This window comes from Humulus lupulus, chromosome 5, assembly GCF_963169125.1.
Source record: "Humulus lupulus chromosome 5, drHumLupu1.1, whole genome shotgun sequence".
Taxonomy (NCBI): Eukaryota; Viridiplantae; Streptophyta; class Magnoliopsida; order Rosales; family Cannabaceae; genus Humulus; species Humulus lupulus.
The window spans coordinates 120,087,310-120,159,398 of NC_084797.1; the positions used below are offsets into that span (position 1 = coordinate 120,087,310).

At 41.0% G+C, this 72,089-nt stretch overlaps 2 long non-coding RNA genes across 2 annotated transcripts; both read right to left on the reverse strand.

Annotated features, from left to right (window-relative positions):
• Positions 1-34,009: 34,009 nt before the first annotated feature.
• LOC133780578 (uncharacterized) lies at positions 34,010-35,402 on the reverse strand. The gene is made up of 3 exons (XR_009869422.1): positions 35,205-35,402; positions 34,351-34,433; positions 34,010-34,186 (listed from the first exon to the last, which is right to left on the reverse strand). It is a non-coding gene; the product is annotated as an uncharacterized LOC133780578 (long non-coding RNA).
• A 2,938-nt stretch (positions 35,403-38,340) lies between these two features.
• LOC133780579 (uncharacterized) lies at positions 38,341-40,097 on the reverse strand. Its single transcript, XR_009869423.1, has 4 exons — positions 40,066-40,097; positions 39,118-39,240; positions 38,735-38,867; positions 38,341-38,542 (listed from the first exon to the last, which is right to left on the reverse strand). It is a non-coding gene; the product is annotated as an uncharacterized LOC133780579 (long non-coding RNA).
• Positions 40,098-72,089: the final 31,992 nt, after the last annotated feature.

Here is a 72,089-nt window from a genome sequence, read left to right on the forward strand (position 1 = left end):
GACAAATTTTGAAACTTTAAATAAAATATTAAAAATAATAAAGACACTAATACAAATAAAGATTTATTTCCTCTGTCCTCTGTCCTCTCTCATTTCTCTCTCTCTTTTTGTCTATTCCTCCCTTCGTCTCTCTCGTGTTCTTCATATTGTCTAAAGAAATAAGAAAAACAAATACAAAAGTTGACATCCAAAACTTCATAACTCAAATTAAAATCAAAGTCTCCAAGAATCAAACAATAATCGTAAACTACTATTCCTCTTCTTCTATGCCAATCTCTACAGAACAAAAAAAAAAAAAAAAGATTGCGTCAAGCTCAAAGTATTACAAAGTTGTCAATAGATTTGAGTCAAAATATTAAGCTCCATTGTCATTGAAGCATATTGAAATTTTGAAAAAATAAAATAAAATATAAACACAGATTTAAAGCTACCTAAGTCGGCAGCCCAAACTTTTCCAGCCAACTAAGCAAAAAAAAAAAAAAAATGCCCTGCCAACCGATAGTGAGAACACAAAACACTAATAGATTTGAAGTTAACCCATATGCAAGAGCCGATTCTTTTTACCTAGTGCACATATCTCATCGACCAACCAACACCTCTCCTCATCATCCTAACATTTTTCTTCTTCTCTGCTAATGGTTAGATCCGCCTCCGCAACACCAATTTAGCGAACCTTGTGCCCACTCTGACTGTGGCCCAAGCTTCCGTGGCCTTCGCCTTCCTCGCCTTAGTTGTTCCATGCCATCAACTGTCCTAAGGAGAGACACAAATGGAAAGAGCGGCCTAGGGCCAGCTAGTTATTGTCGGAGAGAAGAAGAAAAGGAAGATGAGAAGGAGAAGAGAGGGAGAGAGAATAGTTTTAATTATTATTAAAATTATTTGTTTTAATAATTAGAGTATTTATTTTTATTCTTATTAGATTTTTAATTTGCTTTTTATTTTTATATAATAAGCTCAGTTGTAAAAGTAGAGACATTTTAGTCATATTAAAAAATTATTTGACCAAAATCAAGCTCACGGTTTTATTTTGTTTCATTTAATAAAACATAGGATATGTTTTGTCATTTAACAAAATACATGAGCTGATCGAGTATTCACACAAAATATGGGGCCAAACTAGTATTTTCCCATATAAGAATTCAAATCACATATATTTAATAATAACAAAAATAAACACTAAAATTTGTCGTAATTAAAAAAAATCCATAATTATAATATTTTTTATAAATAAATAAATAAAAGAAAAAGCCTTATGTAATTGTAAATTCCACAAGAAAAATTTACAATAAATTTAAATTTAATTTATGTAAATATGGACAAAAAAAATAATGTTTCCAAAATATAGTTTTTTCTATTTTTTTAACATTTTTATTTTCCTATATTTTAGAAGCATTATTTTTGTTTTCCCATATTTTTTTTATAGTTACCCTTAATTAGTGTTGAATTAATTATTTTAAAAATTGATTTGTTAGAAATTGGTTACCCATTTAATATAGTTTTTTTTTTGTAGTGGCAGCAACCGATTACTATTATCAATTTTTTTAGTTTATTACAGACATGGAGGTACTACGAAATTAGTTTTAAAAATACTATTTTAATAGTGGTAATTAGTTATTAGTTCGAATTAGTGTTTTTAAAAATTAATGTAAAAGTAACCGATTACTAAAAAAAACCTCATAAAATGCGTTATATATAATCTGTCTTGATTATTTGATATTCGTACCCTTGTGGTATAATTGCTCGTATAGCTATTGGTATAATCAATCTTATAGTGTGCCAAAAAGTCGTTCGAAACCAACTGCTTCGCTTTTGCATGAGATTTAACAAGCAAACCCCGAGACACTTGGCAATATTACTACCTTCAACGCCGAACGAAGGAAGAAAGACAAGATACATTGAAACCATCGCCTTCAGCATTTGGAGGCTCCTTCCATTTCTATTTATACTTATATGGAGATTGAGCAACAACATTATTACTCTCCTATAAAGCAACGAATAAATCAGGTTTACATTTTTATGTATTAATGTGTTTCTAAAATTCAGGTTACACGCGGTATGAAATTATTGAAAGGACCTCCATTTTTCTAATTAAAATTACCAAATACCCTTCCATTGTATATTATTATTTTTATGATTGTGACTAGTGAATAAAACAATGTATCACAATTTATATACTAGGTAAATTTTAGGATCTATGCATACTAATTGTTGACGCGATTTTTCGCCAACAATGTATTACGAAATTTAGTTGGAATAAACTAGTGCTTAATGGTAAACCGTAAGAATAATAATCATTCTTAAAGATATTTCGGATGTTAAAATCTCCCTAGTCCACGAGTCGATATTATTACTGTATGTCTCTCCATATTTTGACAGAGTATTTGCATTACTCAGAGAAAACCCAACCCATTTTCTATCCAAGGTCTTGGTATTTATAGGAGAATGATCCTTGGGTAGGGGTTGGGGTTGTCACGTGAATATACATCCCTCTTTGTGACCTGTCATCTACAATTGGGTAGGGGTTCGGGTTGTCATGTGAATATACATCCCTCTTTGTGACCTGTCATCTACAAATGGTGAATATTACAATATATCTTAAGGTGATGTCTAATCATTAGGTAGAAATGATCATGGGTCGCCTGGCGTAATCAGACACGTGATGTCTGATTACACACGTTTATATTACGTGTCTCTGAGAATTCAGGGATAAATGGACATGCGACGTCTGACCGCGCACGTTTATATATAACGTGTCCAGCATAATAAACTCGTGGGCATGGCAGGTGGTCAGAGGACTCTGACCTGGGCATAATGCCAGCCCGTGTCCCGGAGGCTGTAAGTTATATCCATCTCCAGTTCGTACTTTAACGCTTCGTACTCCTTAGCTCGTGTTATTATCTGGGGGGTCACACTGCCTCTACTGAGGAGATGTCAATTTGTGGGTCCCTCAATATTATTCTTAGATGGCAGCTGTACCCGAGCTGCAAAAAGTATCCGAGCTGAATATCAAGGCGTACATTTGCCCCCCAAGTCCCTGCCCGTGTCTTATGACGTCTTTCTCTGACTGACACGGCAGGGAGTTTTAAATATCTTTAAGACTGATTATTATTCTTACGGTTTACCCTCAAGCACTAGTTTATTCCAGCTAAATTTCGTAATACACTGTTGGCAAAAAACTGCGTCAAAGGAATAAATCAAAATGATAAGTGCAAAAGTGTGGGGGGGCAAAACTTGGCCTTAAATATATTAAGGCAGGGGTATTTTTGGCCCACGTTATCAAAGGACTCCATCTCCTATGTCCAAAAGTGTGATAAGTGCCAGTGATTTGCCACCATCGCCCGAGCTCCTCTAGTCGAGCTAAAAATGATATCATCCCCCTGGCCATTCGCGGTGTGGGGAATCGATCTAATTAGAGCATTGCCCATGAGAAAGGGAGGAGTTCGGTATGCAGTAGTGGCCATCGATTATTTTACAAAATGGTCGAAGGCGAAGCCCCTGGCTACGATCACCACAAAAAGAGTCCTCGACTTCGTGGTCAAGAATATTGTTTGCCGATTCGGACTGCCAAGAAAGATTGTGTCAGACAATGGAATGCAGTTCGATAGCGATCTCTTCAATGAATTTTGTGAAAGACACGACGTAATAAAAAGCTTTTCCTCAGTGGCCTACCCGCAGGCCAACAGACAGGTCGATGTTGTGAATAAAACCCTCAAGGCAAGCCTTAAAAAGAGGTTGGACGAGGCCAAGGGAGTGTGGCCCGAGCAGCTCCCGCAGGTGCTGTGGGCATACCGAACCTCCCACCGAACTTCCACGGGGCACACCCCTTTCTCCTTAACTTTCAGAAGTGAGGCCGTCCTCCCTGTTGAAACAAAGATAGCCACGCATAGGCTCCAGACTCTTAGCCCGGAGCAGAACGAAGAACTACTCAGCGTATCCCTCGACCTGATTGATGAAAAACGAGAAGATTCACAGCTACGCCTCGCACATTATCAACAAAAAATCACTCGTTACTTGAATTCAAAGGCCAAGAAGCGTGTCTTTGGGTTGGGAGACCTGGTACTCTGAAGGGTGTTTTTAGCAAGCAAGGACCCTAAAGATGGTGCCTTAGGCCCGAACTGGGAAGGGCCCTATCAGATAGTGGAAATCATACAGGAAGGTACTTTTAAATTGGCCCGACTTAGTGGAGAAACGGTGCCACGGACCTAGAATGCTATGCATTTGAAAGAGGACTATCAATGATCAAATCACCTGTCTATGTAAGGCTCAGATATAAAAGCCATTTAATTTTAGAAATATATAAATTTTTTTTTTTTGGTATATTTGTTTCTTTGTATGGTTTCATCTGCGTACTAGTTCAATGTAACCTAGAAAGTCCACTTCCCGATTACTTGGGGGGAAGATAGCCTGAGAACCAGGTTTCCGAAACTTAAAAGTTGGTTAAATTGATTAACCAGTGTTTTTCTAAAAAATGTGAGGTGTCAATAAAACTAACGCGAACTAAGTTTTCAAGTAAATATCCTGGACACGACCAGGTTCTGAAATTTAGAAGTTGGTTAAATTGATTAACCAGTGTTTTTCTAAAAAACGCGAGGTGTCAATAAAACTAATGCAACTAAGTTTTCAAGTAAATATCCTGGACACGACCAGGTTCCAAAACTTAGAAGTTGGTTAAATTGATTAACCGGTGTTTTTCTAAAAGACATGAGGTGTCAATAAAACTAACGCGAACTAAGTTTTTAATTAAATATCTTGGACACGACCAGGTTTTGAAACTTAGAAGTTGGTTAAATTGATTTACCAGTGTTTTTCTAAAAAATGCAAGGTGTCAATAAAAATAACGTGAACTAAGTTTTTAATTAAATATCCTGGACACGACCAGGTTCCGAAACTTAGAAGTTGGTTGAATTGATTAACCAGTGTTTTTCTAAAGAATGCGAGGAGTCAATAAAACTAACGTGAACTAAGTTTTTAATTAAATATCCTGGACACGACCAGGTTCCGAAACTTAGAAGTTGGTTGAATTGATTAACCAGTGTTTTTCTAAAGAATGCGAGGAGTCAATAAAACTAACACGAACTAAGTTTTTAATTAAATATCCTGGACACGACCAGGTTCCGAAACTTAGAAGTTGGTAAAATTGATTAACCAATGTTTTTTCTGAAGAAAAAGCGAGGTGTCGATAAAACTAACGCGAACTAAGTTTTCAATTAAATATCCTGGACATGACTGAGTCCAAGACCTGATACTTAACAGGTAGGATATAAATCGACATTTTTGGTTACGACTAGAAGTATCTATCTCGACCTAAGGGTCATTTCCTAAGGATTTAAAAGTGCACGTCATGAAGCATGAGGAAGAAATCAAGGAATAAATAAAACTTAGATAACTGAAAATAATGTATATAAATTATCTTGAGGAGAATAACCTCGTGCTTAAAGTTTACAAAAGAAAAATATACATAACATAGATAAAGGCAAATGAAATCTAAGACCCTCCAGGCCACTCTGTTGACGTCACCTCCTCGATCTCTTGCTCGCCAGTGGCAGAGGCCTCCCCGGTCTCAGACTGTAGCTCTTGTTGTAGCTGAGCCTTGAACTTCTCGAGGTAGTGCCCCCACACTTCAGAGGCCATAAAGGAGAAGTTGCCGTCCTGATTGAAGGCCCAGCAGTGGTACAACATGCTCTCCATGGAGGATGTCGATGCCTTTTTCTCCTCCTAAATGGCAGCCTCGACCTCCAGCTGTTTGGCCTTGGCCCCCTCGAGCTCGGCCTGAAGGGCTGCCGAGGCAGCCTTCGCTGCCTGCTCGCCTTCGCTGCCTACTCGCCTTCTAGAGCCATGGTTAAGGCAGCCTTTGCCGCCTGTTCACCTGCTTGGGCCATCGCCGAAGCCGCCTTGGCACTTTGTTCACTCTACTCAGAGGCGGTGAGAGCAGTTTGGGCCGCAATCAGGGTGGCCTGAGCAGTCTGGTGCTCGGCTTTGAGTTCATCATTCCTGGCCCTGGCCCGAGATATGTTTCGATGATGAGCCAAGACCGCCTGCAAAAAGCAAAGAAACAGTTAGGTACATACCAAGGAGAAATAATAAAAGTCAGGTCTAGGAAAATGCTTACTGTGAGGTTCATCCCCAGAACCGATTCCATGACGTTCTCCAGACTCCGCTCCTCGATCGCCCTCAGGTCGTTGGGCTTGGCCTTATAGAAGTGTTCCACTGTGTAGTTCGCCGTCTTGTAAACGGTCCCCCGAAAAGTGTCTGGAATTAGCTCCAGATACTGAGCGTTGATGGGGATGCGAATAGTGGCGGTAGGAACTACCGGAGCTGGGGGTCCAACCGGTGCTACCTGGTCCCGAGCAGGAGCTGCGGGAAAGCGAGGAGGGGGTGCTGCCAGACCCCTCTTCTTCAGAGATGCAGGGGGCAGAGCTCCCGACCTAGATCCTTTCCCCTTGGCCGGGGATTTGGAAGTAGTCACGGTCAAGGGAGGCGTTTTCTTTGCCGTAGGCCGAAGTTTCTTGACTAGGGGGCCCTCGCTGGATCTCCCTTCCTGGAACATCGAGTGGATGTCAGGTTCCCCTCGCTGTGCCATCTCCTCACCTGAAAAAGAATGGGAAATGTGCTAAGTATGCATATACGTTCATCAGTTTACCAAAAAAATACGTACAAAGTAACAAAAAATCCTACCCTCCGAGCTAGAGGAGGAGTCTATTTCCACGACCTCCGGCCTCAGAACTGCTATAGGGGAAGGAGAGTCTAAGTCAAGCACTTCTTAGATTAGGGGAGGTTCTAGGTCAGGCTCTACCTCAGGACTGGATTCCTCTACGTATTGCCTAAGCCCTCGAGCAACTATACCCTCGAGAAGGGAGGGCCATGACCTAAGGTTGGTCCCATACTCCTCAAAGAAGGCTGACCTAAAAGACAAGGTGTTTTCTACCACTACGGTTCCTCTAGGACGACCCATGTCATGACGTAGTACTAATTGATCTACGCACTGAAGTAAGGTTGTGTTATAGGAAGGGTCTCTAGGGTAGAGATGTACGAGCTGGTTGGGGTTAAACCTAACTAGCCTAAGGTCAGTGGCTGCCTTATCTAGGTCCCTAAAGGGGTATGGGTTACCTTGGCCGGAGGGGTTGGCTGCTGCCCCCGATTGAGCTCGGTCCACATCAGGTTCTCGAGAGATCTTAGGAGCTCGCCTCTTTTGCACAAGTGGCACCTCGGGCTCCTCTTCCTACTCGTCGCCGTCAACGACCGTGGCGCCTCCCTCGGGGATGGGTGCCAGCTCGCGAGCTACTGTGTAAGTAGCCTGCGTCCTCCTCAGGGCCAAAGTCTGGCCTTCAGAAATTAATTTACACGCCAACATTGTCTCGTCAGAGACGAGCTGGCGGTAGTCCTTCTCGCTAGGCGGAAGCCCCGCCAGGGTATCATATTGACCCCCGAGGGTCTCTGATCTGGCCGTCCTCGCAAATTGGCTGCACGGTGATGCTCCTATCAGTATACACGCAAAAAATATAAGAATAAAAAATAATAATAATTTCGTGAGTTGAGAATAGAAAGGAAACTTACGAGGACGGTTGAAGTAATGGTATTCGCAATTGCAAAACCCATTCGACATAAAGAACTGATCTTTGAAGTCGTTGGGATGGCTGGGCAGTTCGATGACTGCGAGTGAATTCGAGAAGCAGGTCAGATAGTATAACCCGTCGCCTCATCCCCGTTGATCCGGGCTGGCCTTGAGGTAGAAGAAATAAAGGATATCCGCAGGGATGGGGACCTCCCGCATCTGCTTCTGGAAGAGATACCTCAACCTGACAAGTAGACGATAGGAGTTCGAGGGAAGTTGAAATGGTGCCAGCCTCACATAATTGAGGAAGTCCACGAAGTACTGGTTGAGGGGGAGAAAGGCCCTAGCCTTTAAGTGTTCGTCACTCCAGGCCGCGAAATCATCCTGGAGTGGTGCACAGCTCTGCTCCCCCTCGTAGGGAGGTCGGGCGATGAGAGCCCCCATCCCAGCCTCGATGTTATGGGATAACAGGATCTTGTTGACCCTTTCTTGGGTCGTTATCTTGGAGGAAATCCTTTCGGCCACGAAAAAGGCATCAGGAGCGATCGCGACCTCCTTCTCCACCACAGGGCCGAACTCAGGTAGGGGGGAATTAGGGACGACCTCCTTTCCCTTGCGAGATTGCTGGGATAATGAGCCAGCTACATTCTTCTTGGATGCGCCTTTCTTGGGTGCCATCAACTCGAATATTGAATAAGAATGACAGAGTTTTTAGTGGACGACGTAAAAAATTTTTAACAGGAGAAATAACAAAGGCCAGGGGTCCTAACACGCGAGTTGAATCTCAGCCCGCGGTGTGATGCCACGCGCTGCCGTGGGCACATGCCTAGGTTTCCAACAGACCCCTGATATGTAGGGATCCATGTGTCAGCAGAATCAGGCCATCACTTTCCTTGGGGAAAGGGTTTTAAAGAAAAACTGCCTAAGAAACGTGACCCCTAAGCTACCCGGTTTTATACCCTAAAAACCTTTCGTCTTCCATATCCCAAATGGGCATTTCCTAAACTTACCCAGAAGTCAGCCAGAAATTACCTAATTATGAACATCACAATCCTAGACATGTTTTAGAATCTACTCAATACGCCTAAAATTGAAACCTATGCACCAAAGTTATTTAGGAACAACCTACTGTTGGAAACTATAAAGTGCAGATTCACATGACAGAAAAAGGAAGAAAATTGAAACACACGAGAAATAGGAAACTTACAGTATGTTCTTCAAACGAATGTTGCAGGAAACGTAGAAGGACTCCTAGGGGAAATCCTTGATGACTGGGTTATGGGGAATTCTGGGATTTTAATCAGAAAAAGAAGGAGACATTTTGAAGCTCGGAAGAGAGCAAATGAAAAAAAATTTCGAATGACAGGTGATGAGTACTAAAAATTGCCAGCCCTATTTATACATAAAAGGCATAAAGAAATGAGGACCTTCTGATCAAGCTAATGCGAGATGCGAGGGTCATGTTTCGAAAGACGAAACGACGACAAAAAGATGGCCAGGCCATTTAATACAATCCTTGAAACTTGAACATATGCCAATCACGGCGTTCCATGTGTCCAGTACTCAAATGATGGGCAGGTCCTGGATAATCGCAATGGAAGTTTAAAAGTCCCTGCCGTGTCAGTCAGAGAATGACGTCATAAGACACGGGTAGGGACTTGGGGGGCAAATGTACGCCCAAATATTCAGCCTGGGTACTTTTTGCAGCTCGGGTACAGCTGCCATCTAAGAATAATATTGAGGGACCCACAAATTGACATCTCCTCAACAGAGGCAGTGTGACCCCCAGATAATAACACGAGCTAAGGAGTACGAAGCATTAAAGTACGAACTGGAGATGGATATAACTTACAGCCTCCGGGACATGGGTTGGCATTATGCTTAGGTCAGAGTCCTCTGACCACCTGCCATGGCCACAAGTTTATTAAGCTGGATACGTTATATATAAACGTGCGCGGTCAGACGTTGCATGTCCAGTTATCCCTGAATTCTCGGACACGTAATATAAACGTGCGTAATCAGACATCACGTGTCTGATTATGCTAGCGACCCATGGTCATTTCTACCTAATGATTAGACCTTACCTTAAGATATATTGTAATATTCACCATTTGTAGATGACAGGTCACAAAGAGGGATGTATATTCACGTGACAACCGTATCCCCTACCCAGGGATCATTCTCCTATAAATACCAAGACCTTGGATAGAAAAGGGGTTGGGTTTCTCTGGGTAATGCAAATACTCTGTCAAAATATGGAGAGACATACAATAATAATATCGACTTGTGGACTAGGGGGATTTTAACCTCCGAACCACGTAAAAAGGAGCGAGTGTTCTTACTATATCATCTTTAAAAATCTTTAAGAATGATTATTATTCTTACGGTTTACCCTTAAGCACTAGTTTATTCCAGCTAAATTTCGTAATATACTGTTGGTGAAAAACCGCGTCAACCGATGCTCCAATTAGATCGATTCCCCACACCGCGAATGGCCAGGGGGATGATATCATTTTTAGCTCGACTGGAGGAGCTCGGACGATGGTGGCAAACTGCTGGCACTTATCACACTTTTGGACATAGGAGATGGAGTCCTTTGATAACGTGTGCCAAAAATACCCGTGCCTTAATATTTTTAAGGCCAGGTTTTGCCCCTAACATGATCCCCACAGAAGCCTTCATGCACCTCCCGCAAAATAGCTTTGGCTTCTTCTGGCAGAACACATCGCAGAAGAGGTAAGGAATGGCCACGTCGGTATAGCGTCCCGTCTATGATTGTATACCTTGGAGCTTGATAGAGTAATCTTCTCGTGTCTTTCCGCTCGCCAGGCAGATTTCCTGTCGTAAGATACTCTATTATGGGAGTCATCTAGGTCGGCCTGAATTGATCATCTCGACCTCCATCACTTTTTCTGCCACGCTCGGACTTTCCAAGAATTCCATTGGTACTATGCTCAAAGTCTCGGCTTCTTTGGAGGTAGCGAGTCTAGCCAGAGCGTCGTAATCGGCGTTCTGCTCGCGAAGGATCTGATCAACTAGGCTATACTCAAACTCTGATAGCTCCTTCTTGACCTTGGCCACGTACGCTGCCATTTGGGACCCCCGAGCTTGATATTCCCCAGATACTTGGTTTACCACGAGCTGGAAATCGCTGTAGTAGTGGACGGCCTTTGCTTTCAACTCCTTCACCACTCTAAGCCTGACCAACAAGGCTTCGTATTTGGCTTAGTTGTTAGACGCCACGAACCCGAACTGCACTGCGGAGTGGAAACGATGCCCTTCGGGGGATATTAAGATGATCCCAGCTCTAGACCCGTTCTCATTAGATGACCCGTCTATGAAGATTCTCCATAATTCCTGCACTGGTTCTCTCAAGGGCTCTTCTTGGAATCCAGTGCATTCAGCCATGAAATCATCCAGGGCTTGGCTTTTGATCGTAGTTTGGGGTATATACAGTATCTTGAACTGGCTGAGCTCGATCGCCCATTTCAACAAACGTCCCGATGTCTCAGGTTTCTGCAACACCTGCCTTAAAGGTTGATCGGTCATGATGTGGATTGAATGGGATTGGAAATATGGCCTAAGCTTCCTGGAAGCCTTAATGAGGCAGAACGCCATCTTTTCCATTAGGGGATACCGAGATTCTTCTCTGAGAAGTCTCTTGCTTATATAATATACTGGCGTTTGAACTCGGTCCTCCTCCCAGACCAACACGGTGCTGGCCGCATTTTCGGTCACGGATAAATAGAGGAAAATGGGCTCCCCTGCCGTTGGTTTAGATAACACTGGTGGCTCGACCAAATGTGTCTTTAGGTCAATGAAAGCCTGCTCACACTCCTCAGTCCACTCGAACTTTTTGTTCCCTCGGAGCAGGTTGTAGAATGGCAAACACTTATCGGTAGATTTAGAAATAAACTGATTGAGGGCCGCCACCCTTCCTGTCAGACTCTGGACCTCTTTATGTGACTTGGGTGAAGGCAGCTCTAGTAGGGATATGATTTTGTCAGGGTTTGCCTCTATCCCCTAGTGTTGACTATGAATCCCAGAAATTTTCCCGACGCCACTCTGAAAGTACATTTCTAGGGGTTTGGCCTCATACTGTACTTCCTTAAAATTCCAAAAAATTCCTTCAGATCGGAGACATGGTTATCGACAGTCTTTGACTTGACCAACATGTCATCAACATATACTTCCATGTTTCTCCCGATCTGATCAGCGAACATTTTGTTGACCAACCTCTGGTAGGTCCCCCCAGCGTTTTTCAGCCCGTAGTGCATGACTTTATAACAATACACATTGGTTGGAGTCATGAAGTTAGTATGCTCCTGGTTTGTAGGGTTCATGGCGATCTGGTTATATCCAGAGTACGCATCTATGAAGGACATGAACTCATGCCCTGCGGTGGCATCCACCAACTGGTCAATCCTTGGCAAGGGGAAACAATCCTTGGGACATGCTTTATTTAGATCGGAGAAATCAATGCAGGTCCGCCATTTCCAATTTGGCTTTGGGGCTAGGACAGGATTGGTGACCCAGATAAGATACTTGGCCTCACGGATAAAGCCACACTTCAAAAGTCTAACTACTTCTTCCTCCAGCTCTTCAGCTCGGGTCGTACCCAAGCGTCTATGTTTCTGGGATTTCGCAGGCATGTTTTTGTCCAAATTTAGCATGTGCATGATGATACTCGGGCTGATTCCTATCATGTCTTCATGGGACCACGCTGAAAAATCTAGGTTTTCTTGTAAAAATTTATCAGTTCCGCCTTTTTGTCGGCGTCAAGATTTTTCCCGAGCTTAACAACCATCGAAGCATCTTTGGGATCAATGCTTACTTCTTCGAGTTCTTCGATAGCCTGGAGCTCGGATCTATCTTCACCCATCCAGGGATCAATATCCTCACTCGGGGTGGTTCCACTGCAACTGAATTGCTGAGGTTCTTCCATCCCAGGATTATCTCTGACTTCCTAGGATTCCTCTCCTTGATCCTGCACGGCCATAGTCTGCTGCCCGGGTTGTGATTTTCCCTTCATGGAAATGCTATAGCATTCCCTAGTAGTGAGCTAATCACCTCGGACAGTACATATCCTCGTGGATGAAGGGAATTTCATCACGAGGTGGCGAACGGAAGTTATGGCTTCGAATGCCATCAGCGTGGGCCTTCCCAAGATTGCATTGTATGTGGTCGGACAATCCACGACCACAAACTCGAGCAGCTTGGAAACAGTTTGTGGTCCCTCACCCAGGGTTATCACCAACTCGATCGTTCCAATAGTTGTCGAACCTTCTCCAGAAAACCCATACAACACCATGGAGGTTGCTTTTAGTTCGATCACAGACAATCCTATTTTCTCCAATGTGGACCTAAATAGTAGGTTCACGGAACTCCCGTTATCGACCAAGGTCCGCCTAACTCTCTAATTGGCGAGCTGGATGGTTATGACTAGAGGGTCATTATGCGGGAACTGGACATGAACAACATCTTCTTCAGTAAAACTGATCCGTTGTTTCTCCAATTGTTGATGTTTAGACAAACGGTGCTCTGGGATGAACTCAACTCCATTGTGAGACCTCAGCTCATTGACATACCTCTTCTGGGCATTTCTGCTCGTGCCTGCCAGATGAGGGCCTCTAGAGATGGTGGTTATTTCTCCTCCTATTATTGGAGGAGGGGAGTCCTGACTCACCTGGGCTTCGGTCTGATTTGTTGGGGCTTCTGGAGCTGATTGAATGTTTTGCCCAGCGGGATGATTAGGAGTGATTCGATTTCGGGCATACTGAGCCAGGGGCCCGGCCCTGATGAGTGTCTCGATCTCATCCTTCAAATGCCTGCAGTCATCGGTGTTGTGACCGATGTCATTGTGGAATCGAGAAAATTTTGAAGGGTCTCTCTTCGCCCTTTGGTCTTTTAGAGGCTCTAGCTTCTTCCACGGAAGGCGGGCAGAGTTCGCCAAGAAGATGCGCTCTCTGGTAGCCATGAGGTCGGCATAAGTCGCATAGATTGGTTTGAACTTCTCCACGGGTTTATTCTTCTTCGAACCATTCTGGCCACCCTTTCTACTTCCCTTCTTCTTGCTTCCTCCCCTGTGGTTATTCTGGGTAACTATTTGAGCTGTAGCTGCCACGTCCGTTACCTCTCCAACAGGCCGGGTAGGGACCTGGTTGGTTCCTCCGACTGAAGCTCGCGCCTCTTCCAGGTTAATCCACCTCTGAGCCTTGTTTAGGAACTCGTCCACTGTGTTGATGCCCTTTCTCTGGATCTCTTTCCACAGTTTGCCTCCGACAAGGATTCCTGTTCTCATCGCCATAAGCCTAGAGCTTTCATCCGCGTCTCTAGCTCGCGCAGCGATGTTGGCGAACCTACTCAAGTAAGCTTTCAGAGGCTCTCCAGGCTGTTGCTTTACGTTTGCCAGGGAGTTCGCCTTTATCCGAGCTGCTTGAGAAGCCCGGAATGCCCTCTTAAAGTCGATGGAGAAGCTCTTCCACGAGCTGATGGAATGATTTTTGTACTGCTTGAACCATTGTCTAGCGGGTCCAACTAGAGTTGAAAGGAATACCAAGCACCTTAACTCGGGTCAGATGTTATGGGCCATCATTAGGGTATTGAACATCCCCAAGTGGTCAAACGGATCTCTATCTCCATCAAATTTGGATAAATGGGGCATCCTGAAACCTGGCGGGTATGGAGTTGCTGCGATGTTGGGGGCGAAAAGCTCGAGCTTGTCCCCTGAGTCGTATTCATCTTTTTCCTTTTCTGATAGGAGTCTTCTCATCAGTTCCTCCATCTGGGCCAACCTTTCGAGGGTTGGCTCCTTGGTTCCCTGGGGCTATTCAACATCTCCCGCTCGACCATACGCGTTTGATGGGTTATTTTCCCTCCAAGTTCGAGCTTGGTTTGGTGGGGCGTTCCCGTTATCGCGCACTTCAGAAGGATTTGTCTTGTGGGGAGTGTCACGGACCCTATCGCAAACTGAATTGGTTCTTTGTGAATTCAGGCAATCTCAGAGATCGGTATGTGGATCAACTCAAGGGTTCTGAGCCAAGCTCATCTGATTCCTCAAATCTGCATTGGTCCTCTCACTTTGATGACCCTCCGTCTAGTAGCTTCCATTAGAAAAGCTCAGAGCTGGCGGCCGAGGATGAGGATCTGGGATATTCCCACGTGCTCGCGGGGCATGAACAGGGGTAGCGGGATGAGGATTCCTCTTGCTGTCTCTGTAGGTCGGAACATCTCGAGCTAAACAAGGTGGGGACGGGTGCCTTATCGGCAACGGAAGATGCCTGATCGGTGAGGAAATCCCCGTCCCATCAGGCCGAACCAAGTTAGCTTGCGATTGTTCTGCCCCACCATTCCTGGTTCTTGGAGCCTGGTGATCTGATCGCAGTATAGGGACGTCGGTTGGGACATGTCATCTTTGTTAGTATGTCCTTGACCGTTTGTACGGGTGGCCATGAGCATTTGATGGTGTTATCCCCATTTCCTGCATGGACTTGGGACCTTCGTCCAGGCCCATTGTCAGGGGCTGTGCAAGCATGCGGGCCCGGCCCAAGGCCTCTTGGTATGGAAATGTCCGAGAAGAGGGGTATGGACCGGGGGTGCATGTCTGGGCCCATTTGAGGGGTCCGACATGGCCCTCCGGGTTCCGTCCTCCGGGACGGTCGTTCGGGTGATGTGCGGACCATTCGAACCCCCCACAACATACGCGTCCTGGACCCTGGTACGGTCCGGGCTTGTGGTAAATGAAGAGGGACAAAGGTAAATGTCCCCGGATATTGGTAAACGGTCCGGGCCAAACATACGGCCAGTACCACGGCCCGCTGTCACGAACCCGCGATCCTGGGCAGGAACTGGGGAGGCAACCATGCGAGCGTCCTGGGAATGATGCAACCCTCCTCCTGGCAGGCCTAGGCGAAGGCTTGGGGGGTAAATGTTATCCCCATTTCCTGCATGGACTCGGGACCTTCGTCCAGGCCCATTGTCAGGGGTTGTGCAAGCATGCGGGCCCGACCCAAGGCCTCTTGGTACGGAAATGTCCGAGAAGAGGGGTATGGGCCCGGGGTGCATGTCTGGGCCCATTTGAGGGGTCCAGCATGGCCCTCCGGGTTCCGTCCTCCGGGACGGTCGTCTGGGTGATGTGCGGACCATTCGAACCCCCCACAAGATACGCGTCCTGGTCCCGGACCCTGGTACGGTCCGGGCCTGTGGTAAATGGAGAGGGACAAAGGTAAACTAACCCGGATCACCTCATCCCCGGTTGGAGGGGTCAAGCGTCCAGGACCCTGAAGCCGCCCCTCTCCGCGTGGGCGTTGTCCCCACTTTTCACCTGTAGAAAAGGCCACCTCGGGATTGCACGCCGTTGCTTCAGGTTTGCGCTGCCGAGTACTTTGACTGGTCTTGTCTCCTGAATCTGCCTCGTAACTCGAAGTGTCCAGACCAAAAGCACCGTTTTGTCAGGCGAGATATAGCTCTTGAGTCAACTTATTGGGCCTTAGCTGGTCTGGAATTCATGTATGTTGTATCTTTTGTATTGGGCTTCCACTAGAAAGGCCAAGAATATCTGTATCTCTGATGGGCCTGGGTCGTACCCGGCCCAGACCCAGTGTTCCCATAAGCCTATAAGTACAGGTTACAGAACACTGTAAAAAGGATCTCCCTTTAACTAAGATACAGTTACTCTGTCAAAATACAGAGAGGAACTCCATTGTAAAAGGTTTTTCAAGCTCTAATACTATAGACTCGTGGACTAAGGCTCGTTAACGCCCCAACCACGTAAAAACCCCATGTTAATCTTCTACTGTCATTACTATTACCCTTAAATAATATTTATTAATATAGTTACCGAAAATCTCGGTTAACAGATGGTGATACCAAACTCGGCGTCGAGGTTCTGACCGATCTGCTGGTTCGTTGATGATCTCTGGGAAAGCCACCAAACAAGGCTTCTTGGCGATTGGGCGACACGGGAGTAGAACTTGGAGTTGAGGTCTAACCGATCGACTTGGCCTGGGTCGACTATCCCGGCAGGACTTACGAGTCCTGCCTTGCCTCTTTTTGACATTAACGTCAATTGCAAGAGGGGGTAGCCGAGCCAAGACTTCCTCGATTTGCTTATTTGCCTTGGCAAGATGGCTTCTCAGCTACATGTTCTCCATCTCTATCGCAGTCAAGTAACCTGGGTTCGGATTCGGCGGCAGAGGTGCTGAACTTCTGGTGTTGTCGTGGCCCATCGGTTGCTTTTCTGATCACTGCTGCATCTCTGGGTTTTGTTCGTCAGAAACAGCGGTATGGTGAGCCTCCTACCCACCATGCTGATCCGTTTCGTTACCATGCCTTGAACGAGTGACCACCATGATGAACTTTTTCTTGAATCTTTTTCAATGGCACTAATTTGCAGCTCTCAATGAAAGCACCAAACTGTTGACGCGGTTTTTCGCCAACAGTGTATTACGAAATTTAGCTGGAATAAACTAGTGCTTAAGGGTAAATCGTAAGAATAATAATCACTCTTAAAGTTATTTAAAGATGATATAGTAAGAAAACTCGCTCCTTTTTACGTGGTTCGGAGGTTAAAATCCCCCTAGTCAACGAGTCAATATTATTACTGAATGTCTCTCCATATTATGACAGGGTATCTGCATTACCCAGAGAAAACCCAACCCATTTTCTATCCATGGTCTTGGTATTTATAGGAGAATGATCTCTGGGCAGGGGTTGGGGTTGTCATGTGAATATACATCCCTCTTTGGGACCTGTCATCTACAAGTGGTGAATATTACAATATATCTTAAGGTAAGGTCTGATCATTAGGTAGAAATGATCATGAGTCGCCTGGCGTAATCAGACACGTGATGTCTGATTACGCACGTTTATATTACGTGTCCGAGAATTCAAGGTTAAATGGACATGCGACGTCTGACCGTGCACATTTAGATATAACGTATCCAGCTTAATAAACTCGTGGGCATGGCAGGTGGTCAGAGGACTCTGACCTGAGCATAATGCCAGCCCGTGTCCTGGAGGCTGTAAGTTATATTCATCTCCAGTTCGTACTTTAATGCTTCGTACTCCTTAGTGTTATTATCTGGGGCGTCACACTGCCTCTACTGAGGAGAAGTCAATTTGTGGGTCCCTCAGTATTTCTTAGATGGCAGTTGTACCCAAGCTGCAAAAAGTACCCGGGCTGAATATCAGGGCGTACATTCGCCCCCAAGTCCCTGCCTGTGTCTTATGACGTCATTCTCTGACTGATACGGCAGGGACTTTTAAATATCTTTAAGAGTGATTATTATTCTTATGGTTTACCCTTAAGCACTAGTTTATTCTAGCTAAATTTCGTAATACACTGTTGGCGAAAAACCACGTCAATGGAATAAATCAAAACGATAAGTGCAAAAGTGTGGGGGGCAAAACCTGGCCTAAAAAATATTAAGGCACGAGTATTTTTGGCCCATGTTATCAAAGGACTCCATCTTCTAAGTCCAAAAGTGTGATAAGTGCCGACGGTTTGCCACCATCGCCCGAGTTCCTCCAGTCGTGCTAAAAATGATGTCATCCCCCTGGCCATTCGCAGTGTGGGGAATCGATCTAATTGGAGCCCTGCCCACGGGAAAGGGAGAAGTTCGGTATGCAGTAGTGGCCATCGATTATTTTACAAAATAGGCGGAGGTGGAGCCCCTGGCTACGATCACCACAAAAAGAGTCCTCGACTTCGTGGTCAAGAATATTGTTTGCCGATTCGGACTGCCAAGAAAGATTTTGTTAGACAATGGAATGCAGTTCGATAGCGATCTCTTCAATGAATTTTGTGAAAGACACGACGTAAAAAAAAGCTTCTCCTCGGTGGCCTACCCGCAGGCCAACGGAAAGGTTGAGGCTGTGAATAAAACCCTCAAGGAAAGCCTTAAAAAGAGGTTGGACGAGATCAAGGGAGTGTGGCCCGAGCAGCTCTCGCAGGTGCTGTGGGCATACCAAACCTCCCACCGAACCTCCACTAGGCACACCCCTTTCTCCTTAACTTTTGAAAGTGAGGTCGTCCTCCCTATCGAAACAAAGATAGCCACGCATAGGCTCCAGACTTTTAGCCTAGAGCAGAACGAAGAACTACTCAGTGCATCCCTCGACCTGATTGATGAAAAACGAGAAGATTCACAGCTACGCCTCGTGCATTATCAACAAAAAATCACTCGTTACTTTAATTCAAAGGTCAAGAAGCATGTCTTTGGGTTGGGAGACCTGGTACTCCGAAGGATATTTTTAGCAGGCAAGGACCCTAAAGATGGTGCCTTAGGCCCAAACTGGGAAGGGCCCTATCAGATAGTGGAAATCTTACAGGAAGGTACTTTTGAATTGGCCCTACTTAGTGGAGAAACGGTGCCACAGACCTGGAATGCTATGCATTTGAAAAATTACTATCAATGATCAAGTCACCTGTCTATGTAAGGCTCAGATATAAAAGCCATTTAATTTTAGAAATATATAAATTTTTTTTTGGGTATATTTGTATCTTTGTATGGTTTCATCTGCGTGCTAGTTCAAAGTAACCCAGAAAGTCCACTTCCAGAGTACTTGGGGGGTAAATAGCCCGAGAACCAGGTTTCTGAAACCACTTCCCGATTACTTGGGGGTAAGTATCATCTCATTCTATCTACTTGTGAATATGAAATGTCGTGGTTAGATTGAGGTTTCAAACTATTTTGGTGTTGAGTGTGGTATTTTTTTTCTGCATCTTTTGATCAATTCTTCGGATCTGAAAGATCTGTAAATATGTGGGTTGCCATTTGAAATCAATGATAAATCGATATGAAATTAATGGTAAATCGATGCCCCATCGATGCCATTTTGATGCTGAGACGAACATATAATCTGGACATTATTTTCGATATAATATCGATGGTATATCGATGCTGAATCGATGCCATGTATATTGGTGTGTTTCAGCATCGAAATGGCATCGATGTACAGATGCCAACTAGCAGCATTGATTATGCATCGAAATGGCATCTATTGCGATAATTTTGCTATGCAAGTGCACAGAGTCGCAATTTGTAATAAAATGGTAAAACCAAGTATCGTCCTCAAGGACTGATTTATCAATTACCAGTCGATTAATTTCTTGTTCTATTTGATGAATCAAAATTCTTGATTTTTGTAAACACAGCAAAAGAAACTATAAAGTGCAGAAACAATAATTGAAAATTAAATGGAATAATAACTAATAGTAAAACTTTTAATTTAATCACTGAAGAAACAAATAGGATATTTAATCTCATCGACAATCCTCCCTATTATTCCCTAATGCAAAGTATGAGTTCTTCTTCTTTTTACCTAATTCAATTAACAAGTTGCTACAGCAGCCTATAATCATACTATGAATTATAAACTCAACCTAAGTGACAATTTCCTATATTTCTATGGTAAATTGAACCACAAAGGTAGCATTAATCTCGACAACTTAATAAACAGTTACACAATTAATTCAGATACTTTCGTTCTAAATTAGAATTATGTCCAATATAACCACAGCAAATTTAAATCTCACTTCTCAGATTTTGACTTAAAAACATATGTATATGACTATAGATGGCCAATCAATAATCAATCTATAAGAACAGGTTATATGGAATTGAAGAAGATTGAAGAAGAAGAAAATTGAAATTGCATTAGTTCATAACAGGGTTTCAAGTGATTCAATTAAACATCCTAAACAGAAAATTAGTTCCTAATCATAATGCTAATCACAACAAAAATTAAAGATAACATCAGGAAGAAGAAGAAAAACATGTAAAATACTCCAAGCCTCAGCCTTCAAAACCAGAGCTCATCCACGTCCGTACGTATCTTTCTCTTCTCTTTTTCGCCATATTAAAACCTAGGATTGAATTTTTAAAAGAGGCGGGCCGCGGCTCTACATGCACCATGCCGCGGCCCATGTCAAAATTTCTGGGCGAAAAGCTCTTTCCATGCCGCGGCCCTATTTAGCCATGCCACGGCCCGCGCCGAAGAATTCTGAGCGAAATGCCCATCAATGCCGCGGCCCTCTCTGGCCATGCCGCAGCCCGAAGATCTCCCTCAAAACAGTGGTTCTGTTGCACCACCTAGCCGCGGCTCTATGTTGGTCATGTCGTGGCTCTTAAGGAATTTCTCAATTTTTCAAGTTTTCATCCCAAAAATTCACCAACACTTCCAAATTATGTTGAGATCCATTCTTTCTTGAAATATGATGAAAAACTTGGTTATTTCTTCCCTTTCTTTGACATTTTATTCCAAGTGCTCAGTTCTTCCTGATATTCACAAAGACAGACAAACAAAGCATAAACCCGCACTAAATGAAAGAAAAACAAAATAAAAGACTACTAAAAACATCACCTAAACAAGACAAAAACTAGACTCAACAGCATCGATGTGGCATTGTAATGCGGATAACATTATATAGGCATCGATTTTACTATATTTTTTTTTATAATTTTCTTAAGGTTTTTTTGTAAATTTGCAGGTTCCAGAGTTGACCAAATAGAGCGCGGAGCCAACAAGTTCAGTCGAACAGTGTAACGAGTCTAAGAAATATAATTGTTTCTTACAATGATGTTTGGGAACAGAAAGGAGAGAAATGGAATTTCAAAGGTGGTTTGAACACTATAATACACGTACCAATTGATGTTTGTTACATAGAATTATTGGAGAAGTTGTATTCAAAGCATAAAGTGGATAGGTCATTGTTTGACTTAAAGTTGGAAGTGTCGTTTACATGCAATGATTTTAGCTTAGATCCCATTAAAATCACAGATGATGAAGGAGTGATTTCTCTTATTCTTGATAATTCGAAGTCCTTAAAACATCAGGTTCCTTTATGGGTGATCAATTGCAAAGAACATTGTTTTTCTTGATCCACCTCCTAGAGCGAGTGTTAATAAGGATCATCATCACCAATCTTGCACGGTTGTGTTGGGAAAACTTATACAGGATCTTTATTTATTTTCATGTAGATCTAATGTTAAACAAATTAATATGAGATAACCTAGAACATGTTTCTAAAATTGAATTCAAAGAGAAACAAAGACAAGAATACTTATAGTATACGCAGTGGAATGAAAGAGTCCTTCCTTCAGTTTCTCTAACTCTTGTATCCTCTCTGTCGCAGAGTATTATCAAAAAACTGAACCGATCTTCTATTTTCTTCACAGCCTTCCAATGTATCCTTAGAATCACCAAGACTAGTGTGGGCAATTCTCAACACATGAGATAGATATATAGAGAGAAGAGAAAATAACAAAGCGACATAGAAAAGGACTTGTGTTTAGAGAGAATCTAAAACTATCAGAAAACCAGTGATTAAACTTATGTTTTGACTTCTCTCTAAGCACTCCTTTTATAGACTCAATTAGGCCATTTAATTTAATTAAAAAATCAATAAAATAATAGCCATTTTAAAGCCCTAAGTCGAAATTATCATGGGCTTTAGGCCCGTGAAATTTCCCATTTGATTATAAGCCCATTGGACTTAAAATCAAGGCATGTATTACTTTCTATTGATATAATTAATTAAATAGTTATTTAAATCCTTTATAAAATTAATTATTTATAATTTGAACCTTGATTTAAACTTATTTATTAACTTAGATATCAATTTATCTTAATTAATAAATCTGCCATGATTTCTCTTTTCTTCTCAAAATTACATAACTCTGTGAAACTATCCAAAATTGACCTGGTCAACTTTGATAATTCTAATTGATAATAAAATCAATTAATTGAGACTATCTAGATGATTTTATCCAAGGTACAATGGGGACCATGGGCGTATGAAATCAAGCTCCAATAAGTTATCATAAATCTAACAAATAAATTTACTAACTTATTAATTCCTCGTGACTCCACTATAGACTCGGAATTGCACTCTTGAATTCATTGAATGCTCTATAGCAAATATAGATACGCTATTAATTATCCATTGTTACAACCATAATTGTCACTCAATCCTCTATAGACGGTCTACAATGAGATAGGACTAAAATACCGTTTTACCCCTCATTGTATTTTATCCTTAAAACACTTAGTTCCTTGTAAATGATATTTCAGTAAACTAATTTAATTATTGAAATGAGATCTCTATCATTTAACACCTTGAACCAATCTAAAAGGAAACCATCATTTCACTTCTTCATCAGAAGCTATAGATGTTCATATCTATGATTAACACTCCGACTCAATTATACTACCGAGTTCCCAAGATGTAAGTATGGGCTAGTCCGTAGGGTAAGCTGGCAACGAACAAGTCAAAGAACTTAAATAATACAATCAGTTAGAATACTAACCACTCAGAATTGAGATTGAATTGACCTATGGTCAACTATATGATATGACTAGATTAGATAATAACAATATGTTTACTTATCTTATCAATTGTCAATATCGATCCTGTCCGATGTAACAAATACATCCGATCATATCTACTTTTCTAATGTTCTGGAAAGAGCATAACACCACAATGTGTAAGTAGATCATATCGTAGATTGGCAAGTCAGTGTAAATTCTGTGCACTGACTAATCTTAGGACTAACTTATTTTGATCATATAATGATATTTATATTCCACTGTGATTACGTCATTATAAATACGATTAGCTATATGCTCGGGATTTAATAGAAGTTTATATTAAACAAATAATCATGAAAATAAACACATGTGAGAAAATTGATTGACCAAGTCAAAAAATGATTTCTATTCTTTTATTGATAATAAAATGAGATTACAAAGAAATTGGGTTTTAATTAAGGCATAAAACCCCAACAGGTTGTTCCACAAACAACTCCTAGGCCAAGTGCATGCATCGAAGGTCCTAGTCAAAATGAAACTTTTTTCCCAAAACAAATCTCCCGCATGATGATGGGTCTGAATATGAGCCTTATGTCAATGAAGATCTAATTTACCATTTGGGTGATGATGATGAAAAAGTTGAGGGGTGCAGTAGTTCTGATGATAACTCCGATGATTGGTTACCCATGCTACATGTGGATCAAGTGGATAATATAAATGTGTGACCCTTGCCAAGACATCAAGATAGCCAAGGAAGCAAGACTCTTGCCTCAGAGAGTGGTCGTCCAACTACACAAGGCAATAGAAATCGATGGAGTTCTTCAACATATACTGTTGAAGATATCCCATGCCCCTCTTATGTTATCCCCATGTTATTTGGAGTGAGGTGTGGAGTAATTGAAATTGGGAAGGTTTTTGAGAACAAGTTAGAGTTGAAGACGAAGTTCCACTTGTATGCAATGAAGCAGAATTTCGAGTTTGTGGTGAAGAAGTCAGGTACTGAAGTTAGGTATATCACTTGCAAGGATCCTGATTGTGGGTGGAGATTGAGGGGGAAGAGAATTCCTAAATCTGATATGTTTGAGATAACTCGTTTCACCAATAGACACACTTTCTTTCTTGAACTCCGACATAAAAGCCACCGCCAAGCTGCACCTTGGGTTATTGGTCACTGCATAAAGACAAATTATCAAACTGGATCGAATGCGTACATGGAAAACAACATGAGAGAAGACATTAAGAATGATTATGGCATTGAGCTGTCACAGGGAAAAGCTTTGAGACGTCGAGAAATGGCTCTCGAGTATGTTAGGGGGACACTGGAAGTGTCCTACCAGAAGTTACCATCGTACCTGTTCATGCTTCAAAAAAAAAATACCGGGACGTTGACAGATTTTGTCACTAAGGATGATCGGTTCAAATATTGCTTTTTCTCACTCGGAGTTAGTAGAAGAAGGTTTCGTACATGTCGTCCTGTGTTATGTGTGGACGGCACTTTTTCAAAGACAAAATACGGTGGGCATATGTTATGTGTAGTCTCTTTGGATGCAAATAACCATCTGTATCCAATTGCATTTGCTATTGGATAGTGAGAATCATGATTCTTGGAAGTATTTCATGTCAAAGCTAAAGAAAACGATTGGGGAAGTTGAGGATCTGACATTTGTATCTGATAGGCATGCAAGTATTACACATGCCTTGGAAACTATTTTCCCTGATGCCTATCATGGTGCTTGCTACCACCATATTAGTATGAATGTGAATGCTAAATTCAAGACTGATCATTGTCATGTGTTGATGTATAATGCAGCACATGCTTTTAGGAAATCCAAGTTCCATGCTCACTTCAACAAATCAAATTAAAAGACCCAGCTATCGCTCAGTACCTAGAAGGCATGGGTTTTGATAAGTTGTCCTGAGCTTACTATCCTGGAAATAGGTATGTCATTGTGAATTGTATTTTAATTTATGAAATATTTTAAATGTACATTACTATTAAATGTTAGTTTTCCTGGATACTAGGTACAATATAATGACAAGCAATTACGCTGAAAGTTTCAACAATAAGACCCGGGACGCAAGGAGCTTTCTGATAACTACATTCGTCAAATTTATTCGCTTCACACTTCGGTCCTGGTTCTGTGATATGAGAAAAACTAGTGAGAAGACTACTACAACTCTTGCACCGACATACGAGAAAGATTTGGTTGATATGGATGAGAAAGCTTGATTCTTGATCCTTTATGCAATAGGGAGGCATGAGTTCCATGTGTTATATGGTGAGTTAAATGGTGAAGTCGACCTCCTGAATAAGACATGCATATGTGGTGTGTTTCAGCTTATTGGCATTCCACGTGTTCATGCACTATCTGGACCCCTTAAGAGAGGGGTGAACTTTTATTCTCTGTGTTCAAATTACTATAAAATTGAGACATGGAGTCCTCTTACACAAAAATTCCTTCAAAACTTATAATTTTTAAAATATTAATCTGCAATCTATTTCGATATACCAATGAAATGGCATCGAAATGTGTAAAATAACTGATTTTAAATGATTTAGCCAAAAGCATCGCCGTGACATCGAATCACCATCGATGTGGCATCGAAATTATGATATTTAATCTATAAAAAGCACCGACATCCATATACCATCGAAATGGCATCGATGTATTGTATAAAAAAATTAATTACAAAATATATATCATTGAGTTTCTCGGTTTGCTATTGTCAATCTCACCGAGTACCCATCGGTTAAAAGTTGTTAACATATATTGATCCAACTCCTTTAAAGGATGGATCACCACTGGGTCCTTGAACTTTGGACGCTTGGCTGCTGGAGTATAGTCCTCGTACCTCACTGGTCTCTGTCTAGTGCGCTTACCTATAATGGGAGCAATTAGTATACAATCTACTTCATTTAAAAAAATGTAATAATTCATGGATTAGTAGTACCTAAGGTCGTCTGTACTGGCTGAGGAGGTGTGGATTCTCCAACATGAGGCTCGTAACATGTGGGGAGGATGTCATACTCTATGTCCTCTCCTGGAGTAGGTACAGGAGTAAGTATACCACCAAGTGCTGCCAATTTCTCCAATATAACTTATTGATTCTTAAGGATGATATCTAGAGTGGCCTTAACCTCATCCCCTGCACCTGATAGTCTGGCCATCTCACCAAACACAACCACATAGGAGCAGAAGTAGGTCCTGCACTAGTGTCAGGAGCACTCTCCGTCGAGGCATCCTCCACAAATATGCCACCCTCCACAACTATCTTAGCCACCGCAATAGCCTCAGCCTCAGGATTGAAGGGTTTTCCTTCCTCAGGCACAGGCTAGATCATATGCCACAACATCGCATTCCTAGGAGCATCCCCCTCTGACCTCTGATATATAGTGCCGAAGAAGTCTCGCTCGCCTAGCCGATGCCTGAGGATAGAAATGCATGACAGCTGTAATGGAAACAAAACGAGAAAGTTAGAAACTCCTAAAGTTGATTGGTATAAGGCAAACTTTTTTGGATTTTTTAAATTTAAAATAACTTACACGTCTCCTCGCAAGTATATCCTTCACATGCGAATGCTTCGACTAGCCCGCTGTAGCATCCTAGGGAACTTGAATCCACGAGGCTTAGCGTATTCCTTCTACAAATCAAGAATATTCTCATATGCCCAATATTGCAAGATTGGTGGATAGTATCCCCTTCACAAAATAAACCGAACCGAGCTTGTACAAATCATCTGATACATCGGACATACCAAGAGCTCGTTCCAACATAAAGAACCTAATGTCTTTCTCGGGTTCCACATTGAAATATGCATCGAGTAGGCCGGAGGACGTTAGGTGAGGTTAAATGTCAGCGGTAAGTGGTGGACAAGAACAGCTTAGGCCAATCATAATGGAAAACTTGTGCACCCCAAACTTACATAAGTTTGAGCCCATCAAGAAGTGCACCTAATCATCACGCGAAGACTTCACCTTCTGCAAAAGTATCGTGTACACCAATTCCCTAGAGAACGAAAAGGTAGGGGCTATGAAAAATGGTCCAAAAACAGACTCATTCACCCTCTCCAATAACCCATGCTCTTCAATCCTTTTCTTCAATTTAGTTAACCTCCCGGAATCCCTATAGGTCATACGACCGACATAATGATCCTCTATGGGGATCTCAAGCGGTGGGATACGTTTGGGTGGCATCTGCAAAATACCCAAAAAAAAATGTAATGCCCCATGTCACAATGGCTGCTTCCTGGAATAACGACTGACCCTACAAACCAACAAGAGTCTTTCCAGCGTGCTTTGTCCTCACTCACACGCTTCCTAGGAAAACTTCCCAAGAGGTCACCCATCATGAGACTACTCTAGGTCAAGCATGCTTAACTTTGGAGTTCTTAAGTGATGGGCTACCGAAAAGAAGATGCATCTTGTTGGCATAGGTGGTACCCATCAATCCATTTAAGCCCTCTTCAAATGTGTAGTCCCATACCTACATAGTCTTAGAGTCATCAAAATTAACCTTCCCTAGGCGGTGTGGGATTGCACAGCTTTACCCGTTCTTTCCCCCTACGGATCATGAGATACTGACTGTCACAATCACCCACCTTTAGGGGTATGACGTCCCCGTCGACCACACTTCCGGCTGGGTCAAGGCTCTGATATCATTTGTAACGCCCCACGTCACAATGGCTGCTTCCTGGAATAACGACTGACCCTACAAACCAACAAGAGTCTTTCCAATGTGCTTTGTCCTCCTCGCACGCTTCCTAGGAAAAATTCCCAGGAGGTCACCCATCATGAGACTACTCCAGGTCAAGCACGCTTAACTTTGGAGTTCTCAAGTGATGGGCTACGGAAAAGAAGATGCATCTTGTTGGCATAGGTCATACCCATTAATCCATTTAAGCCCTCTTCAACTGTGTAGTCCCATACCTACATAATCTTAGAATCATCACACTTAACCTTCCTGAGGCGGTGTGGGATTGCACAACTTTACCCGGTCTTTCCCCCTACGGATCACGGGATACTGACTGTCACCAAAAAGATAGAGAATTAATTAAAATTACAAAAAAAACTCAGTATATCGAAATACCATCAATTTGGCATCACTGCAATAAAAAAAAAACATATACACATATGTATTGAAATACCATCGTAACTGATGTTCCCAAACAACAAACAAACTATCAATATGCCATCAAAATAGCATCAAATATCTTTCAAAGAGATAACAAATAAAAGCCATTGACACTGCATCAAAATAGCATCGATACATCACCATCTAAATGTATGGCATCGAAATAGCATCGAAATTATTATATTTATCAAAAGAAAACTAAAACTGGGAAAACATCGATGCACCATCGATGGACATTTAACAAATAACATCTAAAAACTAATCAATCATCGAATCAACATCGAAATGGATCAAAATTGCATATGTAGCGTCCTAAATTTGCTAATAAGGCTTAGGGCCTTGTTTAGCGTGTTGGGAGAGCAATAATTGATTTAATTATGCTAATATGTGAATTTGATGATTATATGATTAGAAATGCATGTTTAGGTGAATTAATTATGCATGTGGGCCCCATTTGGTTTTTAGGGGCATATTTGTAATTTTTGCCCGTTGAGGGCATAAATGTGATATATGTGTATATTGTTATCGATACCATGAGTGAGTGGTGATATATTTGGGATGCATGATCTGAGACGGTCCTAGGGAGCACTTTAGCTAAATAGTTACAACGGGGTCGAATACCCGGCTCGGGAGGAGCCTAGGGTTATTTTTGGAACACAGTTGGTGTCCGGGATTTACCAGGTAATGGGTAGTATTTAGTAATTATTTGGACATTTCAGGATTAAACAGGGATTTGTAGGAATACTTGAGGACTTAGCGAGATGTGGCGTATGACAAAATTTCCCTTGGTGGTACTTGAGGATTAAGATAGGCTTAAGGGGGTATTTTGGACTTTTGGCTAGGGATGGATTTAAACACTTAGGCAGCTGATGGCTTTAGAAAATACTAGAACTAAGTAAAAAGACAAAGAAAAACCTTAGCTCTAAGTCTCTCATTCTATCTCTCGGTTCACTCTCTCTCTCTCTCCCTTTGATGCTTAGAGATTTTGAAGAAACATGAGGATCCTAGGCTAAGGAAGTGAGGAAGTGGAAGCTTGTTGTGCTGGGAAGTGGTTCAGGATTGAATTAAGTACAGAGGTAAGCTCCTAAACTTAATCTTGCTGTTGAATTCTGCTGTGATATGAAGGTTGCACGAGAGTTAAACTCTAAGTTTGATTTTGAGTGTCGGTAAGGATTAGGGAGTTGTTTTTAAGTGGTTATGCTGTTTAGGCTATAAGGATAATGATTCTAGACTTAATTCTGAGTTTGACTGATGATTGGGGTATGAATTTGGGGTTTACGCTCGAGGAAAAATGCAGAAAAGAGGTTGATTTCTCGGTTTGGGGGCTCGGGTCGCGGCTATGTTCTTCAAGCGTCACGACTCGTGTGCTCAAAGAGGCTGGAAATACTCTATGTTTGCTTAGGTGTGCCGCGGTCCTGGAGGGCATGCTGTGACCTATGTCCTCCAGCAGGGAGGGACTTTCCCTCTGACCAAGTAGCAGGTCGCGACCCTAAATGGAAAATAAAGGGAGATTATGGATTTTAGCTCGGGAACTCGACTGTTAAGACTCGGAAGGATTCTACTGCCCGGTTAAGTGAAATCCAAGGTCACGGAGGCTAGATTAATATTCTGAAGTTATTTATTGGTTTAGAACTTGATGGATGGTTATTATGAATGTGTTGTGACTAGGTTTTCAACGAGGCTCGGGTTAGAGGACTATGCTCGGGATCGCGGTATTTAGATAGCTCGGAACACAGGTAAGAAAATTGTTGTACCCGTAGAGCAGGGTGTGGCCCTATTGTTTATATTGTAGGGCATGACCCTAATGTTTATGTTTAGTATGCGTTTAAATATCTATGAATATTATGTATGTTTATGAATTAACGGTGAAGGCAAAGAACAGCGAGGGCCGGGAACGGAGAAGGCCTAGAACAATAAAAAGCCGAGTACGACAAGGGGCTGGGATCGACTTTGAGCACGCTGAGTGTAGGCCACTAGGGCAAGAGCCTCTTAGGGTGCTGTATCCACTCGCTCGGTGAAGACCGCGAACCCAGGGCCTGGTAAAGCGCCTGGGACGACCTAGGCCGCTATGTGTTTAGCTAGTTGGCTGTTGTGCTATATACTGTTGAATGTTATGTTATATGTTATATGTTGAGTTTTATCGCTGGGCTTCGGCTCATGGGTGCTCTATGGTGCAGGTAAGGGTAAAGGAAAGGTCAACCAACCATGAGTACGAAGAGGGTGGAGCGACGGGTACATGTTCGGCTTGCTTGGCTGCCACTGCCAGGGTTATTTTTGGAAAAATGTACTGTAATGGTTGTTTTGTCGCCTAGGTTGACCATTTGTATATTTTGAGTAGTAATACAATTTTCTAAACAATATTTTTGGGATCCCAACTATATAACTTTCTATAATTTCAATGAATGTCCAAATTTTATAAATTTTGTCATTAAACGAGTTTAACTTCAACTTAGTCACACTTTTAACCTAAAACCTCGATTAGCGAGCTAATATCACATTTTTTAATTCACATAGTAACGACTCTAAGGAAGTAGGGCGTTACAACATAGATGGACATTTAACAAATAACAACTGAAAACTAACCAACCATCGAATCAGCATCGAAATAGCTTCGACATTGCATCGATTTTTTATACAAATTAAAGCTAAAAACTATGCAAGCATCAAAATACCATTAATTTAGCATCGCAACACTGTCTATTTACCATCTTCTTTATTTATTAATGCATCGATTAAGCATCGATTGAGCATCAAAATGACATCGAATGAACATCGACCGACCAAAAATTTGCAGAATTTAAACCCAATCTTTCAAAACAATGCACATATAATCAAACTCATTTCAAGCAATATTTTTGCAAAATAGAGATTAAAATCCTACATTAGAATTGTTTGAAATGGTTTAATCTCCTTAACGATTCAAATTTAAAATAAAAACAATAATGGAGCTTACCGTTGACATTGACAGAGAAGATGGTGGCCGACGGAGGAGTGCTCCTCGGTTTGTGAGGGTTTGCGAGAGAGAGATAGAGAGTTCTGACTGAGAGAAAGAGTGAGAGTATGAGAGAATGAGAGACGTTAGGCGAGAGAGAGAGAGAGAGAGAGAGAGATGGAGTGTTTGAATGTCAGGAGTATCATTGTCAAAAAAATTGAAACTGTCATATATTTGGGATAGTGACTTATGTTGGCATTTTAAAAAAAATCACTATATTATATGGCATATACCCTGAAATTTCCCATATACTTTGCACTGTTTTTATGTATTAATATGTTTCTAAAACTCAGGTCACACATAGTATGAAACTATTAAAAGGACCTACACTTTTCTATTTTAAATTACCATTATATCCTTCCATATTGCATTATTTATCTATATTATATTAAGCCACCAGATACAGGAGATAAATATTTGGGAAATTATCTCATAGATGGTTATTTTTAATATTTTTTTTTTCAATTTTACGTTTATTTTTTCCATTCCATTTTTATAAAAGATTTTTTTTTTCAAATATACGACTTACATGTTTTATTTATTTCTTTTTTACGGTTTTCATATATAAATGACTTTTATAATATATATTTTCTTGGAGCATTAAAAAAATGTGTATCTTTTCATGGAAAATATCAGTGCTACTTGTTGACGGTAAGAACTCATCAACTAAGTTAGATCAAGAACTTTGTGAGTTATAAAAGAAGTAGATTCAAATAAAATGAACTTCAAGCAAACTTTCTTATGATCTCAAGAACACAAAATGTAAACGGTGATGTTTTAGAATGAAAAATAGAGAGAGTGTAGAGTGTCTCTTTCCATTAACAATGAGTGGTTACAAAATTCTCTCCAAAAATTCCCTCTAAAAATTCTCTCTAAAAATTCTCTCCCTTCTCAGGTGAAGGGAGGACATGTTTATAGTAGAGCAATATTTGCTGATTGTACATGGTAGTCCCTGGGGACACGACTCTGCATATGTAGTCTACAGATGGTAGTGGTGCCAGGAGCGTGGTGGTTGGCTCCAGTACATGCTCAGGGTCTGCGGGAGCACCTCCACTTTAGTACCTAGTTATACCTCCACCATCAGTTTAGTATGAACATCAGAGGTTGGATGGGAAGGACCACATTTGGTACCCTAGTCGTACGACCACAACTTGTCTGGCGTGGTGTTTAGGGTCAGACACCTGGGACCTTCAGGGCCGTACCCCCGTACGTACTTCGTATATGTATGATCTCTTTGAGTCATTCATAGGTTTTCTTATACTCATAATCCATCATACTCGCTTAAACTTTAAGTGTTGGAGCCTTTATGGGTCATCATGGGAGATACAATCCTAAAAGGCATGGGAGGCCAGAGCCTCGAGGTGCCCATCGCGGGGGGAAGAACTGTGTGTGAGGTTATGCCTCGCGAGTAGTGGTGCGAGCCATGAGCTAGTGGCGCGAGGCGCTAGTGTGCAGCAGGGGCCCGTGGCACGAGGCAGGCTCACGAGGTAGAGGCAGGTGCCATGAGTGGGTGCCGCACGAAGTGTGGTGCGAGACGCGGACCAGTGGCGCGAGGCGCTGGTGCGTAGCAGGGGCATGTGTCGCGAGGCAGGCTCGCAAGGTGGAGGCAGGGGCCACGGGTGGGTGCCGCGCGAGGTGTGGTGCGAGACGCGAGCCAGTGGCACAAGGTGCTGGTGCGTAGTAGGGGCCTGAGGGGCGAGGCGGAGACAGGGGCTACGAGTGGGTACCGCGCAAGGTGTGGTGCGAGATGCAGGCCAGTGGCACGAGGCGCTGGTGCATAGCAGGGGCCACAAGTGGGTGCCACACGAGGTGTGGCGCAAGACGCGGCCCATGGCGCGAGGTGCTGGTGCGTAACAGGGGCCTGTGAGCCTATCATTTGGCTTCGCTGATCCCACTGTAGGTGTTTGGCTCCATTTTTTACCATAGATCAAGCATTGGATTCAACGACTATGATGAGTTTGAGCTTCTTATAAATAGACCTTCACCTCAAACATAATATTTACACTTTCTTTTCTTAGCTTGGTGGCATTTGTGTGTTCACATCCTCCAACAGGTAAGAGGTTCCATTCCTCACAAGGTCATTTTGTCTTTCTTTCCTCTTTATTATTTAAATTCCTCTTTTTTTTATTTTTTATGTAAATGTCTATATAGGTGCTAGGAGACTAAAACATCTTTCTCCTTTTTTTTGAAGACGCATATTTTCGACCCTTTGCATTCCTTCGACTGTGACGGTGCTTTTGACCTTTTGCATTCCTCTGACCGCGACGGTGCTTTTGACCCTTTGCATTCCTCTGACTGCGATGTTGCTCGATTTTACCTACTCAAGGTATACTTTCTTCCTTTCTTATGTTCAATGGATTTACATTAGCATTACTCGGGTTGGGTTGTCTTGGCCGGAGCTCCTCGTGAGCTATTTCACATACATGCCCTTGCTTGCACATATATCGTCCACTACAAGAAAAAACAGTATTCATAACACTTAAAAAGTGCTATCGGGGACTATTGATAGCACTTCTGAAAATGCTAACGTAGCCCATGTTATTAAAAGTCCAGTCTTTTCTATAACATTTTTTGAATGTTATGTTCGGTGTTATCTTAAACTATTCAATAACACATTTTTAGGTGCTATAATATTCAAATAATAACATTTAGATAGAGTTTTTGATTATAAATTTGAAGTTTAATCTTGTATTTTTTTCATAACACTTTTCAACTGTTACATTTTATTATTTTGATAACATTTTTAGTTTGTTATATTATATAAACCATAACGATTTTTTACGCTTATAATATGCTTTTAAATCATAACATATAGTAATAAAATTTTAAATTTTATTTTGATAAATATACTTATATGGTTTTTTTTTAATTAAAAGATTTTCATTATTGTATTTTGATAAAAAAAAATTCAAAATTAATCATAAAATGTAATTCTCAATAGATTGATAAACCATAAGTATTACATTAAACAATAACTAATTCAAACCATGAATGTGTCTACTTCATAAGATCTTAGTTCTAACTTAAGTTTGAAAGCATAACATAATAAAGTTTTATAATCTTGAACAATTTTTACTTCAAAAATGAAAAATAGAAACATTACAAGATACACAAAAGTAAATCATGCGTGAAACTTGCTCCATCCTTCAATTCATCATCCTTTGTGCACTTGTCTTTGTTGTGAGTCCATTTGTTTAGCTACAACAAAATTTAAATAAGTAATGCTTCAACTTAAAGTTATAGTAAACTAAAAGAGTACATAAAAAAAGTTAATTACCTAATTATAACTTTATTAGCTGGCCATGCAATTATACTACAAGCAAAATCTGCTCTATAAAAAGATAATATTAGGGCCTTCTCACCTTAAAGAATGCAACCGTCCAACAACAGCAGACTTCTCATGCCAAAAAAATGGTGTGGGTTTAACATGCTTCTTGATGATAGACTGCATAAACATAATACCAAAAATCAGCTTGACCCAAATTATATATTTGTGTTTGTGTATGTGTGTATTATATACATGCGTTTATAATCAAAGCAAGAGAAACTGGGAGCATCAAATAAAGTAAGTTTTCTCATTGAAAAGTTTCCATCAACACTTTGTCTAGGTGTAAAAATCGGGTCATTTAAAAGTTAAAAGATGCCATTGGTGCTCAAAACCAAATGTTTGTTTTCCAATCCAATCACACAATTTAATTGATAAAGCTGAGATGCCAGGCATCATTAATGCCACACAAACAATTACTCTTGAGTCCAGACTAAAACTAACAAACAAGGTTAATAAACTGATTCATAAACACAAAAATAAATCATTGGTAATGAAAGTTACTACCACCAATTTTTTTTTTTAACTAGGCTCTCCACCTAAAAAATTTGAACAAGAAACCATAGCAATTGCTATGTAGGTGCCCAGGAAAAATTTGAACAACAGATCTTGTTGGAGTAAATTGCATGCCTCACCATTTGAGCTACCCCTCTTAAGTTACTACCACCAAATTAACTAGTTCAGATTAAAATATTTTCAAAGGTTTCCTTACCAAATTTTTTTTTCATTAGTTCCAATGAGAATTGTTTGGAAGCACATGCTATAGAAGAAAGTTGTATATCCTTATCTAGTAAAATTTCAGAACTCTTTTCAAGTTCGCATAGAATTATGTTGCATTAAACTTCCAAGATTTAGAATATTAACTGCTATAAAAAATACAAACCATTGTACCTTATTTGGATAATGAACTCCACTTGGTGGTCTAGGAATGTGTACATGGAAGGCTGGACACTTGTAGAACACTGACCTAAATAAACAGAAACAAAGATTTATCAAATATGATAGCAAAGATTCTCATTTGTATACGTCCAGACGTGATGAGGAAGTAACATGCAACTTACAAGAATTTATTATCAGCAATCATATCCATGCCAGAAACTACTACCAATTAAACATGCATCTGCAAAAGAAAACTCTACAAACTTAGATAAACTATGCAATTAAAAATAAAATAACTAAAAAAGAAAACTATTAAAACAAAAAAGTTGGCAAGGAGTACTAAAAAAATTGATAGTACTACTTAGGATAGGAAATTAACAATCATAAAAAGAAGGCAAATGAAGTAGGACAAATCCTCCACATCTTTTATATCAAAGAAAATTATCATCTTTTAAATAAATTGTGAACACTTTTTTAGAAGTGACACAAGATGTTTACAGTTACTCTGACCCAAGATCAATATAAAGAATATAATAAACAATGCAGAGATCTATAATAGTATTAAGCCAAAGGATAGCTGAAATCTGATGTTGTGGTGTTTTCACTTTCATCACCATCCTATTTGATAGTTGAAAACTGATGCAGTGAAATTGGAAATAAAAGATAAAATCAAGCTAAATCCATGGCCAAAGGAGAGAAATCGCAAAAATGAGAGAAAACACTGAAGAGTTTGTCAAATTTAATATATCCAATCTCCCTTACAGTAAGTAGTATAGAGTATTTATATCCCCATGACACCATAACAAATAAAACCAAATAAAATGGTAACAAGGTAAGGGATTTTCAAGATTATTCTTATCACAGTAAGAAAAAAGGGTGGATCTGTATGAAAGTAGAGTTTACATTAAAAAGACATGCAATTACCAAGAAATACAAGATGATGCAACAAGAAAATACATGAGTGGAGCCAAATTGTATATATGACATTTTTGGTTTTTGATAAGAAACGAAACTTTGTTTAAGATCAAGATGATGTGTCTAATGACAGTTACTTAATGATTATCAGAGTGTAGAGAGTTTGCCTTGTAGGTTTGCACTCTTAAGATTAGCACCAGCTAATAAAGCTCCGCGCAAATTGGCCCCTGTAAATTCACATCTTTTCAAAAGAAAATAAGATCATTTAATTTTCTTTGGTTTTTTTTTTCTTTAGTAAAATAGATATGAGAATAAGGAACTGAAAGAGAGTAGCTCTTTAACTTTCTTACTCTTGCAAAATTGCATTATGAAAGATCGCACCCTCAGCATCCACATTCTAAGGCAAAATTAGATACCAGCCCAAAAAGCAAAACAAAATAAGAAGATCAGAATAAAAATTTCAAGTGGTCATGGAAATTAATAATCTGTTTTCAAGACAGACATAAACAAGCTTTAATCCTTTATTATTTATTTATTTTTCAAAAGAAACAAACTTGTATTTATTGTAAAGCTAATACAAGGAAAATGTGGTATGAATAAGCACAATATGCAAAACACTTGGGGATTGTAAATTAACAAATTACAAAACACAATTCCAATCCCTGGCAAAACCAGAGAACAATACTACCTTAAACTTTTAACATTATACACCAATTTTGCTACCCAAAATTCAAACTTAACCCAAAGAGTTTCCCTGGTAGCTTCAACATCCTAAAAAAACTTCTAATTCATTTCCAGCAATATCTTGTGTACTGAATTAGTACACAGCAATAATGTAATATTATTAATGTTTCAAAAACTATTATATCGTAAATAGATGCATTACTTTAAAGCAATACCTACCCGGAACTTGGCACACTGTAGGTTTGCACGTGAGAAGAATACATCTCTAAGACAAGCATGGATGAAGTCCACATAAGACAAATCCTACAATTCCACAGAAACATATTAAGTGAAACTTCAAAAACAAAGTAAGCAAGAGTGTTGTCTTTATTAAATGAAACTTTCCTTCTTTCAATGAAGAAATATTGCTCTAGAAACCATATCTTGGCTAACCAAAATGTGAAATTCTACTGCAAGACTTTCATTATTTTTCTTATAAAACCAAAACTGTTGTTGCAAGCACAAGGTTGTGAAAAATTACCAGTTTTGAAAGATCAAGGCCAGAAAGTTTAACACCTCGAAATCTAACTTTCTACTTAAGACAGCATTGATTTCCTCCATAAGTCCCTGCAATCAATAATTTATGGTTGGCCAGCAGTCACTTATGATGAGTAACAAGAAGATGAAACATGGAAAATCAGATATATTATATCATCTTACATAAGTAAACACACGAAGCTGAGGGAATATAAAATGAAATCTGAAGGAATAATATGTAAACTAAAGAAATATTTAGTAAGAAACTAAGCAACCTGAGATTTCCATAAAAAGTTGTTTTACCAGATAATTCCTTCGAAAATGTTGGCTACTGTGAAAGAGGACTGGGTAAACACAATAATCATGATCATGTGTGTCCATGCATACTGACCAAATTGATATTTGCACATCCTCTTCTTCTTCAATGTAATGATGAACCACACAAAACCTAAGCCAAAGCACAAAATAAAGAAGAAATATATAAATATAAGCCAGTTAAACATAACCAAAAAAAAGAACTAAAGCCAACGGAAAAATTAACCAAAAACCAATGAGCAATAAGACAGGATTCTTGATTCAAAATTATATATAAAGCTAACTAAAAAGAAGCAAGTAAATGAAATGCTAAGTGATATTTAAACTAAAACATGGCTTGAAGATGAAATGTCTGATAGCAAAATCCAAATTGTCACCATACAACAAACCTGCGATATATAAGGTGTAGCAAATAACCATATGATACTTGATAAGGCTGCTAACAAACTGATGGAGAAAGTTGTCCGAAGTTATAGTATTAAAAAGCCGTTGACTGAGAATGCGACCATATACAAATAACATGCCAGTGAAGAAGAAGAGCCTGAGCATACAAGTCAACAATGAAAGAAAACAAAATACGTCATTAGTTATCATTATATAAGTTGACTGTTTCAATTGTAAAATCACACTTCAACTATTACCACGACAAGAAATTAGTAATCTGACCAATTTAACAGCCTAAATCCTGGGAGATGCCTCTCTTCATGGTCTCTCCTTAGTAGGTTGAACAACTCTTTCGCCATAAAGATTTGGATAACAACTATCATAGCAGTAATACAGAGATGACCCATATATATAATGAATGCAAATCCCCCAATCATCCAAACAGAAGAGCATGCCCGTATCCACATAGACCTGTACGTGTTACTGTCATCAACAAGTAAATTGCCTCCATTGGCTATACTAACATCTGGAACAACCTGAGAGGCCAACAGGATATCTCAAAAAAAAAAATCCAAGGTTGAATATCAGCTATTATTAGAAAATTTTCAAATTTCAATTGTAACCATCATCCCATCTCTTATAACAAATCCAAAACCCAATAAATACAACATCATTAATTTTAAATGTGAATGACAATGACCAAAACCTGATTTTATGATGTGACTAACCTCATTTGAACGTCTTCGATGTCGAACCCGACCAGTTGGTGTTAATGGGGTGCTAGTGTTATCCTTCTGCATGCTCTTTAGTTTGGATTTCACTCTTACAAAAAAGCATACATATAATGCACAAAAGCCCTACCTGAAAGATTCAGACCATATAGTAGGCAATTATAAGCAACCACCTATAACTCTTAGATTTTCAGCTAATATGTACACATAATTCTCCAAGATTCTGAAACTGGGATGTGCATGATTTCTATTCTTAGCTTTAAAAATAATCCAGGTTTCCCATCAGAAAGCTCCCTGAATAAATTTTAGATCCCAAAATAAAATAAACGATGAAAAATTGCATATAATACAAACTGCAATAGAGGTTTTATTGTTCTCACCTACAAGAAGAGGAATGAAGCTAAGAACCAAACAACTAAGAGCCCCAGACCACCACAACCAAAGATCAAAATGTCCACCAATAAATATACAACTGTGGTACGACCCCCCAACAGCTCCTTGAACTAAAAATTGGACAAGAGGATCAAGAATTTAAGCATTAAAGACATGGAAAGTAGAGCTAATAATTATAAGAGATACCATCTACGATGAACTTGGAAGCAATGACCCATAATTTTCAAATAGGACCAACAAACCAAAACTGGAAATGGAGGCATCGAACTAACAGAAAACAAAAAAGTCGTTAAATTTTAGCACACAAAATGTTCAAAACCATTCTGAAAAGTTACCATGTGAACGTAAATTATAGTACTAGAAGTAGTAACCATTGCTAGAAATTAAGAAAAACAACAACCCATATATTCAATGTCAAAAACAATATACACCAGTCTATATTTAGCCTAGTTCATCCATGTTAAATAACTCAAGCACCTTCACTCACCCTAGACAATGGAACTACTTATTTTGTAGAATAGAATCTATAGAAACAAACGTTTCGATATATTTATTACCTTTGAAGTGAAAAAAAATTAATAGTCAATAGAATACTCAACAGTCTAAACCGAAACATTTGGTAAAAATAAGAACAAACTTATTGAACTCGTAACTATATTTATATGAGCTGTTACAAAGACCCATGATATTTTTTTTATTCTCTCTAGATTTTTTTTCACATTCATTCATTACTCAACTAAAGCTTCCATTTTACGCATACAAATTCGCATTTAAATGCAGATGACTAATTCAATCATCATCACAATAATAGAAAAGTGCATATAAGAGGTGCAAACATATCTTAGATTCTTAGCTCAGAATCAATTTCGAATCAGATAGAAAACAAGTGGAAGAAACTAGAACAACATAAAGCAGAGGAGAGAGAGAAGACGAACAGAGGAGAGTTGAAAGATCAAAGTGAGGAAGCAAAGCAATACCAGCCACGATCGGAAGAGAGTGAAAGAGACTCCTCGTCGCTGAGGCGATCGATGAACACAAAAACTGTCCAGACGAAGAGGCAGAGAGACGCGACTCTGGAGCGAGTCTTCGTGAGGCAGAGACTTCGGTGAGGGCGGAGGCAGAGATGAGTTGAGGGCGGTGAGTCTTCGTGAGGGCGGAGAGGGCTTCGTGAGAGAGAGATTGAGGCTGAGAGAAAGGGTAACTTAGAGAAAGGCTTGAGAAAATCTGAGAGAAAGGGAATTTTGGGCATAAATTCATTTTGCCGCCTGGGATTTTAGTCATAAGGCGCCAAAAATTTTAATCCCCACTATTCATCCGTGTTAATTTTAATCCCCCATTAATAATAGCATTTTTAAAAATATGTTATTCTTTAATGTAATATATACGTAATATTGTTGTAGTGGTCCTTGTACCCCATAGTTGGTCATTTTGAGAACTTGTGTCTAGAGGTTTTGAGCTTATTCCTTTGTGTTTTGTAGCACCCTTTCCACTTGCACTCACACCCCTATTACCAACAAGGCGAGGTTTCATGGCATGTGGGGGATCGTCTAGTGTTCCTCCGGGGGTCGAGTTTGTAGACTTATCTTCAGACTCGGGGTCCCCCGAGAACAACCCTTACCAGGACTATGACACCTTGAGGAGGGCTCGTATATGTCACCTTGAGTGCATGGTCGAGCTTAGGCATAAAATCTGGGTGGTGGAGAGCAAGACAGATTCGATTTTGAGGGGTAATGGAGTCCCTTTCCCTTTTGACCTTAATGACCACATTGCAAACCTTAGAGTGAGCCTTTTTGATCTACAAATAGAGTTGGAGTTCATGGAGGGAAACCTCCCTCCTGAACCTCCTACCCTGTTCTCTCCCTATAGTAGCCCTGAGGTCACCTTGGGTTCCCCTCAACCCTTGTCTTCAATCCACCCGTGTTCGTTGCTTCCACACTCATTGCCTCGGTGGAAAACTCTCGCAAGAAAGAAAAAATGGAGGGTAAAGTGCCCTGTTTCGACCTTACCTTTTTCCTTGGGTTTTGTAGATATGTCAAAGAGAATGCGACGACAGGTGGCTCCTGAGAAGCCAGATTCTGGTCCTCTGTTGGCGTCCACTGTCGTGTTCAATGTGTTGGAAAACCGATTTCTAGAATTATCCGAAAAGTATCATATTGGCACAGAGTACAAGCTATACGTACCCTCCAACAAGTGTCGGGCCAATAACCCCCCACAAGGCTATGTGGCCATGAACGAGCACGTCTTAAAGGCGTTTGGAACCATTCCCTTACACCCGTTTTTTGTCATGGTCCTCAACCACTTCGACCTTGCTCCGCTCCAACTGGTACCTAATAGCTGGCTCACTTTGAGCTGCCTATATATGGCGTTTGTGGAGCTTAACGCTTGTGCTCCTACGGCCCAAGAGGTGCATTTTATGTACAACCTCATGCCCACCCCTAAATCCAAAGGCTTCTATTTCCTGCAAAAAAACCAATTCTCAGTTCACCCTGATAGAGGGTTCCGAGTCTAACCCGGGATCCTGGAAGCAGGATTTTTTCTTTGTGAAAGGTCTCATTTCTATCCATGAACATTTTCGCTTATCCCCAAGTAAGTAATTCAATATTTTTCCTTTTACCTTGAATTTTCTACTTTGAAACTTATACTCATATTGATAACTAAGTTGATTGTTTAGAGAGCTTCAGTATCCCCGATGTTCATGAGTCGGAGGCAGCACCAGTAGACGTCTTTCTCGATGCCTAACCTGCTATAAAAATGGTTGCCCGTCTCTTCATTGTGGCTAATCTTAACTGCTATGGTTTATCCGGGGTTTCAGAGCACGACTCGCAGTGGCATATTTCCGAGCGAAAGAAGAAGGCGACTCTAGCCGAGCCTCACTCGAACAGGGGTGATGTGGAATGGGTGCCTGGGGAGGTTTCCCCAAAATCTAGGCGTCTAGTCCGGTCATCTCCATCCCCCAGGGGGTGCCCTCCTTTTATCCCTACGGACCGCGATACGACCTCTCATTCCCGCACTCCACAGATCATGCCTGTAACACCCTTCTAATCCAAGATTGTTACACTGTGTACTTAAAATTGTGTTAGACCTGCTATTCAGGTCATTTGGATTTAATCGTGTAACTAAGGTTAGTGACAAGGGACAGGGATAAAATTTTTGGTTAAAGAACCATTGACTTTTACTCCAAAAATGTTATACAACATGGGATCCAAAAATATTACAACACAACTGTTAAAAAGGGTAAATACATATCAAAAGTTACATTAGTCGGCCTAAACGGCAAAACTAGGCTATAAACCTAGTTCTTCTGAGATAACCCTGGACGTGATGGTCGAGTAGCCACATATGTACATGCTGCCACCGAAGCTCTCCAACTCATGGCTAGTCAAGCTTTCTCTTTCCCTTACCTACACCACAAAGCACTCATGAGCCGAGGCTCAACAAGAAAACAGAACGTATAACAACAAAGAATATAACTTTAAATAACCATTCAAAAACAAACATTAATTCATAGCCAATGCCATTTAGTTCAAACACACGATTATTGGATCGACTTGGGCCGTCCTATTTAGTTGGCTTTCATGCCAACTCTCGGGCCTATGCCCTAGCTATGTTACCATAGAGGCACTTGGGGCCTCGCCTTTAGCTCTGTCTCAATATCCATAGAGCTAGCCCAACCCCCGTGGTTCACCATTGACTTTAGAGTCGATCAACATAATAGTACGTTACTAGTTTACGCCAATGCCCTTCGACCAGCGCACAACGTGCTATTGCCATCCTTGACTCATAAGTAAAGACCTGATCCATGATTTCATATATTACTTATAAGAAACAGATGTGGATAGGCACATCCCAACAAATTAAACACATATTCATGCTAATCATATAATCCCATAGGATAACCATTTTCATAATACTAACATATTCATATAACGGGGCCACATGCCCTAGCCATAGAGTTCATACAGCGAATACAAGCACTTAAGCATTTATCAACAAGCATTTAGAACAATAGCCTAACATAACCAATTATGGGGCCCAAGCCCTAATCATATCAATATATAACAGACAGGCCAAGCCCTAATCACATACAACACGTTCTGGGTGCAGTTTTCTTACCTTAGGTCCAAGCAAGCGTAAATAAGAACGACCCTCGAGCACGATCTTGGTTCCGAGCCTTTAGCGATAGCCTAAGTCACAACCATAAAATAGGATTCTATTAATATCGAGTGATCAAAGGCTTTCTGACCATGTCCTAGCCTCCGGGACCTCGGGTTCCACCAAACCGGGTAGTGGAAGCAATCCCGAGCCCCTAAGGTTGAGTTCCCCCGCTCAAAACCTTCTAGAGGTCCTAAAACCCCTTAAGAGTCGCGACCCTATGCCCCTATGCCATGACCCGCCACCAACCAAAGGCCCATCCTCCCCATCCACTAGACACGTGCCACGACCCATCCATAGTGGCGCCGCAGCCCGCCCTCATTCCCTGTCTCCTATCTGTTCTAGAGGGCCGCAACACACCAAGAACAGAGCTGGGGCCCGACCCCTTCGAACCTAGAAAAACCACCATTTTCAGCAACCAAATCTCAACCAAATTAACCCAAAATCATCCCAATAACATAATTCAACCAACACAACAGGTATAATATGTTCCCATCAACAAAACCCAACAGAAAACCAAACTCAAAACTCATCAAAACTCCAATCAATTCTCAAACTTATTGAGTTTGAGAACACTAGGAACCAGCCAAGAAAATACAGAATTAACTGGTCAAAACTCATAATTCAAAGCTTATCTTAATAAAATTTGAATCTCCCAAATTTCTACTGAGTTAATCTCCAAGACTTTAGCTCAAATCCTTGTGTTTCTAACCCAATTCCTCCTTTTTGCCTAAATGGTTCACTTGGGAAGTATCTAGAGAAAACAAGAGTGAGAGAGAAGGAAGATAGGGTCGGTTTTGGGCCAGAGTTCTAAGTGTTTCTTCCCTTTTGTCTTATCTAACTTAAGTCACTTAAGTTAATCCAAAGGCTCGGGGTACCAAAAACGTCCCCGATGGCAAAATGGTAAATCTCCCCAAAATTTCTTCCTAGACTTTCTAACTTCAAATATATCTCCAATTATTTATTTCCATAACCCAATAACCTAATTAATCATCCAATATCCAATATCCAAAACACCCCTTGACTCGCCTCGAGTCGGGTACCGGGTCCCGTTGTGACTTTCCCTCTAACTTGCTCCCTAGGATCGCCTCTTGCCGAAACGTTCAAATAAACCCACATAATAATGTGGTCTCTCACATATATCACATTTATGCACATAAATACACATTTATGCCCGCAATGGGTCAAATTACCAAAATTACCGTTCTAATAAGAAGTGAGCCCACAAGCATATTTAATATCCCTAAATATGCACATCTAGTCATATTATCACATAATTCACATACTAACAATTAAACACGTAATTTCACATATTTCCATCCCAGCCCCCTAATCAAGGCCCTAAGCCTTATTAGGTAATTTTGGGATGTTATAACTATACTCTCCTTACTGAAATTTCGTCCTCGAAATTTTACCTTAATAGCTCGGGAAACTGAGCTTGCATATCTGCCTCCAGCTCCCAGGTCGCTTCCTCGACCCTGCTGTTCTTCCATAATACCTTAACCAAAGGTATAGTCTTGTACCTCAGGACCTTGTCCTTCTTGTCAAGAATCTGAACTGGTTGTTCTTCATAAGACAAGTTTGCCTCCAATTCCAAATCCTCATAACTCAGTACATGAGTTCCATTTGACACATACTTCCTCAACATGGAAGTATGGAATACATTATGCACACTAGACAGTGCAGGGGGTAAGGCCAACCTGTAGGCCACCTGTCCGATCCTCTCCAAGATCTCAAAGGGTCCCACAAACCTAGGGCTCAACTTGCCCTTCTTCCCGAACCTATTCACCCCTCTCAGAGGTAAAACCCTAAGGAAGACATAGTCTCCCACCTGGAACTCTACGTTCCTCTGCCTCAGCTCAGAATAACTCTTCTGCCTACTCTGAGAAGTGAGCATCCGAACTCTAATCTTCTTGATAGCCTTAGTGGTCCTCAGGACTGCATCCGAACCTAGATATTTTCTCTCACCCATCTCATCCCAGTGAATGGGCGACCTGCACTTCCTACAATACAACATCTCATAAGGTGCCACTCTGATGGTAGAGTGATAACTGTTGTTATAAGAAAATTCTATCAGAGGCAAGTATTTACTCCAAGTCCCTTCAAAGTCCAACACACATGCTCTCAGCATGTCCTCCAATATTTGGATAGTCCTCTCAGATTGACCATCGGTCTGACGATGATAAGTTGTGTTGAACTTCAGCTGTGTACCCATCTCCCTCTGTAAACTCTCCCAAAACTTGGAAGTAAAGATAGGGTCCCTATCAGACATGATAGACCTTGGCGTCCCATGAAGGCGAACTATCTCTCTCACATAAAGATATGCATACTGTTCAACTGTGTAATTCGTTCTCACTGGTAGAAAATGAGCTGATTTCGTGTACTGATCCACAATGACCCAAATAGAATCATGCTGGCCCACTGTCTTGGGCAAGCCTATCATGAAATCCATTGTGATATCTTCCCACTTCCACTCTGGGATATCCAGAAGCTGTAACAGTCCTGTTGTCCTCTGATGCTCAGCCTTGACATGCTGACAGGTCAGGCACCTCGCTACATACTCTGTCACATCCCTCTTCATCTCAAGCCACCAATATAAAACTCTCAAGTCCCAGTACATCTTCGTGGAGCCGGGATGAAGAGAATACGGGGTGGTGTGAGATTCATCCAGAATCTCTCGTCTGATCTTGGTGTCCATCGAAACACAAATTTAACCCTTATACCTCAGTAAACCCATACTCGACACTGAATAATCCTTAGCTACTCCAGCTAGGACGTCATCTCTAACCTGCCCCAACTGTGGATCATCTAACTATCTCTGCTTGATTCTCTCCAAGAGAGTAGACTATAAATTGATATTAGCCAACCGGCCCACCACTAACTTTATCCCCGCTCGAGTCATCTCATCAGCCAACTTCCTCGATATCTGTTTGGCACCATATAACTTTCCCAGTCCCTTCTAGCTCAAAGGATCTGCTACCACGTTGGCCTTCCCAGGGTGATAGAGGATCTCACAATCATAATCCTTTACCAGCTCCAACCAACGTCTCTGCCTCATGTTCAGATCCTTCTGAGTGAAAAAGTACTTCAGGTTCTTGTGATCAGTGTACATCTTACACTTCTCACCATATAGGTAGTACCGCCAAACCTTTAGTGCAAAAACAACCATTGCCAGCTCTAAATCATGTGTGGGGTATCTCTGCTCATAATCCTTCAACTGACGTGATGCATAGGCAATCACCTTTCCTGTTTGCATAAGTACACAACCCAGGCCCTGCCTCAAAGCGTCACAATAAACCACAAACTTATCTTGATCTGTAGGAAGGCTCAAAACTGGTGCGATGATCAAACTCTCCTTGAGCTTCTGAAAATGGTCTTCACACTTGTCCAACCAAACAAATTTCTTATTCTTGTGTGTCAACTCTGTCAATGATGATGCAACCTTGAAGAACCCTTCCACAAAGCACCTGTAATAACCCGCCAAACCCAAGAAACTTCTGATCTCTGAAGCGTTCTTCGGTCTCGGCCAATCTCTGACCGCTTCAATCTTCACTGGATCCACCTTAATACCATCTTTACTAACTATGTGACCCAAGAAAGTCATCTGTGGCAACTAAAACTCACATTTCTTGAACTTTGCATATAGCTTGTGTTCTCTCAACCTCTATAATACCAATTTGAGGTGATGCCCGTGCTCTGTCTCTGTTCGAGAGTATATCAATATATCATCGATAAAGACGATCACAAACTGATCCAGGTAGTCCTTGATCACTCTGTTCATCAGATCCATAAATGTTGACAGGGCATTAGTCAATCCAAATGACATCACCAAAAACTCATAATGCCCATACCTGGTGCGAAAAGTTGTCTTCGATATATCTTCCTCCTTGATCCTCAGCTGATGATAACAAGATTGAAGATCTATCTTAAAAAATATTGTTCTACCCTAAAACTAGTAAAACAAATCATCAATCCTTGGCAGGGGATATCTGTTCTTGATAGTAAACTTATTCAGTTCCCTGTAATCGATGCACATCCTCAGAGAATCGTCCTTCTTCTTCACAAAGAGAACCGGTGCGCCCCATGGCGAGAAATTGGGCCTAAAAAAACCTAAGTCCAATAATTCCTGTAATTGAACATTCAGTTCCTTCAACTCTACTAGAGCCATCCTGTACGGTGCCCTAGACATTAGCTCTATCCCTGGCACAAATTCAATCACAAACTCAATCTCCCTATGTGGAGGTAACCCTAGGAAGTCCTCTGGAAACACATCCAGAAATTCACAAACTAACCGAGTCTGTTCTGGTCCCACTGGCACGACCTGAGTGGTATCCACCATACTAGCTAAGAACCCTATGCTTCCTCCCTGCAATAGGTCTGTAGCTCTAAGTATAAATATAATAGGTATACGGGGTCCATGCACAGTGCCAACAAAAACAAAGGGGTCCTCACCCTCTGGCTCAAAAGTTATCATCTTCTTCTTACAGTCTATCGATGCCCCATACTTCTCTAGCCAATCCATACTAAGAATTATGTTGAAATCAGTCATCTCTAACTCCACTAAGTCAACTAACAACTCCCTACCATCCACTGTAACTGGAAGTGACCTAATCCATCTCCTGGATACCACTAATTCTCCAGTAGGCAATACCGTACCAAACCCCACAGAAAAGAAATCACAATGTCTACACAATCCGTCTACAATCCTATTAGCAACAAAGGAGTGCGTAGCACCCAAATCAATAAGAACAGTGTAAAAGGTTCTAGAACTAGAAAGATGACCTATAACCATCGAGGGACTAGCCTCTACCTCTGTCTAGGTCAAAGTGAACACCCGAGCTGGTGTCAAGTTGTCAACTTTCTTTGGCTCTTCCTTTCTGGCTCTCGTGCAGTCTTTCTTCAGGTGCCTCGTACTACCACAACCAAAACAGGCCTTCGCCCAACATTCCCCAACATGGCGCCTTTGCACCTAGGACACTCTGGGAATGCCCTCCATGTCTCACCGCCACCTGGCGGCCCATCTATATACCCCGTGGCCTCCTATCTAGCCCTGGCACTGAAACTATATCTGTGGTATTCCTTTTATGATCACTGGGGCTTCCGCCCCTACCAAAACCTGGAAATGAAGGTCTCAGCCTCCTAGAATCCCTTTTGACTGTATTTTCATGCTAGATCTTATTCTCAGTGCTCTCAACTATAAGCCCCTTCTCCACAGCCTGTGCATAAGTAGTCACTCCTGGCACAATAGTAATACGAACATCCCGGGCTATCATAGGCTGTAGCCCCTGCAGAAATCTCTCTCTTCTGGTCCCATCAGTGGGCACTAGATCCCCAAAAAACTTTGCCAATCTGTCGAACTTCAGAGTGTAATCAGTCACTGTCATGTTACCTTGAAGTAACCTGCTGAACTCCTCAGCCTTAACTGCATCATTATAGTATTTCTCGTTGAACAAGGTTCTGAATTCTTCCCACTCCATAGTGGTAACTACCCTGGCCTGGGATACCACCTACCACCATATTCGAGCATCCTCCCGAAACATATAAGTGGTGCAGGCCACTCTCTCATTACCACCTACCCTCATAAAGTCCTGGATAGTGGTTATCATAATCATCCACTGCTCAGCCTTCAGTGGATCAGAACTACCCTAAAAAACTAGAGGGTGTTGCTTCCTGAATCTCTCATATAGGAGTTCCCATCTATCTCCCCGTGTCTGGGGCTATGCAACTGCCGATACCTCAGGTTGTACCACTGCTAGTACCGCGTTCTGTAGGTTCTCTGCTGGACCTGTTGCTGTCTCAAGAGGCATATCTCTTCTTCCTGCCTCTCTAACCTGGCTTACATATCTGCAAGCACTTGGTGCCAGCTCTCTGGAGCTGGCGGTGGGGCGTGGCCCTGATCATTCCCTCCATTGGCCTGTAACTCCTGGCCATCCAGTCTCTCTGACCTTCGAGGGTTCATTCTGACACTTAATTCACCTTATAGAGATCAAATCGACCATTAGGTAAGTCATAATTATACGACTTGCCGCCTGACGGTCCAAGATCATTAGATAAAATACATATACAATGTTAATAAGCATGCCATCACACAATATATATATATTCATTCAAAGTGCTAATAAGCTCCTCCTGATATCCATCAGCAAGTAATAATACATACAACCATATGCAAGTATTTTCACAAATCCAACATAGCTAATAAGCATGTTCTTTAATTCCTGACAGTAATAACAATGCTAATAAACATTTTCCCCTGGCCTATATACAAATAATAGCGCTAATAAGTGGTTCCCTTGCATCCAAAAGTAGTAACGATGTTAATAAGCACGCTCTTTAAAAGTCACGCAACAATCAAGGGCCAGGCCCTTTAAGATAATCTTATGCTTCCTAAACAGGCATGCAGATAAGGCATTCGTATCATGTTTAAGCATTTAAACATATAAACATATAACAGTTACTAAACCCTGAGTCGAGCTTGTCTTTAGTGGCGATTGTAAATGCTCAACCAGTCTTCAAGAACCCTTAAACCTTGGCAGCTCTGATACCAAGTTGTAACACCCTCCCAATCCAAGACCGTTACACTGTGTACTTAAAATTATGTTAGATCTGCTAATCAGGTCATTTGGCTTTAATCGTGTAATTAAGGTCAGTGACAAAGGTTAGGGTTAAAAATTTTAGTCAAAGAACCATTGAATTTTACTCCAAAAATGTTATACAACATGGGATCCAAAAATATTACAACACAACCGTTAAAAAGAGTAAATACATATCAAAAGTTACATTAGCCAGCCTAAACGGAAAAACTGGGCAATAACCCTAGTTCCTCTGAGACAACCCCGACGGTGATGGTCGAGCAGCCGCATATGTACACGCCACCACCAAAGCTCTCCAGCTCATGGTGGGTCAAGCTTTCCCTTTCCCTTACTTACACCACAAAGCACCCATGAGCCGAGGCTCAACAAGAAAACATAACGTATAACAACAGAGAATATAACTTTAAATAACCATTCAACAACAAACAAAAACATTAATTCGTAGCCAATGTCATTTAGTTCAAACACACGATTATTGGATCGACCTGGGCCGTTGCCCTATTCAGTTGGCTTTCATGCCAACTCTCGGGCCTATGCCCTAGCTATGTGACCATAGAGGCACCTGGGGCCTTTCCTTTAGCTCTGTCTCAATAGCCATAGAACTAGCCCAACCCCCGTGGTTTACAATTGGCATAAGAGTCGATCAGCGTAATAGTACGTTACTAGTTTAGGGCAACGCCCTTTGGCCAGCGCACAATGCGCTATTGCCGTCCTTGACTCATAAGTAAAGCCCTGGTCCATGATTTCATATCTTACTTATAAAAAACAAATGTGGATAGGCACATCCCAACAAATTAAACATATATTCATGCTAATCATATAATCCCATAAGATAACCATTTTCATAATACTAACATATTCATATAACGGGGCCACATGCCCTAACCATAGAGTTCATACAACGAATATAAGCACTTAAGCATTTATCAACAAGCATTTAGAAAAATAGCCTGACATAACCAATCCTGGGGCCCAAGCCTTAATCATATCAATATATAACAGATGGGCCAAGACCTAATCACATACAACACTTTTTGGGTGCAGTTTTCTTACCTTAGGTCCAAGAAAGCATAAATAAGAATGACCCTCGAGCACGATCCCGGTTCCGAGCCCTTAGTGATAGCCTAAGTCACAACCATAAAATAAGATTCTATTAATATCGAGTGATCAAAGGCTTCCGGACCAAGTCCTAGCCTTCAGGACCTCGGGTTCCACCAAACCGGGTAGTGGAAGCAATCCTGAGCCCCTAAGGTTGAGTTCCCCCGCTCAAATCCTTCTAGGGGTCCTAAAACCCCTTAAGAGATGTGGCCCACATCCAACCAGAGGCCCAGCCTCCCCATCCAGCAAACACGCGCCGCGTCCCAGCCATAGTGGTGCCGCAGCCCGCCCTCATTCCCTGGCTCCCATCTATTCTAGAGGGCTGCGACACACCAAGAATAGAGATGCGGCCCAACCCCTTCGAACCCAGAAAAACCTTCATCTTCAGTAGCCAAATCTCAACCAAATTAACCCAAAATCATCCCAATAACATAATTCAACCAACATAACAAGTCTAATATGTTCCCAGCAACAAAACCCAGCATAAAACCAAACTCAAAACTCCAACTCAATTCTCAAACTTAAAGAGTTTGAGAACACTAGGAACCAGCCAAGAAAATACAGAATTTAATGGTCAAAACTCATAATTCAAAGCTTACCGTAATAAAAGTTGAATCTCCCAAATTGCTACTGAGTTAATCCCCAAGACTTTAGCTCAAATCCTTGTGTTTCTAACCCTATTCCTCATTTTAGCTTCAATGGTTCACTTGGAAAATATCTAGAGAAAATAAGAGTGAGAGAGAAGGAAATTTGGGTCGGTTTTGGGGCAGAGTTCTAAGTGTTTCCTCCCTTTTGTCTTATCTAACTTAATTCACTTAAGTTAATCCCAAGGCTCGGGGTACCAAAAACGTCCCTGATGGTACAATGGTAAATTTCCCCAACAATCCCTCCTGGACTTTCTAACTTCAAATATATCTCCAATTACTTATTTCCATAACCCAATAACCCAATTAATTATCCAATATCCAAAATCCCCTTGACTCGCCCCGAGTTGGGTACCGGGTCCCCTTGTGATTTTCCCGTTAACTTGCTCCCTAGGATTGCCTCGTGCTGAAACGTTCAAATAAACCCACATAATAATGTGGTCTCTCACATATATCACATATATGCACATAAATACACATTTATGCCCACAACGAGCCAAAATACCAAAATTTCCCTTCTAATAAGAAGCGGGCCCATATGCATATTTAATATCCCTAAATATGCACATCTAGTTATATTATCACATAATTCACACAGTAACAATTAATATAGCAATTAAACACGTAATTTCACATATTGCCATCCTGGCCCCCTAATCAAGTCCCTAAGCCTTATTAGGTAATTTTGGGACGTTATAATGCCAGTGTAATGCCCTGGATAGCCAAGACCGTTACACTGTGTACTTATAAAGGTGCAAGACTTGCTAATCAAGTCATTATTTTCAAAACGTGTCACTAATCATGTAAGAGCTAAGGTTAAAAAGGTTTCGGTCTCAAAAGACTCATTTCATATATTTAAACTGTAGTAAACATGGGATCCCATACAAAAAACAAAGTTAGAATAAGTTTACAGACTCCCAAAAGTACATGAATATCCACTAGCCATACTAAGGCAAAAATGGACAGTCTTTAGGTTCCATATCCTTGCTTAGATCTCAACCGTGGCAGCCGAGCACCTGGCTATGTACATTCAGCTCGCTGAGCTCTCCAATCAGGGCTGATCCAACTTGCCCTTGCCTTTACCTGCACCACGTAGCTCCCGTGAGCCAAAGCCCAGCAAGAAAACATCATAAACAACTCAAACAGTAATAACAGACATTTAATTCAATATGCACATATTCCCATCAGATAATTCTCAACAGATATTCAGCATATACAATCCAATTCAAGATACACTCTATCACATATAATAGTCATATCACACAGTATTTAGGGTCGATGACTTAGGCCGCACCCTCTATTTAACCCACTGACTCCGGCCCGCTTAAATCGAGCTCAGTGCATAATAAGCTATCCTCGGCTACTAGTGGCCGAGCCGCGCCCTATGCGCTAGTGAAACCCTTGGCACCCTTAGGCCGTTGGTTCACTAAATGGCTTGCATGGAGTAATACCATCTTTTCAAGCATTTAAAGTAGGGAGCCCTTAGTCCCGTCACATATATTCAACCAGGTGCAGTTTTCTTACCTTTAGTATGTGCGATTATTGAATTGCGAGCAACGCCTCACAAGCACGATCCGTTCCCGAGCCTAAGCCTTTATCACCTAGTCACAACCAAAGTATAGGGTTCCATTAATACTACCATATAGGTTTCCAGTTACAAAACTAACTCCCGAGATTCCAAATTCCACAAAGCACGGTGGTGAAACCAAACCCGAGCACACTAGACCACTTTCCCGTGCTTAAAACCCTAAAAAACTCATGTGTGCAACCAAGGGCTGCGGCCCCTGAAGCCTAGCCAACACCCATGCTGAACCACACACGCACCGCGGCCCTTGCCTTGGGCGCCGCGGCGCCCTCCCTTGGCCGAGCCTTCTTGGCTCTTTTGCATGCTAGGGCCACAGCGCTCTAGAACAGAGCCGCGACCCTCCCCTTCGAACCCAGAATTTACACCATTTCTAAGTCTGAAACCTCACCTTAAACCATCCCAAACCTTCCCAACTCCTAACCAATTAATTCCCAACTTCCTTAGCATGATCTAAACAACATAATTCCCAAGAAAACACAGCCTAGCACACTATAATCTCCTCCTTTCAATTTCTGAAACCCAAGTGCTATAAACACTCAAACCAGCCACTCAAACCCAATTTAAAACCTCTAAACATGGAGTTGAGACTTACCTTTGCTGTTGAATGACTTCACCAAGCCATAGCCAAGCTAGGTTCCCAAGTGTCCTTCTTAATTCTGCCTTAAAACACCAAAACTATATTTGTTTCAGCACTTAACCAAAACCCAGCTAGAACTCAGAATTCAACCACAGAAAAGAAGATTAGATGCTTACCTTAACTCCTATTTTAGTTCTTGATTTACTCCTGAGCTAAACCTCCAAATCCTCACCACAAATTCTAGAAATTCCAGCTTGTTCCCCTTAGTTTTCTGTGTTTCCTTCCTTCCCCTTTGTTTTCCTTGAGCGTGAGAGAAAGCTGAGATAAGAGTGTTTAGTCAGTTTGTATTTTCTAAAGGCTTCCTTATGTCTATCTCATACATTAAGTTAATCCCGAGGCTCGGGGTGCCGGAACCGTCCCCGAGGCCAAAATGGTAAAATCCCCCAATATTCCTGCCTAGACATCCTAACCTCAAATATATCTCCATATATTTATTTTCATGACCCGATAGTCCAAATCACCACCCGCTATCTAAATATACCCCCGACTTATCCAAAGTCATATCTTAAGCCCCGTTGTGACTTTCCCCGCAATCTGACCCTAGAATCGTCTTGAGTCGTGCTCTGCGGACCTGTCCACATAATAATGTGGTTATCACATATATCACATATTTATTTTATACCATATTACCACATAATATAATCATTTATCATATAAACATTATTAAACATATAATTACTCATGTAAATCACAATTATTCCATTAATGCCCTCCTGACACACTAATCAAGGCCCTTAAGCCTTATTAGCGATTTTGGGTCATTACAGCCAGGGTGCTTCGTTGTGCCTTTTTTTGAAGACTATGATAATCTTCCTTATGCTCCCACTATTCATGGCCCTTCGAGGCCCTATTTTTTTGATGTTCCTGAGCCTCCTCCTCCCTCAGTGAGTGGGTCATCTGTCCCTACTCACCGGGGCGCTCCTGATTTAGAGGGGTCATCTTGGGTGAGTCGCACATCAGCTCCTTACGTGTAAAGGTATACCTGAGTCGCTAAAGGTATTCTCAAGACCGAGGGGAGAGGTCTCAGGAATTTTTTCATGGCAGAGCTTAGGGAGACCCTAGTGCACTCTACTACTTGGGTGAGTTCATGCGTCTTACATTGGTCCTTTTTTTTCTTTTTAGATTTTGGGTTCCTTGTTTTCTCATTATTATTTTTCTTTTTTACTTCCTCGCAGGCTTCTCTGGTGGCTCAACACTTCGCAAACTCAACACATGACCTCTCTTCATCGAACGTTGAAAGGGACTATTTAGCGGTCAAAGTTCAAGAGCTCGAGGGACAACTTACTGACACCAAGCTTAAGCTAGAGAAGGCCCCGACAAAGGCCTCTTCATCATCAAAAAAGAAGAGGAGAGCGAAAGCCAAGGCCGCGATGTTGCAGGAGAGGGCCACTCTCCTAGAAGCTGATTTGGGGAGAGTGGAAGCCAAGGCTACGATGCTGCAGGAGAGGGTCACTTTCCTGGAGGCTAATTTGGCTGAGGTCGAGTACAAGTCCATAGAGCGCACCCTCTATGGAATGTGGAGGTAGAATCCTAGCTTCGACTTCTCCTCCTTTGGTGACCATGCCGTTGCAAAGGTGGCCGAGTGGAATGCTCACAACGGGAGGCCCTGAGATTTTTCTTCTACAGCTTTTACCTTTTAATTCGATTTGGTTGTATGCTCATTTGAACCTCATCTTTTGGGGAACTTTTTCTAAGTCCTGCTGTGGCTGATGCTGATTTTATCTTGCAATATTATCGCAACTTTATTTTCTTTTGTATATATATATGATCATTTGTTTTTGCTTCTTTATGATAGAGGTTCTTTTGAGCCCACCCCTATATACAGGAGCTGAATGGGTTCGATAGGTCTCTCTTTTTCCTAATAACTCGTCTATTTTTTATTTGAATCAGTAGTGATGGTCTCTTTGGTGCACCTTAATTGTATTTGTAAGGATATGTTGACCCTTTGGGTTCTAGCCATCCTTTTATATATATTTTTTTTTGTGCGCTTGTTATTTCTTGCGAGAAGCGTCCTTCTCGTCATTACGCATAATACTTTTTTTGCAACGGTCTCTTTTAGGACCCTTTTTGGTTAGACGGCTTAGTGGCTGCTCTAGGCTTATTGGTGGATGCTCTTCTTGAGGCCTTTCCTCCCGTGGAGGTATCAACCTTTATTAGGAGGCTCTTCCTGTAGGACCTTTTGACCCTCTCAATGCTCATAAGGGTAGCTAATCCTCGTGAACTCAAGAGATGCCTTGCAAGGTTTTCTTCCTTTGTAAGGGCCTCTTTCAGGACCCTTTTGTAAAGGTCTCTTTTGTAAGGGCATCATTTAGGACCATTTTTGGCTATATACTCTGCCCCCAAGTGGTTGGCGAGATTTATCTCGTCGGGCACTTTGATCATTTTGCTCATGCACTTTGATAATTATTGGAAATGAGAGTTAGATAGTGTGATCATTTTTCTCATACACGAGAGTTATTACTACATATTCATTGGGTGCCAAAGAGAAACATATTCATTGGAAATGAGTAGGGTACATAGCTACCTATGGCGACCTTGTTCTTACTACATATCAATGGGTCTAAGTTAGCCATCTACTTCATAGCTATTACACTTAAACTTGCATGTTTAGACAAAGCAATAATATTCTTGCCTCAAACATGGAGGTCTTACTAATAATATTATTTTAGGTGCTATACGTTCCACACTCTGGGTACCATGGTATCATCCAAACGTGCACGCTTGTAGGTGTTAGGGGGCACCACCTGGGCAACTTGGTAGGGCCCTTCCCAGTTTTCCCCTAGTACACCCGCACCCGAGTCACAAGTATTTGGCAGAACTTTCCTTAACACGAGGTCTCTGACCCTGAACGTCATCTTTCGCACCCTTGAGTTATAGTATCTTGCGGCCTGTTGCTGGTACGTTGCCAACCTCAGTTGTGCCCTTTCTCTTCTCACCTCCAACAGGTCCAAATTTTCAGCCAACACTGCGTGGTTAGCCTGGTCTTCATATGCTTGTATACAAAAGGAGTTGACTTTCATTTCTACTGGAAGAATAGCCTCGCACCCATAGGCTAAGGCGAAAGGTGTTTCTCTAGTAGTGGAACGGGGGGTGGTCTTGTAGGCCCAAAGCACATTGGGCAGTTCTTCGACCTAGGCCCCTTTCAACTTCGCCAATTTTGTTTTTAGATTCCTTTTCAGGATCTTATTGATGGCCTTCACTTGTTCGTTGGCTTACAGGCGTACTATAGCAGAGAAACTCCTCTTGATTCCCCTTTCTCTGCAATATTCGTCGAATAACCCCCCTTCAAGCTGGGTCCCGTTTTCAGATATTATCTTGTAGGGTACTCCATACCTGCAAACGATGAACTTGTTGATGAAGGTGGTGATTTGCTTAGCCGTTATATTGACAAGCGGCTCTGCTTCAACCCATTTAGTAAAGCAATCGACTGCTACAACCGCATACTTTGCTCCTCCCCTTCATGTTGGTAATGTGCCGACCAAGTCAATCCCCCACGCAGCAAAGGGCCACGGACTGGTCATACTCACCAGCTCATTTGGTGACTATCTGGGGTAATTTGCATGTCGTTGGAACTTGTCACATCTTCTCACGAAACTGCATGCGTCCTTTTCCATGGTAGGCCAATAATACCCATATCGTAGGGCCTTTTTTGCCGTGGATTGCCCCTGGCATGATTTTCACACTCTCCTTCGTGTTTCTCTTGCAAAACCTTCAAAGCCTCCCCTTGTCTATACACCGTAGGAGCGGGGTGGAGAAGCCTCTTTTATACAAAACTCCATCTACTAGGGTGTATTGGGCAGCTTTGTAAATCAGTTTGCAGGCGTCTTTTTGTCTAAAGGCAACGTTCCATCACTTAAGTACCTTGAGATGGGTGTGGACCATGACTCCTCGGGAGTATTGACCATGTGAACCTCCTCTTCTACTATGCTTGGCTTGGAGAGGTATTCGACAGGGATGGACTCACGCGTGTCTTCATCTCGAGTAGAGGCGAGCTTTGAGAGAGCATTGACATTAGTGTTTTACTCTCTTGGGATCTGTTCTATGGTGTATTTTTCAAACCGATCCAAATACCCCTTCACTTTGGCCAGGTATGCAGCCATTTTTGGGCCTCTAGCTTGATATTCGCCCTTCACCTGAAGTACTACTAACTGTGAGTCACTAAAGACATGCAAATGTGTTACCTTCAGCTCCCTGCCTAGTCGCAGGCCAGCCAGTAGTGCTTCGTATTCTTCTTCATTTTTGGAAGCTTCAAATCCGAATCTTAATGCACAATACATCTTATGTCCCTCAGATGCCATCATTACTATGCCAACACCGGCTCCTCCTTCATTTGACGCCCCGTCCACATTGAGGCTCCATTCTTCAAGCTGCTTTTCCCCTCCGCACGTTGAATCATTCTCTTTTATTTTTCCCTCCTCATGGGATCGGTAGGCAAACTCGACTATAAAATATGCAAGTACCTGCCCGTTGACCGAGGTCCTTGGGGTATACATGATGTTAAATTGACTTAACTTAATTGACCATTTTACCAACCTTCCTGAGGTCTCTAGTTTGTGCATGACTTGATGCAAAGGGGTTTTGGTGAGCACTTCAATAGCATGAGCATGAAAATAGGGCCTCAACTTTCGCAAAGCCACTACCAAAGCATATGCTAACTTTTCTATTTCTGGGTACCGAGTTTTTGCATCTACCAACCCTTGATGACCTAGTATACGGGCTGTTGATGCTTTTTTTTCTCCTTTGACTAGGGTGGTGCTTATAGCATGCTATGATACTGCTAAGTACAGGTACAATCTTTCTCCTTTTTTTGGCTTAGCCAAAAGGGGCGATTTTCCGAGGTGCTCCTTTAGCTTAGCGAAGGCTTCTTGACAGTCTTCACCTCAAGCGAACTTTTTGTTCCCTTTTAGGATGTTGAAGAAAGGGAGGCACTTGTCAGTGGATCTGGAGATGAACCTATTGAGAGCTATTACTCTCCCTGCTAAGCATTGTACCTCCTTCTTGTTTCGTGGTGGGCTCATTTCCAAAAATGCCTTGATTTTGTCAAGATTGGCCCCAATACCTCGAGAATTCACCATAAAACCAAGGAACTTCCCTGACGAAACTCCAAGGTGCACTTGAGCAGGTTTAGCTTCATTCTGAATTTTCGGAGGGTGCCAAACATCTCACCAAGGTTGCTTGTGAGCTCTTTTGCCTTCCTTGTCTTTACCAACATATCATCTACATATACTTCCATATTTCTTCCTATCTGATTTGCAAACATTCTATTTACCAACCTTTGATAAGTAGCACCTGCATTCTTTAAACCAAAAGGCATCACCTTGTAGCAATAAAGCCCATTGTCTGTTATAAACGAAGTGTGCTCCTCATCGGCCGGGTTCATGGGTATTTGATTGTACCCAGAATATGCATCCATAAAGCTGAGTAGCTCGTGCCCAGCCATGACGTCTATTAACTGATCTATCCTAGGAAGCGGGAAGCTGTCCTTAGGGCAGGCTTTATTGAGGTTAGTAAAATCCACGCAAGTCCTCCACTTTCCATTGGGCTTCGGGACTAAAACTGGGTTGGATACCCATACTGGGTAGAATGCTTCTCAGATAAACCCATTTTCCTTCAACTTGTCAACTTCTTCTTTCAGGGCCGCATATCTTTCTGGATCTAGCGCCTTCCTTTTCTGCCTCACAGGTGTTACTTTTGGGTCGATGTTCAAGTGATGGCACATGATCAATGGATCTATCCTCAACTGGCTCAACCCTGGGTTCCTCCACGACCCATGGGTCCAATTCATGTGGGTTTGTGCTTCCATGTACTACCATTGCCATAGGTACTGACGGTTTTATGGCTGTGCAGAGGGATGTGTCATAACATTCCCTAGCTTCCTTCTACTCCCCTTTCATGATCGATATCAGGAATTTTATGGGCAAGTGATATACTGAGGTTATCCCCTTCAATTCTCTTAGGGAGGGTCTTCCTAATACCGCATTGAAGGCTGAGGCGCGGCCTACCACGAAAAAGTTTTCCATTATGGTGGTTTATCTGGGTTGTTCTCCCATGGTAAGGGCTAACTCAATTACACCTATGGGCTATATCGAATCTCCTGTAAATTCATACAGGGAGGTATTGCAGGGTTTTAGGTGCCTGATGTTCAGTCCCATCTTCTCTAAAGCTGGGCGAGATGTCTACAGAGCTTCCATTGTCCACCAGGACCCAATGCACCCTCATGTTAGCAAGTTGTACAATCAACACCAAGGGATCATTATGAGGGAAATGCACACCCTGTGCATCTTCTTCGGTGAAGGTTATCGAGTCGTTCTCCCCCTTAAAACTCTTTGGGGGGCGTTGCTCCAAACTTAAGACGCATGGAGGTCGACTTTGCCTGGCTTCTCTGGCATACTTGTCTTGCCCCTTTCTTGATTCACCTATGAACCCTGGCCCTCCGAAGATGGTTCTAACTTCTCCTTGCACCTCTGGGGCTACATCTCGTGCCCATGGTGAGGGTACTCCTTCTTCCAGTCTTTGGTTTTCTTTGCGGACGTATCTGCCCAAGTGTCCCCTGTGTATAAGCTCTTCGATTTCTATCTTCAACTGAGTGCATTATGCGGTGGTGTGGCCAATGTCTTTATGATACTGACAATATTTACTGGGGTCTCTTTTTGATCGGTTTTTTTTTCATTGGCGGGGGCCTCCTGAAAGGAACCTGGTTTTCATTTGTGACGAAGATATGCTCCCTAGCGTGCGTTAGATCAGTGTAAAAGGTGTAGGGGGCTTGTTTGCGTTCATCAATGTGTTGGGGCTTTCGAGGTCGATCATCTCTCGACCCTTCGTAGTCCCTCTTTTTCTAAATTTGCACTACTTAAGCCTTCTCGGATTAAGGGTTTTTGAGGGGACCTTTTTTCTCCGACCTTAAGGCTCTCATGACCATCTTCAGCACAAATATATTTCTGGGCTCGTTCGTAGAAATCGTCTAAGTCAGTGACCTCCCTCTTGAGCATGTTATCCCACAACTTACTACCCGGGCATACTCCGGCCGTAATGGCCATTTTTAATTCTCCACGAGTCAAGCTTCCTACTTTGGATGCCTCCATATTGAACCCGTGGATATAGCTCTTTAGACTCTCATTTTCTCCTTGCTTCACGTTAGCGAGGTTAGTGCCTGGCATAGTGTAATCATGCACGGCGTGATGTTGTTGGAGAAATTCATCAGAAAATTGTTGCCAAGACCTGATGAACCCTGGCCGGAGTCTTTTGAACCATTTGTACGTAGGTCCCTTTAACGTGACAGCAAAGCAGTGGCATCTATCCCTGCTATTAATTCCTCTTAATTTCATTAGGTTGTTGAACGCGTCCAGATGGTATTTGGAATCCGTATTTCCTTCATAAGGGGTCATGTGAGGCTCTTTGAAGTTGGCTGGAAGCCGAACATCTTGAATTTCCCTAATGAATGGTGATTTGTAATCAAACTCGTCGTCGACAGCTTGCCCTCCAGACGCGGTGATTATCTTTCTCCAGAGGCTCCACATTTCGGTGTCTAGGTCTTGCCTCCTTTTGTTCAAGGAGTCTCTCAAGTTTGATGGGTTAGCCTTGCCTTTCCTTTTGTCTTCCTGGGAGCCATAGGAGGTGTAGTCCTCTCATTCTTCCTTTTCTTGTTGAGTTCTTCCCCTAAGTCTGAGGGTGTTTCCCTTGAAGTACCTTCAACTTTGTTATGAGGGTTAGCGTTGTTCTTCTATCCTGGCCTCTGGGGCTGCTTCGCCTCTCCGGGACGTTCATGCTCCTTTGTTTGAAGGGTATTATTAGTGGATAGTCGAGTCCTCCCATCATCCATAGGGACCGTGGTTTCTCCATCCTCTTGGCCTTTCTCATTTCCTCTAGGAAGAGGCACACTTGATTTTCCTTGTAGCAGGTCGTTCAACACCTCTTGCATATTTTCTAAGGTGGTTTCTAGCCTTTGGTTCTTCCGATGTAACTCGCGTATCTCCTCTTCATAAAATCGAGACCTAGAGCTCGAGCTTATGGAATGTACTTGGGGGATCTTGTCTAGCCAGCACGTCAATGGACCAAGATCTTTCCGGCCGGAGTTTGGCACCTGTGGTGGCCTTGGGGGTGGAAACTCTCTGGCCTCTTTGGTGGGAGCAGCCAATGGTCTTGGATTGTTTTCATCAAGATGGACAGCTGGGGACGAAGCCTCCCTTTCATCTCCAGGAACCATGGGCTCCTTTGGTGCATCCACATTTTCGGGTGGCGGAGGGTTCTTTAAGGAGGCCTTTAGCTAATCTCCGTCGAGGTGGACCTCCACCTCTCGTGGTTCTCTCAGTCACTTAGAGCGTGTCAGCATCTTTCTCTACCGGAATTAATGGAAGAACAGTGGCTTGCCTCTTATCCTTCCCACAGACGACGCCAAACTGTTGATGGTAAGAACTCGTCAATTAAGTTAGATCAAGAACTTTGTGAGTTATAAAAGAAGTAGATTCAAATCAAATGAACTTCAAGAAAACTTTCTTATGATTTCAAGAACACAAAATGTAAATGCTGATGTTTTAGAATGAAAAATAGAGAGAGTGTAGAGTGTCTCTTTCCATTAACAATGGGTGGTTACAAAATTATCTCCAAAAATTCCCTTTAAAAATTCTCTATAAAAATTCTCTCCGTTCTCAGGTGAAGGGAGGTCATATTTATAGTAAAGCACTATTGGCTCATTGTACACGGTGGTCCCTTGGGACACAACTCTGCATATGCAGTCTACAGATGGTAGTGGTGCCAGGAGCATGGTGGTTGGCTCCAGTACATGCTCAGGGTCTGCAGGAGCACCTCCATTTTAGTACTTATTTATACCTCCACCATCTGTTTAGTACGAACGTCAGAGGTTGGTTGGGAAGGACCACATCAGGTACCCTACTCGTACAACCACTACTTGTCTAGCGTGGTGTTTAGGGTCAGACACCTAGGGCCTTCAGGGCCATACCCCCGTACATACTTCATATTTGTATGATCTCTTTGAGTCATTCGTAGGTTTTATAATACTCATGTTGGAGCCTTTATGGGTCATCATGGGAGATACGATCCGAAAAGGCATGGGAGGCCAGACCCTCGAGGTACCCGTCGCGGGGGGAAGGACCGTGTGCGAGGTTATGCCTCGTGAGGTGTGGCACGAGACGTGAGCCAGTGGCACGAAGCGCTGGTGTGCAACAGGGGCCCGTGGCGTGAGGCGGTATTGCGAGGCAGAGGAAGGGGCCACGAGTGGGTGCTAGGCGAGGTGTGGTGTGAGATGCAGGCTAGTGGCACGAGGCACTGGTGCACTACAGGGGGTTGTGGCGCGAGGCGGGCTCGTGAGGCAGAGGCAGGGGCCACGAGTGGGTGCCGCGCGAGAAGTGGCGCGAGACGCGAGCCAGTGGCACAAGGCGTTGGTATGCAGCAGGGGCCTATGGCGCGAGGCAGGCTTGCGAGGCGGAGGCAAGGGCGACAAGTGGGTGTCGCGCGAGGTGTAGCACGAGACGCGGTCCAGTGTCGCAAGGCGCTGGTGCGCAACAGGGGCCACTAGTGGGTGCCGCGCGAGGTGTGGCATGAGACGCTGGCCAGTGGCGCGAGGTGAGCTCGCGAGGTGGAGGCATGGGCCATAGCTGGCATCTCGCAGAGGTACCCGAGCGAGACCTCTGAGTCAAGTGTGAGGCGTGCATCTTGCAAAGTTACCCATGCAAGACCGCATCTCTAGGCGCGGGTTAAGTGTCTCGCGATGCTACCCAGGCAAGATCGATGTCCTAGCGCGAGGCGAACGACTCGCGGGACCACTCGTGTGAAACGACTGTGTTAGGCACGACGCAAGGCCGAAACGGTGGTAATGATGAGACCATGTTTGGTGCCTTTTCACTGAGTCAATGCTCCAAGAGACCAATGGGGCTTTGGTCATGGTTTTCGGGACCTTTGAGAGGCTTCACACAAGAGTTGGGAGTCTTTCATTGGTGTGGAGATTTTAGCATCCACACTACTGATCAACAGTTGTAGTACACGTTAGATATAGGATTTTTTTAAGAGTGTGTTACACATAGTCTTTAGATTGGTATTCTCACTAACACATATTAAAAAGTGCTAACATTTGATTCATTAGGTTACACAAGCATTAACTTCCTGATGTAAGAATTGGTGGATAATAATAGTTAATTTATGTGATATACATGTGAGAGTTTAATTATATTTTATATAATAATAAGTGATAGGTTAAATGTCTATTTTTATGTTAGTCTCATTACACTAACAGTAAAAATGTTACCTACTCAAGCATTCATACCCAATTTAGCAACCTTTAAAACTCTAAAGCAATTTCATACAACAACTTGTTAAGCAACTCATATTCCTTATAAGAAACGTATAAAAAAATCATTAAAACTATTTAAGCAACCCATAAAACAACTCTTGAAAATCTTTAAGCAAATTTATAAAACCATTTAAAACTTTAAAACAACCCTATATCGTAACCATTAAACAACCCTTGAAACTCTAAAACAACCATATACAAGAACGTATTAAGAAATTCATAATTTTTATAAGCAACATATAAAACAATCCTTAAAACTACTTAAGCAATCATTGAACATCCTTAAGAAATCCATAAAGTAACTTGATAAACACCCATAAAGTAACTTGTTAAGCAACTCATAAAACTGTTGCGAATTGTGCCATGAAAGCATATGTAGTAGACATTGTTTTAAGAAATAAATAAATAAATTGAATTTGTTATGCATATATTTTATGGACTAATTATTCTGTGATAATATTAAGTAAATATCAGAAAAATTCCTAAGTTCATCTGTGTGATCTCAACCACGTATTGGTACGAGAGGATTATATTTGAGATAAATAAAATTGAATAGTTTGTAGTAAAATAAAGTCATGGAATCTTTAGATTAATTACTGTTAGTACGGTTCACTAGTATTATGAATACATATGATCTAAATCAAGATCACTAATGTAGTAGGACACTTTAGTGGAGGTACTTTATATATTAGAGAATATATAGAACTAGACTAGATATGTTTATTATTTACTTAGTTAAATACCGTTTTGAAGTATTAATTAAATATATCAAGTGATGATCATATACAAATTGATCTTAATCATGAAGTTACTATGAACTCCTGTTTATGTTATATGAGTTCTTTGATTCACTCGTTAGGGTCTGTCAAAATGATCAGGCTAGAAACTTTTGTTTTGGGAACTCATTAATGTAAATGGCTGGGGTTAAAGTATACAGATATGGAATCTATACTTTCTTGTAAGAGATTGAATAATGGTTCTCTTAAGGGTTAACTTTTGGGAGTGAAATGTTATTGAGCTCAAATTCATAATTTAGTTATGAATTAACCTTCACAAGTAAAGTCAATGATACTTGAGGAAACAAGATATAATTAAAAGGGTAAAATGGTAATTTTATTCCCGGGTAATTATGAACCATAATTAGAGGGTTAACTTGTATGTAATGATTATATCAATGAACGCTTTATTGTTATGAAGTACTCGGTAAATGAAATGTCTATAATTACAAGAGTGCAGTTTCATATTTATAGTGGAGTATAATCATAAGATTAATAAATTAATATTATTTAATTAAATAGTTTAATTAATAATCACAAATTTATTGCAGCTGGAATTATAGGTCCATAGATCCCCACAGTGACTCTATCAACACTATTCAAGGCAAGAGTTGATATAAATGGTAAAATTGTAAAAAGACATATTTAAAAAGAAATTTGTTCTTCGGGGCCAAATATGCAATTATGTGATAATATTGATTAATTAATTAATTACAAATTAGTTGTAATTATCAAAATGAATTAATAATTAATAATTATATAATTTTTGAAATTATATAAATAATTAATTTATTATAATTTTCAAAATTATAATAAAATAAATATTTAATTTTTGAAATTAGTATTTAATTAAAATTGGCTTTAATTAATTAGTATAATTAATTAAATATCTTTATTTGAGTGAGAGATAATAATCTGATAAGTTCAAATTGGATTTGAATTTAAAAGATTGATATTTATTCAAATAATTAATTATATGTGATAATTAGTTAAAAAGATAATAGATTCAAATTTGAATTAATTATCAAGTTGTTGGATTTTATCTGATAAGTTAGTTTGAATAAATAATCAAATAATTGTAGAAAATAAATATCTCTAATTTATAGGGTGTTGCACGACACGCACAGTCCCTGGATTGTGTGTGGCGTGCAACTATATAAAAATCAGGGATAGATTTTTCACTTTTATTTATTTAATTAATTAATTAATGGAAAATTCAAAAGTTATTTTTTGATATTTTCATTAATAAGATAATTAATTAATTAAAAGATAAATTATAAATTGGTTACATATTTATTTTTAAAATTTAAATATTTTCCATATAAGTTAGACTTATTAGAAAATAAATAAGATATTGATTTTATTCGCTCAAAAGAAAAAAAAGAAAGATATTTTTCTAATTCTCCCTGAAAAAGATACAAAACCAATCTGAGGTCTATTATCTTGATCTCATGTATTGAGTACATCAAGTTGAATCAGAAATATTCCATCATTTATTCTCTAAATGCCCACACACTTCTTGAGGTGTAGAGAATGTTGTGGAAGATCTTAGTGTGAGTACCTGGGAGCACCTTGGATAGAAAGATCATTTATTTTACGAAAAGATAGAAATGACACTTGATAGGCACCAAGGGGTATGTTCTTTATTCTTTTTTTGTTTATGATTAATCTATGTATATTAATAGATCCACATATTTAAAGGTAGTTTAAATATGTTACAATTTTTTTTTTTGTACATTGAGCCAACCCATCACTATTCAACTGCAGATTAGGAAACTTGTTCCTAACAAAAACAACATAAGTTAAGCAACCCTTGAAACTCTAAAGCAACCATATATAACAACATATAAAACAACATTTGAAACTCCTAAGCAACCCATAAAATAATATATTAAGCAACTCTTGAAACTTCTAAACAATCCATAATCCTCCTAAGAAACTCATAAAGCAACATATGTTAAGCAACCCTTGAAACTCAAAAACAACCATATGTAACAGCATATAAAGCAACATTTGAAACTCCTAAGTAACTCATAAAATAATATGTTAAGCAACCATTGAAACTCTTAAGCAACCCATAGATCAACATATGTTAAGCAATCCTTGAAATTCTAAAGCAACCATACAACACAACATATAAAACAACATTTGAAACGCCAAAACAACCCATAAAACAACTTGTTAAGGAACCCTTAAAACATTTAAGCAACTCATAATTCTTATAAGCAACATATGTTAAACAACTTTTGAAACTCTAAAGCAACCATATGTAACAGCATATAAAGCAACTTTTGAAACTCCTAAGTAACCCATAAAAAATATGTTAAACAACCATTGAAACTCTTAAGCAATCCTATATAACAACTATAAAGTAATCCTTAAAACTCCTAAAGCAACCCATATATGAAGAAGCTCAAATAAATTTAATTAAACATTTGTAATTATTTGAAATATATTTTTTCAATAATTTATATATATATAAATGTATATAAACCTTAAATTCTATTTGTTTACAAACTACACATTTTTTCCAATGTAGAGAATAACTAATTTAAAAAAAAAAAGATAAAAAAAAATGAAGTTATGGACTAAGTTCATGTGAACAAATAAACTTTTGAAGGCATTATTTTATTATTTTTTGTGTTAAACTACTGATTAATTAAGTGTTTGACTACATGTCACTAAACAAATTTAGCTTTGAAAACAATATATATTATCCCTGTTGAAAATAATAATAATAATAATTAATCCAAAAAAAGTACTATACCATTACAGTCATTATGATCACATAAGAAATGTATAAAAAAAAAGACTTGCCAAACTACAATCACTACCAAACCCTATTATTGTAAACAAAAGACTTAGTTAGATAATAAAGAAAGACTTTTATAAATCCAGTATAAATGAATTAATTATATATATATATATTATTAAAAAAAAAAGCCCTATTCATTTTGATAGGTATAAATGTGGGCCATATTCTATAAAATGAGTTAGAAAAATTTTATGCAACCAGCCATTCCATAGCTATAAAATGGGTCCTACAGTCACTGTACAAATGTGAAACCAGTCACTGTTTTGTAGGGAAAACTTCCCGTGAACAGAACATAATCCTTTGCGATATATATATGTCAAGCCTATGAAGGAGATTGAGCAACTACATTATTATATTACTATCTTAAAACAATGAACAAACTAGCAGAACTGATTTTTATCCCCTTACTAGGGATGGGCCACCTTGTATCAATGGTGGAGACTGCAAAAACCCTGGTCGACCGAGACGAACGTCTCTTCATTACAGTTCTTATCATAAATCTACCTCTTGTGGCGGAGCTAGCAGCCTACACTGACGTCCTCGCCGCCACCTAAGCCGCATGCAAACGATTCAAGTTCATCGATCTTTCGAAGCTCGACGGCTACGATCCCTCAGCTGAGAGCAACCCCGGCATGTTGAGGAGTTTGTTCATTGAGAAACGAAAATCTCACGTGATGAACATCGTAGCTGAGCTCATTACCTCGAAATCAGGTCCCAACTCGCCTCGGCTCGCGGGGTTTGTTGTCGATATGTTCTGCACAGTAATGATAGACGTGGCAAACGAGTTTGGGGTTCCCACGTACGTGTACTACGCGTCTGGCGCCGCGTTCCTTGGCCTTGTGTTACATTTCCAAGCTCTATACGATGATCATGGCGTGGATTGTAATCCCTGAAGGCTTTTCAGGTTTAAAAGTCAAAAAGAGAGAGAGGAAAAAAAAAACTTAGATTATATATAAGCGGTGGGACCCATTTATTTTTTTTTATTAATATTCAGATTTTTTTTTTTCTTTCTCTCCCCGACACATTTTCTTCTTCTTCTTCTTCTCTTGGCAAACCATGGCAAGGCACCAGACCCAACTACCATCGGCCACCACTAATTACGCACGACAGCTCATCGGTTTCGCCTTGCTTCGGCGACCTCAACTACCAAGCGGCACCGCCCAACTCGTCGTCAATCGTTTCCGTCAACTTTGACTATGTTTTCCGGCCAACTCCGACCACCTCTCAACGAGTGGTTGATACCCTTGGAACCATCGTGGAGAGAGTAATAAAACCCACTAAGTCATTCCGGTCAACTCACCGTTTTTCTCTGACGAGATTTTGGGTATCTCCGCCCTTTGGAAGCGTTTTTTTCGGCGACATCGGTGGGTGTTTGAACTAATGAGTTGCATATTTGTGATGTACTCATCGAGGGGATCATTTTGATATATGCCATGCATATATTCGTCGACGATTCCAGTACACCGCTCACTGCCGCCACCATCCGCTATTGTGCACCGCTTGGGTGAGGTTCTAGAACTTGAAATTTTAAATATGGTCATATTATATTTCGTTGGACACGATTTTGAATAAGGAATACAATGATGATAATCGTTTGCTCATTTGATGCACGTAGGAAAAACGTGATATTAAAATCGGACTAAATCACTCTAGGATCATCGTTAAGCATAAGAGCGTCACTTTGGGCTCGGATTGAAAATTCTAAGGAGGTAGGGACTCAACTTGGCTATTGGACTTATTTTACTCGTATTAAATTGTATTAAACATATTCCAATTTTGATATTTATAAAATGTTTGAAAAATTGAAAACTTAATTTGCATGTTTTCTGATCTGTTCTGAGGACACTGAGTGTCAAATATATATTTTTTCACTTATTTATGCAGGTTATGATTTTTGGGTTTTATTCAAATGCAGCTATTATGCTGCCCAATTTTCTAAAATATAAATGGAATATGTTTCTTTCTTTTCATGTTTACCTGCATTTGGTTGTACTGATGAGAGCCATAGTGATCATGGTTTGTGCATGTTGTTGTTCATGACCTAGTCTCTGTGTCATCATAGGTAGATCATGTGTCCACTCACCTGTAGGTGTAAAGACCTAGTATCTGTATACAGGAAGTGTTCTGAGCCTCCCCCTTGTGGTGGTTATCAGGTCCGGCTACCCGGTTTAGGATGTCGGTTTTTCTATGATGGGTAACGGGAACTAGGGATCTGGTGGACGGTGTGATGTGCACTTATAGCTACGCTCTTATGATTATTTGTGGTTTCTCTCTATTTTGGTTTATACATGATGATCTATGTTTTGTTTTCAAAGCTAACCATGCAAGGGTTGTATTAAACTTTTGGGTCCTATGTTATTAGTCGCTTTCCTACTGGGATTTATAAGCTCACCCCCTATCTCTCACATTCCAGGAGCCTAGTGACGCGAATGTGGGAAAAATGAATTATCGATGGAGCCAATGTTAGCCTATTTCTATTTAGTGTCATTGTCTTATCTTTTGAACATTATATGTATTCGACTTCGAATCTAATGATCGATATATCTGAATGAGCTATGAAATAGTTAGGGATGAGGAATGGTGGATGCTAAGTATTATTTTGGGTGTTTATGACTTATTAAATTTAACTGTTTGGTGATTACATAACTGTGGGAATATTATTGTTCTATGTATAATGATAAATGATTATGCTTTTATCACTAATATTTTTATATATAATTATAGGAGTTATTCCATCATTTTAACTTATAATTATAGTACTATTTAAAATAAATTAAATGATCATTTATAAAGACTATTTTCCAACAAGGGTCAAAGTTTGACCTTTGACCACCCAAGTTATGGATATTACAAATCTGTCACGGCCTAGGGCTCGGATCATGACAGAAAAATGGTATCAGAGCACCGGGTTTAAATACCTCGGAGTGTGTCACCAAATAGATTAAATTTATTTTAAAATAAAGTATTTTGATCTATAAAGGCGTATATATATAGCATATATTCCTCACTAACTAGTTAGCTTTCGATTTACTGACCTAAGAAAATGCCTTTGAAAGGAAGGACAATAAGGAGAAGGCCTGCAGATGATGTCCTTGAGGCTGAGACTCGCTCTCTGCCAGCTACATTCCAAATGAATGACATTCTTGAGGCTTTAAGAGGCTTTCCTGCCCAACAGATGGATCCAGCTGCCCAACAGAGAAATCACTGCCGTATCTTCCACCAGATTCAAATGCTTGAGTTTAAAGGTGGACAAGATTCCATGGTGGCTGAAAGATGGTCGAGGCAGATAAAGAAGAGTTTAAACATTATGGAAACACCTGAAGAGTATCATGTCAATTTTAATGCGTCCAAGTTGGAAAGGAGTGCACCGGATTGGTAGAGAGCCTTAAGTAGAATGAGAGGAATTGATGGGATGAATTGAGGAAATTTTGAGAAGGGTTTTCAAAGAACAACATTTTAACCCATCTCATAGGAGGACTTGATTGGATCATTTGATTGCTCAAGATCAATGATAGGTTGATGAGATCACAAAATGACTAGATAATGATGGATGCGAGTAAATGAATTCTACATGAAGTTTGTAGAGTTATCTTCTTATGCTTATGTCGGTACGGTCAATCAACCTCTTTTGATTGAGCAGTTCCTCCATCACTTAAACCCTTAAATGTTGGGTCCACTTGCCCCTATGCCCTTTGGAAATTTGAATGAGTGTGTGACAGCAGCCTTACGGACTGAGGCTCATCAAGAAGGAATTGAAAGAAAGAATCCGACCCGAGAAAGAGGAAATGATAGGAAAATGAACAAGAAGAACCAAGGGCAATAGTTATCCCAAGGACAACGACTTAGTGGGGGTAGCAATAGTACCGGATATTCAGGAAAGACTCGAATTGGGGCGTATGGGTGTTTCAGTTGTGGCCAACAGGGTCATAAGAAGAAAGATTGCCCACGACGACTACAGAGGTTCCAACCACCACATGGAGGACCCATAGGGAGTTATGCTAGGTCTACTCATTTCAGAGGGAAACCTAAGAGTAACCAATCTCAGACTTCATCCTATGGTTTCACACCCGCGCCAGGGCAACAATCCCAATATCAACATCAGTTCAAGCCCCAAGGTTCAGGATTCAACCAGGGGTACTCACAAAGTTTCCAAACTCCTATTTCCGCTGGGAGTCAGAGAGGGTCCAATCAAGGAGAAGGTTCTAGTGCAAGCACAAGCCATCCTGGTCAAGGAAAAAGGAAGGCAAAGGAAAGAGCCTCTGGTCAAGCTTATGCTCTTGGTGGAGATGATGTGCAAGGAGGAACATGCCAAGGAGTTGTGGATGGTATGGTTCTTATCTCACACTCTTAGGCTCA